General features: G+C 34.3%; 2 protein-coding genes across 5 annotated transcripts in view; both read right to left on the bottom strand.

Moving 5' to 3' along the window:
* Window positions 1-6,312, bottom strand: part of LOC134383322 (pancreatic alpha-amylase-like) — an 8,268-nt gene extending 1,956 nt beyond the window's left edge. Inside the window, exons 1-7 of the mRNA XM_063104231.1 lie at window positions 6,124-6,312; window positions 5,647-5,793; window positions 4,591-4,788; window positions 3,805-4,035; window positions 2,750-2,883; window positions 1,826-1,948; window positions 1,629-1,728 (exon numbers count right to left, since the gene is read on the bottom strand). Of these exons, the coding sequence (XP_062960301.1) occupies window positions 1,629-1,728; window positions 1,826-1,948; window positions 2,750-2,883; window positions 3,805-4,035; window positions 4,591-4,788; window positions 5,647-5,793; window positions 6,124-6,291 (1,101 nt within the window). The 5' untranslated portion in view covers window positions 6,292-6,312. The remainder of the gene's footprint in view (window positions 1-1,628; window positions 1,729-1,825; window positions 1,949-2,749; window positions 2,884-3,804; window positions 4,036-4,590; window positions 4,789-5,646; window positions 5,794-6,123) is intronic.
* A 22,742-nt stretch (window positions 6,313-29,054) lies between these two features.
* RNPC3 (RNA binding region (RNP1, RRM) containing 3) lies at window positions 29,055-52,123 on the bottom strand. Of its 4 annotated transcripts, none has more exons than XM_063106257.1 (15): window positions 51,884-52,123; window positions 50,302-50,349; window positions 45,702-45,820; window positions 44,664-44,747; window positions 44,145-44,256; window positions 43,385-43,453; window positions 42,113-42,255; window positions 40,541-40,666; window positions 39,605-39,756; window positions 35,827-35,988; window positions 34,893-34,987; window positions 34,740-34,798; window positions 32,563-32,695; window positions 31,810-31,881; window positions 29,055-29,192 (listed from the first exon to the last, which is right to left on the bottom strand). In XM_063106257.1, the coding sequence occupies exons 1-14, from the start codon at window positions 52,073-52,075 to the stop codon at window positions 31,822-31,824; spliced, it is 1,554 nt and encodes a 517-aa protein (XP_062962327.1). In that variant the 5' UTR covers window positions 52,076-52,123; the 3' UTR covers window positions 29,055-29,192; window positions 31,810-31,821. The 4 variants fall into 4 exon arrangements, with proteins under 4 accessions (XP_062962327.1, XP_062962329.1, XP_062962330.1 ...); XM_063106259.1 differs by having other exon boundaries at window positions 39,605-39,753; XM_063106258.1 differs by lacking the exon at window positions 29,055-29,192 and adding an exon at window positions 30,643-30,685.
* Between the last annotated feature and the right edge of the window lie 19,966 nt (window positions 52,124-72,089).

Here is a 72,089-nt window from a genome sequence, read left to right as displayed (position 1 = left end):
CAAAAAACCTCAGATTTTAACGTGTGTATTTCCCGCGTCTTTCTCCATTACATGAAATCCAGTCTATCCTACTGCCTGTCTCTGCAGTGTCTTTTTTTAGAATCTAGTGCCTTCATTGTTTTTACAGCCCTTTACTGAATGTTCATCATCTCTCACTTCTGCTTTTCTAGTGCCATATCTCAAAAGAGAGTAACAAATTTTTATCCACTTTCTTTCCTGGGAATTACAATGGCTTCTTAATGTAACTGAAAGCAGTGCAATGTCATAGAGGGCATTAGTGTCAAAACATCAGAATGAAAATATAGGCTCCATTAAAACTAGCTAAGAAAATGTAGTCAATGTATGGAACTTCTCTGTGCCTCAGTTTTCTCTTCTATAAAATGGGGACATTGCTTTGTTGCTATAAAAATTAAATAGTGTATGTGAAAATGCCTTGATTAAGATAATTGCCAGATAAATATATATTTCTTTCATACTCTCTTTTATACAAATGCACTATTCAACACATCCTAACATTCTTTACTAAACTGACCAAATTTTTAATATTACGTTTTTCTGATTGGCATTTTTAGAGATATTTATTTTAAAAAGGCAGTAGGAGAGTTATCAGCATCTATCTCAAAATCATGTCACATAATAAATAGTGGAAAACATGAAGAGTTTTTAATATGCGTTAAGTCTTGGGGAAGTGGAAATGCTACAGGGAAAAGGTAAATGGAAATAGCCCATGACTCCTGGCATCAGAAATAAAACCACTTAGTGGAAATTATAAGAAGTTGGCTCAATATAAAGTGACACCTTCTAAATATTAAAGTTTTTTAACAATAGAATGAGTTATTGCACAAAGTAGTGGGCTTCTCAAATTGAAAGAAATTTAGAAAAACGCTAGATAGATATCTGTCTGACTTGCTGGGAAAAATAATTTCTGCATTGAGTATGAAGTTTCTGCATGCTGTTGCTTCTGAAATCTTCAGTTTACAAAGAAAACCTTTCATTAGCTTTCAAAATAACTTCCTAAACTTACTTCTCAGTTCCATTCTGAAATCACTAGTCAGAAAAATGCTTTTTACTATAATCCTAACTATTTTTTCATTCTTACCTTTCCTCGAATAGTATGAAAATTCCTGTTCTTTAAAACATGGAATTTCCTTCTTATAAGATACTTTCCCCCTATGTAACGTCAGTTCAACTGAATAATTTTTTTGTATTCCATAGGACATTTTTTAAAAGGATTTAACAAATCTTCATCTTGCTCTACGTGCAGGCACTCTTTTAAGTTCTTTACAAGTGTTAGTGTGTATAATACTCATATCAACCCTATATGGTAGATACTTAAGATATGTACTTATTTTAGTTCCTGTATCTTGCTCTTATTTTAAGTGATTTTCTTTGTGGCAGGGTATGCTTGTCAAATTTCTGAAAGAATCTGCATACTCTATGACAAGACTGAACATGAATCTTGCTTCTTTAATATCCTCTGCATTACTAACATCAGAGTCCTCCATCAGGTTTATACCTAATAAGTATTTGATGAATAAATAATAAATGTAATAGGGTCATGTGAAAATAAAACAAAATTGCTTCCTTTTCCTTGAGAAAAAGGTGTTTTGAACAACTCCAAAACTTACACTTCCATCCTGAAAATATCTTGGCCAACGGTAGCTTGACATTACTCGTGTAAATCCATAGGGATGAGCAAGCATAAATCCAACTGCCATTTTATACAGTCTGAAAGTTACAAAATGATATTATCATAGAAAAACACAATATTCGTACCATCCTTAAAAGGTAGGTAAAATAACAATGTTGAGAACTCTGTTCCTACCGAGCATCCCAGAATGTAAGAATCGATGCTCCTCCAGCTCCATGTCCACGTTGATTGTCATGGTTATCTACAAAGACAAGTGCTCTATCAGAAGGCACAAAACTCCAAGGTTCTCCCCAGTTTCTGTTTAAAAAACAATAACATATACATATATGAATTTTACAATAGCTTTAGAGTAATCTTAATCTGCATTTCTTTCTGTATAGCATCCTCATATTGCATTCTCTCTAATTAAGTTCTTATTCTATGGGATTTTTTACATATCTATAAATATTTATGTATATGTGTATACAAATGTTATCTACAAACATATTCCATGTTTGTGTGTGTGTGTGTGTGTGTGTATATATATATATATATGGACTACTTATATTCCATTCATGTTTCAGGACTAAGATTTATGTTATAAAAATAGGCCCTTTTAGATGCTTCACTATCCCATAATTTGGACAGACTTCAGAAAAGTCACAACCATATCAAATCACACAGAATTGCAAACCGAGTTAAAATAAGGGTTCAGCACTGCATTGTTTGATGTAAACATTTTAATACTTCAAATCATGTAGTACATGTAAATTCCCAGTAGGGCAACGTTACAGGTACTTTGTAAATGGGAAAATCATTTTAATAATAACCTGGCTTTAACAGATTACATGCAAATATCAGGCAAAACTGGTATAGTCATATAATATACAGATTAAAATTCCCAGGTGATGTTTTGCATTGCTTGACATATTTCCTTGTCATTGACATTCTAAATAAAAAAGAGCATCAATTGGGGTTTGTAGAACTATACAACATATCATTAACAATGGACTCCTTGACACATCTAAAATAAGAAGGTTCTAAGAAGCTAGCTGTATTGGAGTAATATGACTAATAGTTCTGTGAAATAATTCGAAAGATGAATCATATTTTATTTACATTAAGTAAGCCATCTTCTCTCCACTCCACTTGCGAATAACTGTGCCTAGTTTTGCACCATATTTGAACTCGGTCACGCGGCCATTTTCAAAGTATTCACTGCTTGAAATTGCCTCACCGCCCAGATCAATTACCTAGTGGAAATATAGGAAAAACAAATATCATTTTTCATTAGAACTCTATAGTGTTTTAACCAGGAAACTAATATTATATAGTAAATAGTTTTAAACTATTTATGTTATTTGAAATGCTAAGAACAGTTTTCCTTATACCAAGATTCTTCTTTTTTTAAAAAAAATATATGCTAGGGCCGGCCCGTGGCTCACTTGGGAGAGTGTGGTGCTGAGAACACCAAGGCCCCGGGTTCGGATCCCATATACGGATTCCCGGTTCGCTCACTGGCTGAGCGTGGTGCTCACAACACCAAGTCAAGGGTTAAGATCCCCTTACCGGTCATCTTTAAAAAAAAAAAAAAAAAAAAAAAAAAATTATATGCTACAATTTTGAAAGAAACATAATGCCAAAGTGATCTGCTGTCCTGTGAGAATGCTGACCTAATTTAGTCTTGCACATAAATGAGAGTAACATTACCCAATGCTTGATAAATATTAATTCCTTCTATTCTCCAAAGAAAACAAAGACATGACCATTATCATGAGCCCTTTCTTTCACATGAAAGTACTGTTGCACTGAGAAGCTCATCCATGTCTCTAAAAACTAGCACAGCTAACACTGGCACAGACAAGATTCAAACTCAGACTAGCTCTAGCCAACAACTGTATAATTCTCTGTGTTCCATAATGGCCCCTGACAGTGATGTTTTGCAGCCTAAATAAATGCTCTGTACTTCCCCAGAACATACTGCAATAAAGAATTAGATGTGCCGTCTCCAAATAAAAAGAGATTAAAGAACACTGCTCTATATAAATGATTCATCCATTAAGTTTAGATTTAATTAAATATGCATCACAGAAATTTTATATTTAATTAAATCTATCCTTGATTTTCAAAAACATGAAATAATATTTTATATGCAGATATATGCATCAATGTACCTCCTGGAAGATGAAAGGTTTACTTCCTTCAGGAAACCAATTTGTATTTAGATTATTCAGTTTATCCAAAACTGCCTTTATGTCTCCAGGCCACATGTGCTTGGCAGCATCAAGTCTAAAACCGGCTACACCAATATCAATGAGACGGTTCAGATATGCAGCAATCTCAGAACGCACATAATCTTTCTCCAGTGCAAGATCAAGAAGACCAGTCAGACGACAATCTCTAACCTGTTGAGGTAAAAATTTTGTAATTGATCCCTAAAACATCATCTTTCACCTGACACCTGACAGTCCATTTAATCATTCATTCATTTACATGTTCACCAACAGATATTTCTATAGTGCCTTCTTTGCATTGGGTACCGGGAATACTGACATTCTCCTGTGGACCTATCTTGGAAATATTTTCTAGTATAAAAATCAAAAGTGTAGGAAATAAAGTAGATGAGCTTTTTAATTGGTTGAGGGAAATTTTTAAAATATTGATTGAGTGTCATATTTGTAAGCAGTTAGACCTGGTAATGCATTTTCCTGAGGAATCTAAACTAGTACGTGAAATGAAGTTCAGTAAGCTCATGTCCATAAATAAAGGTATATATTCTGATTATCCTGATTTGAACATCACATTTGCACACTGGTATTGATATCCAATGCTGTACCCCACAGATATGCACAATCAACTATGCTCCAATAAAAAAAAAGAAGAAGGAAATAAAAGCATAAGTAGCTCTTTCTCTTCAGATCAGTATTTGGGGGGAAAAGTAAAGAAAGAAATGAAATTACCTGGTAAGCGTCATTATAGCTCTCAATTTCTCCACTTGCCGTGTTACATTTGCCATCATTAAAATCCCAAGCAGAATATGGGACTTCTGGAAACTCCCTGTTTCCAGCGTTGAAGTAACTTCCGCAAGTACTGCTTGTTCCTGAACCTGCACCACTACCACACATATGATTAATCACAGCATCCACATAAATACGGACCTGAAAAGCAAAGCTTCTACTTCAGTTTGACTTATAGTGAGTTAGAAATCTAAGGCATTATTGACTGAAGTTTACAGCATGTTAATAAAACTCTAAAATATTTCTTTGCTCTTTTACAACTTATTTTTCTGTAAGATTGGAAGTCAAGTGTGAAAGGAAACTAATGTGAACCGAAGACCTACATCCGTTCCAGCCACTCGGTCAAATATTTACATAAGTTGTAAATTGCAAGAACCAGAATACATCACATGAACTATGAAGAAAGGCAGAGATCCATTATGGGGGAAAGTAAGGATCAGTTGAGATAAGAGAGGTTATTGGGTTTTGGAATTTTAATGGGGGACCAGGAGAACTAAGCAGTTAGCCTCTACTCTTTCTACTTTAGCATTTGAAGAGAGGAAGGTGGATATCTGTCTCTCAAGACACTCTTTCTTTAAGAAGGAACATAGCTATTTGTCATCAAAAAACCTATGAGGAAGAAGACCCAGGGATTACTGGTGGAGACATGAGTCACATAAAAATGACAGCAAATATTGTAATTGGAGTTTCCAATTCCTAACCAGAAAAGAGTTTCAAGAAAACGTGCATAGTTATAGTGGTTAAAAGTTGATGTTTTGCTTTATAAGTCAATTCTGCTTCAAACTTTAACTTATCTCTTCTTTAGCAGACACATGGTACATACACAAAGACCTGTCAAAGTTGAACTTTAGGCAACAGTTAATTTTGAGTTATAGCTGAAGCTGGAAATAAAATTTAAAAAATTTAAATATAGAACTTTCTGCTCAAGAGGAGCAAGAGACAGGAGAGAGAAATTATTGTGCTATACAGCATTTTGAAAGGGAACTTCAGTTCACTTACACCAACATTGTTACATCTAGTCACCATGTCTTTGAATTCATCTTCATTTCCAGATCTTGTGCACAATTTATAGCTAATTGGTTGGTATCTTTCCCACCAAGGTCTAAAAGGGCTGGTTACTACAATATTTTCATTGGGTGGTGAGACCTACAAATAAAGGAATCTCAATAAGTATCAAATTATGGCTTACTGTATATCATTGGATACTCTAGAAACTAACCAATAACCTAAAATCATTTTGGAATATTTGTATATGTGCAGCTACATTTCTTTACAACTACCTGGAAATATTGACAGAACACTGGAGATGTTCAGCTGAAGAAAGAGTATGTCAGAAACAAAATGTAAAGTTGCCAGCAATACCAAATTGTTTCTTCCTGGAAAACTGTTTCACTCAGGGTAAAAATGATACTTATCAGAATGCCATTTATTATAAGCACAGTAAACTCTGCAATTTCTATGATGAACAACACCCACCTGAACCCCTCCATATCCATTGGGAGCTAAGTATCGTTCACATTCCAGAGCAATATCAACCCAGCGCCACTCAAACAGATGGACCATAGATGTCCTCCCAGCTTCAGTATGTGGGGAATACTGAGCCCAGCAGAACCCAATGGCTGAAAGCAACAGAAGGATCTTCATTTTGCTTTGAAGTTGCCAGTGTTCTTTCTAGGAAACTATTTATATTCCTGTAAGAAGCACATTTTACAAAGTAAATGTCAACATGAATAAATATTTAGAGTACAAACTGTTTATTGATAATCTGAAAAGGATTATCAATAATGTTAATTCAGCAGCTGAAGAGCACGCATAAAATCTCACACGAAAGTAAACTGAATGACCTTTTAAAACTGAACGTTTTTTTTTCTTACTGAGGGAATACTAATCTCTTCCAATCTGTGGCATTACATGCATCCATCCCTCCATCCATACATATATATGTATACACACACAGTCCTTATTCATGTATTATTTATTTTTAAACATCTATCAATTCACTTTTTAAAATTTTAGTTATATTTATTTTTGTGGGGTATGGTGTAGTGTTTCAATACATGCATATACTGTGGTCACTTAGGGGAGGTAGCATAATTTTGTACCTGGTACACCACCACATCTCTTCCTCCCCTTCCCCCCACCCCCAGCCTCTGGTAACGATTATTCTAACCATTATTTTGGTCAGAACCACTTTTTTGCTTGTTTATTTGCTTTAAGATTTCACTTCTCAATGACATCATGCGGTTTTTGTCTTTCCATGTCTGGCTTACTTCACTTAACATGACGCTATTCTGTTCCATCCATGTTGCTGCAAATGACAGGATATCATTTCTTTTTACAGCTCAGTAGAGTTCCACTGTTTATCTATACCAATTATTTTTATCCATTCATCCCTTGATGGGCATCTTTGTAAATTCCATCTCTTGGCCTTTGTGAATAGTCTTGCAATTAACACAGAAGTGCAGGTGTCTTTTTGCTATATTGATTTCATTTTCCTTGGGTATATACCCAGTAGTGAATTAGCTGTGTCTTAAAGGAGATCTATTTTTATTTCCTTGAGGATCCTCCATATTGCCTTCTACAATGTCTCTACTAATTTATATTCTCACCAACAATGTAGGAGGATTCCCTCTTCTCTTCATCCTTGCCAGCAGGTGTTATTTTCCATCTTGTTGATAATAGCCATTCCAACTTGGGTGAGGTGATAGCTTCTTGAGCAGTTTCCCTGATGATTAGTGACTTCGAGCATTTTTTCAAGTGCTTGTTGGTCATTTGTATGCCTTCTATTGAGAAAAGTCTATGCATGTTCTTTACCCATTTCTTAACTGGATTCTTTGCTTTCTTTGCTGTTGAGTTGTCTGAGTTCCTTATATATTCCGTATATTAGCACCTTGCCTGATGCGTAGTGTGCAGTTTCTACCATTCTGTAGGTTGTCTTTTCATTCTTTTGACAGTGTCCCTTGCTGCACAGAAGCTTTTTAGTTTGATGTAGTCTCATTTACGTATTTTTGCTTTAGCTGCCTGTACTTTTGTAGTCTTGCTCAAAGAAGCACTGCTCACTTCCATTTCATGTACAGTTTCCCGTTTTCTTCTAGTAGTTTCATAGTTTTGGGCTTGAATGTAGGCCTTTAATCCATTTTGAGTTGATTTTTGTGTATGGTGAGAAACAGGGGTCTAGGTTCCATCTTGTGCATGTGGATATCCAACTCTTCCATCACCACTTATTGAAAAGGCTTTCCTTTCCCCACTATGTATTCTTGGCATCTTTGTTAAAAATCAGTTGGCTGTAAATGTGTGGGTTTGTTTCTGGGCTCTCTACTCTGTTCCATTGGTCTATATGTCTATTTTTATGCCACTACCATGCTCTTTTGGTTACTATAGCTTTACAGTATATTTTGAAGTGAATAAGTCTGATGCCTCCAACTTTCTCCTTTTAGTTCAAAATCACTTTTGCTTTGTGAGGTCTTCTGAGGTTCCATACAAATTTTAAGATCTTTTTTTCTATTTCTATGAAAAATGTCCTTGGTATGTTGATTGGAATTAAGTTGAATATGTACATTGCAGAGGGCAATATGGATGTTTTGATGATGTTAATTCTTCTGACCCATGAACATGGGACATCTTTCCATTCATTTGTGCCCTCTTCAATTTTATTTGACTGATGTTTTGTAGTTTTCATTGCAGAGGTCTTTTACCTCCTTCATTAAACCTACCCTTAGGTATTTCATTTTGGGGGTAGTTATTGTGTGTGGGATTTCTTCTTGTCTTTTTCTTCAGCTATTTTGCTGGTGGTGTATAAAAAGGTTGTTTATTTTTATCCTGCCACATTACTGAATTCATTTATTCTAGTAATTTTTTGGTGAAGTCTTTTGGGTTTTCTACATATAGGATCATGATATCTACAAATAGATAGTTTGACTTCTTCCTTTCTGATTTGGAAGCTTCCAAATTTATTGCAATTTATTTATTGCTTTCTCTTGCCTTAATAAACTGGCTAGAACTTCCAGTACTATGTTGTATAGACTGCAGAAAGTGGTCATCCTTGTCTTGTTGCAGATCTCAGAGGAAAAACCTCCAATTTTTGTCCATTCAGAATACTATTCAGTGGTAAGTTTATCAACTTCTTGAGTGTTTTTTTTATCATGAGGGAGTGTTGGATTTTATCACATGCTTTTTCTGCATGTACTGAAATGCTCATACAATTTTTTCCTTCATCCTGTTCATGCAATGCATCCCGCTTATAGATTTCCATGTGTTGAACTATCCTTACATACCTGGAAGAATCCCATTTGATCATGGTGAATGATCATTTCAATGTTCCATTAGATTCTGTTTGCTAGTATTTTATTGAGGATCTTCACATCTGTGTTTATTGGGAATATCTATTTAGAGTGTTTTTTCTTCTGTTATATCATTTTTCGGTTTGGGTGGAACATTAATTTTGGCCTCCTAGAGTGAGTTTGGAGATATTCCCTCCTGTTCAATTTTTTGGGAGAGTTTGAGAAGAAGTGGTATTAGGCCTTCTTTAAATGATTGGTAGGATTTGGCAGTAAAGTCATCTGGTCCTGAGGTTTTCTTTGTTGGGAGACTTTTTAATCACTGCTTCAGACTCATTCATCATTGGTCTGTTTAGGTTTCAAGTTCTTCATGATTTGGCATATTGTATGTATCAAGGAATTTATCCATTTCTTCTAGGTTTTCAAGATTTTTCTGATATAATTGTTCATAGTAATGTTATGATCTTTTGTATTTCTTTAGTATCAGTTGTAATATCTCCTTCTATATTCCTGATTTTATTTGTTTGAGTGTTCTCTCTTTTGGTCTTCATGAATCTGGCTTAATGTTAATTGATTTTTCTTACCTTTTCAAAAATCCAATGCTGCTTCATCGATTTTTTTGTATTGTCTTTTAAATTTCTAATTCATTTATTCCTGTTCTGATTTTTATTATTTCTGTCATACTGATTTTGGGTTTGCTTTGATCTTGTATTTCTAGTTCCTAGAGAAGTAATGTAAGAGTGTTTATTGAGTATCTTTCTTCTTTTTTTAAATAGACATTTATTGCTACAAACTTTCCTCTAAGATCTGCTTTTGCTTTATTCCATCGGCCTGGTATGTCATGTTTTCATTTTCATTTGTCTCCAGGACTATTTTAATTTCCTTTTTTATTTCGTCTTTGACACATTTGTTGTTTAGGAGCATGTTGTTTAATTTCCATGTCTTTGTAGTTTCTTGTGTCCCTTTTGTTGTTGATTTCTTGTGTTCTATTGTGGTTAGACAAGTTACTTGGTATAATTTAAATTCTTTAAAACAGTTGAGACTTGATTTGTGACCCAACACAGTTATAGAGAATGTACCATGAGCTGCTGAGAAGAATGTGTATTCAGCTGCTGTTGGATGAAATGCGGTATACGTGTCCATTAGTTCTAGTTGGCCCAGAGTAGAGATTAATTCTGATGTTTCCTGGTTAATTCTGGGTCTGCGTGATCTGTCCTTTGCTAAAAGTGGGGTGTTACAGTCTCTGATTATAACTTTGTTTGGAGTTTATTTCTTACATTAGGTTAATAGGTCAATTAGTGATTGCTTTATCTGAGTGCTCTGGTGATAGATGAGTATATATGTAGAACTGTTATATCCACTTGTTGAACTTATCCCTTTATCATTATATAGACCTTCCTTATCTTTTTTTGCTTTCCTTGGCTTGAAGTCTATTTTATCTAAATGTAGCTACTCTTTCTCCTTTTTGGTTTATGTTTGCATGAAATATCTTTTTTCCATCCCTTCATTTTCAGTTAGTATGTCTTTTTATAAATGAAGTGAGTTTCTGGTAGGCAGCAGAATGTTGGTTCTTCTTTTATATCCCATTGAGCCACTCTGTGTCTTTTAATTGAGGTATTTAGTACATTTACATTTAGAATGGTTACTGATTTATAGGGATTTGTTACTGCCATTTGGTTCCTGACTTCTGGTTGTTTTGTTCATACTTCCTTCCTTTTTCTGATCTTACTACTTTCCTTTCTCACTTGCTGTTTTTTTCTTGCAGTGTATTTTGTCTTCTTATCGATTTTCAGTATGATCTCTCATAAGTTTTGTGTTAAGGTTACCATGAGCCTTCCAAAAAAAATACATGTCCTAATTGTAACAGATTGTTTTAGACTGATCATAACTTAAGTTTGATATCTAAGAAAAAACAAATAACCAAAGACAACTCTATGCTACAGATACATCTTTTCATATTTCCTGTCTCTTACATGGTTGCTGATAATGATATTGCCTTCTTCGGTTTGAACTTTAGTCTTCACACTATGGATGTAAGGGATTTATTCACTACCTTTATGACTTTGTAGTATTCTGAAGTTGTCTGTGAACTTACCTTTCTAATGAGTTATACACTTTCAAATGTTTTTTTACTGGTTCTTAGCATTGTCTCTTTTCAAATTGAAGAACTCCCTTTAGCATTTCTTGAGCATTTCTGGAGCATTTCTGTTCCTCAGCATTTGTTTGTCTTTGAAAGACTTTATTTCTCCTTCATATTTGAAGGACAGTTTTGGTGGATACAGAATTCCTGGCTGGCAGTCTTTTTCCTTGAGCACTCTGAATAAATTCTGAATAAATTATTCTATTCACCTCTGCCCTGTAGGGTTTCTACTGAGAAATTTGCTGAGAGACGTGTTAGGGTTCTGTTGAATGCTATACTTTTCTTTTCTCTTGCTGTTTTCAATATTCATTCTTTGTCTTGGTTGTTGATAATTGATTATGATGTGCCTTCAGATGTTCCTCCTTGGATTGATTTTGATGGGCAACTTCTGACCTTCCTATACCTAGATGCTATCATCTTTCCCTATATAGAGAAAGTTTTGGCCATTAATTCTTTGAATGTGCTTTCTACATCTCTTCTTTTTTCCTCTCCCTCAGGTATGCTAATAATACGGAGATTATTTTGATTGAAGGAGTCCAATATAACTGGTATTTCTGTTTCATTTTTTTTTTTTTTGCTCCACTGATTTGGTAATTGCATATGTTATATATTCGAGCTCAGTGACTCATCCCTGTGTTTGAATAATTCTGTTGGATCTTTATATCAAATTTTTCAGTTCAGATAATGTATCATTTCTAGAATTTCTATTTTCTTTTTTAATTAATTCATTTGTAAACGTTCTCATTCTGTTCCTGGATTGTTTTCCAGGTATCATTTAATTTGGTGTGTGTATTTTCTTGTGACTCCCTCATGGATTATTTAATTAGGACTAAATCTTATTTCTGATGTCCTTTACTAAAAGAAAAGAACATTCAGAGCCAACTGAATTCACACTCAAATATTGCTCTAAGTATGTATTTGCAAACATGGGTGATCATTCCATTTCAAAAAGAAACAGAATATTCAATTTTCCACCCCCAACCCAAATTTTACTTACTGAAATTTCTGCCTTGAGATTTAACAAATTATTTGGAATTGAAATGTTATAACTTGTAGAAATAGAGTCTGTTCTCCCTCCATCAAATTAGCTGCCTAATACAGTAGATTTGTTAGTGGTGGTGATTGTTTCACCCTACAGCCTAATAACTCGTTTACCAGATAAAATACTAAATAAATAAATTAATATCCCTTTTCCTTCTTAAGGAAAGTGAAACACTATAAAAGTGAACACTCCTTCATTCAGGTGGGAAAAACTTAATCCAGCCATTCTATCAGTATTAAATGAGTGGAGTGTCTTCTTTTTGCCAAGCACTGTGGATGATATTCAGGAAACAATGATGAACACGACAGACAGGCACGTGCTCTCAGAAAGCTTGCATTCTAGCTGCATTCTAGTGGAAGGAAAATAAAATACACAAGTAAATAATAAAAATAACTGTTATATCAATAACAATGATGATAGCATAATTTCAGATAGCAATTAGAACTAGTATAAAATAACAGTGTAAGAGTAGAGAGTAACTTAACCATCAGGGTATTTTAGACCGGATAATCAGGTAAGACATCCCTGAGGAAGTGACTTTCAGCTGAGATGTGAAGGATTAGAAAAGGCAGTCATTGAAAGAAAGATCAGAGCAGGAGAAATCTAGATGGAGGAAAGGTCAAGAGTGAAAGCCCCAAAATGGAAAAAGCTTGAAATACTCAAGGAACATTTAATAAAAAAATAGATAAAATGAGTGATCAAGGGGAGAGTAAAAAGAAACAAGATCAGAGAGGTAGGCCAGATCAGGTCAGACCATGTAGAATATGAAGAAAGAGTAACTGAAGCTAGAAGAAGAGAAGCTGAAAGACTCCACTATACTTTCAGAGAAAATCACTCTCGCCTCAGGGAAGAAATAGAAATCAGATAATACAAGGGTAAGATTGGAGAAAGGGAGATCAATTAGAGGACTTCCATAGTGAACTAGGAAAGAGGTGAGTGCTTCCGACTAGGGCATGGACAGGATATATTTCAGAGGTAAAGAGACAATAGGTTTCTGAATAAATTAAAGCTCAAGAAGGAGAAGACAAATATTAAAAATATAGTTATTAGCTGGTGATACCATTTATTAAGATAAGGAAAAACCAGGAAGTGACAGCTGTGGGGAAGGGTATAAAAAGTTGAGAGTTAGAGAAGAGGGGCTTCAGGTAAACTTCATACTTGATTAAAGTTCCAAATGCTAAAATGTAATGGCTAATAATATGATGTTAGGAGTTAGAAAAATTATAGGTCAATTCCTGGCCTTTCCATTTATCAGCTGTGTGACACTGGAAAGTAACCTCTCAAATTTTATCTACGAACCAGAAAAATATGTACATCATAGAGTTATTATCATGATTAAACAAATTAAAACAAATAAAGCTGTTATCCTAGTATATGGATACAATAAAAGCTCAATATATTTGGTTGCTTTAATGTTCTCATTATTGCTCTATCATTATTTTTACTACTGGTCATATAAAACTGCTATAAACTTATGCTTTCTTCCCACCCTCACTCTATTTTCACTTGGTCATTCTCTTTCCATTCCTCACTTCACAACTTGTAATAAAACTTTCTGCTTCTCAGATGTATTTGCATATCCCCTAGAGGAGCAGATGCAGATGGGAAAGAACCAGCAAATGTTTTCCACTATCAATTTCTCCACATTTTTTCCCTTTTCTACCTTCTTTCTGTCCCTTCTACACTCCCTCCTTCCCTCCATCCTTCCTTCCCCCTCCCTCCCTCCCTCCCTTCCTCTCTGTCTCTATCTCTCTCTTTCTCACTTTCTCTCTTGAGGATTTCTGGCAGAAACATGATGGTTTTGAAAATACACTTCTTTTTTTTTTTTTTTTTTTTGTCTTTTTCGTGACCGGCACGCAGCCAGTGAGTGCACTGGCCATTCCCATATAGGATCCGAACCCGCGGCGGGAGCGTCGCTGCGCTCCCAGCGCCACACTCTCCTGAGTGCGTCACGGGCTCGGCCCTTGAAATACACTTCTAATCGCTCCCTCATCCATCAACTTTGAATTGTTCTTTTACAAATCAGAGTTTTTCACAATGCATTTAGGATGTTATAAAAATAAGGAATAACTTGAAGACATTATTTGGGGAATTTTAATAACATCCAAGTATAGGTGGAGTTATACAAATATACAATAAGCTCCTACTAAGGGTCAGTACTTGTCATGTGTTTTCTCTTTTAATCTTAATTTTTACCTCAAACAAGGGATCAGAAAAGCTGTAACCCAGCAGGAGAGGCATTAAAATAACTAAAATATATTTTTATCTTATGAAGTAAAATCTGGAAAGAAGTCTTTGATGTCTTTGGCGTCATCAAAAAGAAAACAAAATAATAAAAAACTGAAATACTTGTTATGTGTACTTCCTGGAATAGTTATGTTAAAAGAGTTACTTTCAGAGAAGCGAATCAGAGGTATTAATATTAATATCAGTGCTCTGTTGCCTATACCTCATATTTCCTAATTGGTCTACAAAGCAAAAGTTTCCCTTTACTCCAAAGTTCTGATAGTTACTATAATGTCCCAAAGGAGACATCTTGGGAATTCCTTAAAAACATAAAACAAGAAATTTCATAATACCCAAACAATAAAGCAATGGTCCTTAAGGAGTATTTATATTTGGAGTGTCAATAAAATATCCCATGTTAAGAAGAAAAAAATTATCATCTCCAAATTACCCACAGTTTCTGATGTTCTCAAAAGTATTTTTTCCAACCAACATCACATGAAGTATTTTTTAATTTATTTAATGTCCACAATATGAATGACATTATAGAGGGAAGACTAGCATAAATTCAGGATTCCTCTCAACACATCAAGTATCGTACATTTATTTAGCTGAAAGTCTACATAAATCACATCAAAGCCAGTATCTCCTTGTAGAAACCTACAAGAAACTTGTATTTCTCTCTACAGCTTCCTTTCCACCTATATAAATACTACTTTACCCCCTCTGAAGTACCCACACATTTGTGCCTGATAGGCTTGTTACCATGCAAAAGACTTTACACTGACAGAGAAGAAACAAGTGATCTATTTTTTGTCACTGCAGTTCTTATACTAGGTGCCTTATAGTTAAATAACTTTATAACAAGTAATTTAATACGTGCCATTAAAAGTAAAAATGGAAATACTTTAATGTCACAAATATGCATGTGTTTTCATTATTTATATTTATCTCCAAGTGTTTTAACTTTTCACTTTTTTAAAAATTTATTTTCACAGTTTGCAGTATTCTAACACTGTAGGTAGTAGTATTACCATAGGACAATTAAATTAGTGGTTTCTCATAGTGAAAAAATCATAATTTCCATGAATTTTACAATTATGTACAATTTTCTCCACCCACCACACCTCATCAAAAAAAAAAGAAAAACAGAAAAAAAGGAAATGAACTTGACCTTAATATAAGTCACATGTGAGGATTAGAGAAAAGGCAAAGATAATCATTTGTATTCCAGATCTCTGAAATCAGAAGCATTTTGAGCCAAGGTTAAGACACATTTCCAACATAAATAGTACTTTTCCTGCTGCTGGGCACTGAAACACGAGTTGTCAACTAAACTGAAATAGAGTGTAAACTTTTAACCATATCAAATCATATGACAGAAACCATTTCTTTCAAGACAAAAAGTATGCGGGGGTGGGGGTGGGGAGGGATTTATATGACACTCAGAAAACATGAAAATATGTTACCACACCGACTTCCTCAAACTAGCAATCTCCCGAACTTACAGTTCAGTGTTTTCCAGTCATGAAATAACAAAAATGTCTGTTCTGGTTTTTCCTTTGTCTTCAGTTGGAAACCAAAAAAAAAAAAAAAAAAAAAAAAAAAAAAAATGCTGGATTCAAGCTTTTATAGATTTCATATAACCTCTTACTTTCAATATGCACTCCTACAGCCCTGCCCCAGTTTTTCAAATCTAATGGGTACAAGCAGTCTAATCTGATCTCCACAGTGTCACCAGATTGGCCACTATCACTCCTGTTCCTGAGCAAACCACTGACTACCCTCCCCTGTTCAATTTGCTGCCCTGCCTCCTCTCTAATCACTCTGTACCTCTTTGTTTTCCTTTTTCTTTCTACAATATCCTCTCCCAATCTCAACTAATCTTCTGTCCTCCTGAAACATTTATATCAATATACTGGAAAAATCTTTTCTAAAAGAACCTTAGAGTCCAGATTCGCATATGACTGGGTCAAATTAATTAAATAAGTGAGAATAGAATGTAAACAAAGTCACTAAAGTAAAAATCTAATTTTAAATCCAAGTATTGCTATCTACTATGTCAGCCTTAGAGAAAACATTAAAGTGTGCAGATTTCACTTTGGTCCTTATCTAGAAAACAAGGATGATAGAACTACTGATAAATGTGACAGAAATACAAAAACCACTAACAATACTAACAATATGTACTGAATGTTACTATGTGCCATTTCCATACATCATCACCCTACAAGATACAATATTTATTATCCCCATTTTTAAGATGAGGAAACAGAGAAACTGAAAATTAAGTAATGGGATTTGCTCATGGTCAAATCATAGTTATTTACTATGATTTGGGACTAAGATTCAAAGCCAAGCAATCTAACTCCACAGTGAGCTCTTACCTACTACTCAGTCCTACAGTCTCCCTCATTGGGTCATTATGAAAATCAAATAAAATACTGTATATAAAAATATTTTGGAATCTAGAAAGTTGCTTAGCTAATATTAATATGTTTAGAAGATTGCAGCAGTAGTAGGAGAGCAGTAGTAGGTGTTATTCCCATATTTCTTGTTTTTCAAATGTTCACTCCAATTGAAATTACTTTTTTTGTCTTATAATTCTTATTTCTGGTATTATACTCACACACAGAATGTATTATTGTTTACAAATAAGACTATCGGGTGCTCATTCCTGCGGGTGAAATATATACCCATGACCTGTTGAATTTGGGAAGTTCCATGTGATTTGCTTTGGCAATAAAATATGAGCAGAAATCATGTTTTACTGTGGGGACTCCTGGATTGTTAAAATGCCTGTCAAAAAGAAGTTGTTTTGTGACATATGGCAACGGACTAATAACAAGAGTTCCTTTGTTGATCTGCAATGAACATGAGAAATAAACTTGGTTATTGAAAGCCACTGAGAATTTTTAGTTGTTTTGTTACTGCAGTATAAACTCTTCTGTCCTGATTGATACATCCAGTAAATTCCCTTAAACTTGTTGATTCACAAGACATTTTATATGGCACTTCCTTTCCCTTGGGATTTAGAAAGACATGGGAAGAATAAATCATTGAATCAGAGAATGTTAACAATGAAAGAAACGGCTGGAATAAATTAGCTCTGCATTTTCCACACTTTAGTTTCTAAGTAATCAAAAAAATTTCCAAAATTTGTATAACAAGATATTTCAATATATAAAGTAATAAAATTTACCTTTATAAAAAAAAAATCAACCATTAATACATTGTTCTCTCTTTCTTGCTTTCTCTTTCTCTTTTCTTTTTCTTTCTCTTCCTCTATCTCTCTCTCTCTCTCTCATTTGCAACCACTCATTTATGTGGAAAACAAGATCTAAGAATGAGACAAGTAGCATTTACTTGAATAACCAGCTTTAAAAAGTAACAAATACTTTTGCATGGTAAATAGTTAAAAGTAATAAAAATGCAGGCATCCCTTTTGCACTGCCCTAATTCTTACCAACATGTGTGAGTACTTAAATTGGCACTATAAAGACTATTCAAAAAACAAGTGATAGACTAGAAGCATATATTTGCAATAAATAACAAAGAATAAAAAGAACATCAGAAGAACTGCAAGTACTCAGAGAGAAGAAAAAAATCTAAAAACAAAAATAGATGGAAAAAGGAACAGGCAAATCTCAAAAGAGGAAACCCAAATGGCCAAAGAAACGTGACAAGATGCTCAACCTTGGTATTAATTTGGAAAATGCAAACAAAAAGATGAAATCATTTTTCATCAATCAGAAAGGTAATAATTTGAGACGAGAATATAAATTTTTGATGAGAGTGTGATAAAAAGTGTTATGATATACTTTATATTCTCAATAGAGACAGAACAAATTGGTAACTTTGTAAGGGCAACTTTGTATAATAATAAGATATAAAAATGCACTTTAAATTCCACTTATACTCATCTAGCCTATAGCAATACTCACCCATGTGTTCAGGGAGATATATACATGGATATTTATTATAATACTTGTTATAATAGCAAAATGTCTGGAAATAAATGTTCATTATGTTAGAAAATAGCTGAATAAAACTGAGTCAATAAGAGGCTACTATACGGTCTTAGTTTGAGTAGCATATTCTGTATTACTTCGGTCTTTAAAAGAGTTGCCTTCTAACACTGTATAGACAACTGAAAAAGAATGCATTCTCTTTATGCTCATTTGGTCAAGTTTTTGTTGAAATCCGCTTGTTCTACAAATTACTGAGGTTGGTATGTTAAAAATACCCCATTTTAATTGTAGATTTCCTTTTTAATTTTTACTTTTCTGGCAATTTTTGCTTTGTCTATTTTAAACCTATGTTATGAAGAGAGTAAACACTTAAAATTGTTGATTTTCCAGCCAAAGAGTCAAACATTAATTATAACTATTTGATCTTTATCATTAATTTGATCTGAAATTTATTTTGTCCAATATTAACAAAGCCACACTCACTTTACTTTGGTTAGAATTTCCATAGCTTATTTTGTTCTAGTCTTATAACTTTACCTATTTTTAATCCCTATTTTTTAAAATCATGTCTGAAAATGTTTGTCCTTTGAGTGAAACATTCAGTCCATTTACACTAAATGACATTTTTGATACATTTGTGCTTAAGTCCACGTTCTTATTGCCCACTGAAACTTATTTTTCTTTTCACATTCTTGCCTTCTTTTATTTTTTATTAATCGATTTTTTACCCTTTACTACAGTAGGAATTACGCACTCTGTTGCTAATCTGTTAATGGTTAACATGGAAATAATTCCATGAATATTTTCAACATCCAAAGTGAACCCTTATGCCCATTGCCACAGACAATAATAAAGTGATCTTAGAACACTTCAACAGTAGTTATCCTAATCCAGTTTAGTCATTGTCTTTATTTTTGAAATCCCTCTCAGATTTTTAATCTTGTTTATAATAGCATTATTCATAATAGCCTAAAAACAAAAACCACCCAAATATCTATCAACATATGATTGGATACACAAATGATGGTATATTCATACAACAGAATATCACACAGCAATATAAAAGGAAGAAACTACTAAAACATGGTTTCTGTAAATGGTATCTTGATCCCATTTTGAGGTCCTGGCTGAAAGCTGGTTAGTTTCCCTTCTCAAGCAATTGATTCCATCCAAACCTCCAACCACCTCCCTTGCAGGACTCTCATACCCTTGGCCACTATTTATCTGTCCTAATCATCCTAGGTACAAGTGCCAAACAATCAGGGACAATCCTTATAACCCAGAGTCCACAGAAGTTATTCAAACTAGTCAGTCCTAACCTGCCTCACCCATTCCTTCCTGTGGAAACCACTATGAAGACACTTGCCTATTACAGTTTCCCTCTCCCTCTCTGTCTCCTGATCAACTCTGGTACTTCTTCTGAGTGGCGCCACATGGCATCTTGCTCTCCCCAGAAAGTTGTGAGCATAACAAGTTGTAAATACTTTTAATTCATCTCACACTCATTTAGAAACACAGTTATAATATTGAGGCCATCTAATATATACCAGGGATAGTAATAGATGATTTATGTATTGCGGATATATATATTTCTCCTAAACAATACTGCTGGATTGGTATTATTATGTCCAAAAAAGAAATATGGAAACCAAGGTTCAGAGAGGTGAAGTGACTTGCTAAAGTCAAGGATTAAAATCAAGACATTTAACCTAAAGCCAAAGCTCTCTATTATACTACTATTTCTAGACATAGACAAAACTTTCCTTTTTACTCAGACATATAGCAATATCACTATTTAATGTCCTTAAACAATGGTAGCTTGGTTACAGAGATAAAAATCAATGAACAACAAGCCCCTCAACAAAGCTGACTGAAATATCCAGACACTATGCTTATATTTTGGAACATGTCATAGAACAATTGGAAAAACCCTTGAACTCCATGCATATAAAAAATTACTTTATAAAAGGGAGAAAATAACATCTAATACAAAATAATAATATGATATCTCATACCAAAGATACCTAAGGTAGATCAGAGCTTAGATTTATCACCAGAAGTTCTATTCTAGTTACATCAAACAAATACACAAATTATGAATGACATAGGAAAAAAAAATGACTTCATTATACAACTTATTTACATACAGTGAAATTCCTTTTTGTGATGTATAGATCTATGAGTTTTGACAAATGCATAGTGTATATCCACAACCACAATGTAGAATGTATCTATTATGCCCCCAAATTCCCATATCCCTTTGAAGTTAACTTGTCCACACACACCTAGCCCCTGGCAACAAGTTATTTGTTCTGTCCTATAGTTTGCCTTCACATAATTTCATGAAAATGGTGTCACAGTATGCAACTTTCTGAGTCTGGTTTCTTTTACTTTACATGATATGTCTGAGATAAGTGCATTTGACATAAAACCATATTGTTGCATATAGCAGTCATCGGTATTTTGTATAGATGTACTACAGTAGTTGAAGAACATGTTTCCATTTCGAAGGATCATGAGTAAAGCACAGGTTTTTGTGTGAATATAATCTTTTGTTCCTCTTGGGTAAATACTTAAAAGTGTGATGGCTGAGTCACATGTGTCTGCTAAACTTTATAAGAAACTGCCCAAATTGTTTTGCAAAGTGGCTGTACCATTTTGCATTACTACCAGCAATGTATGAACTCTAATTGCTCTACATTCTTGATAACTCTTACTACTGTCAAAATATATATTGTTATTCTAATAAGTATGTGGTGCCATCTTATCGTGGCTATATTTTGCATATGTCTAATGGCTAATGATGTTGAGCATCTTTTCATGTGCTTATTTGTCATCTGTAAATCTTTGGTCATGTTTATTGCCCATTTTGTGTGTGTGTGTGTGTGTGTGTGGAGGGATTTTTGTTGTTGTTTTCTTATTATTGACTTTTGGGTGTTCTCTACATATTCTGGATACAATCCTTGTCAAATACATGCATGGAAAGATCTGGTCTGTGACTTGTCTTTTCATTTTCTTAATAGTGTCTTTTGAAAGGAGAAAACAAATTTATTTTATGAAGCCCACTTTATCTTTTAATGGATCAAATTTTTGATGTTGTATATAAGAATAAGAACTCCTTGCCTAATTATGGTCACACAGATTTTATCCTGTGTTTTGTTCTAGAAGTCTTATAGCTTTACATTTTACATTTAGGTCTATCATCCACTTTGAATACTTTTCTAAGATTAATGTACTGAGATTCTTTTTTTGCATACAAATGTCCAGTTGTTCCCTCATAGTGCATTAAAAAAGACTATTCTTTCTCCACTCAATTTCCTTCCCTCCTCTGTCAAAAATTAATTGACCATACATGTGTGGGTATATCTCTGGACTTTTCTGTTCCAATTGTTAAACAAAATTATGACAGATCATTGTTTTGGACTGGGCTCCTGCACTAGGCTCCAACACATCAGACCAAACCAAAATGGGTTAAGTCATGCAAAGTGACACATAATCACAGTGAACTTTAAGAAAGCAGATAGATCCCAAAACGGAGTAGTTCCTTTTTTTTTTTTTTTTGGTTTTGCGTTTTTTCCTGAAAACAGGAGACTCCGGCATAACAAGGGAGTCCCTTCAGCTATAATCTTTAGAAAAAAATTAACTGAAGTAACCTGATATAAATCAATCATTTTACATTGGAAACAGTTTATATATTGTTTTCTTGTTTCCACTTTACAAAATCCTTCTGCTATTTTCCAGTGGGATCTGAAACCAAATAATTCCATTTACAGTGGTGACAGAGAGTGATGCCAATGCTTAAAGTTTTGGTCAATCTTTCAAAATCATGTTGACCAAAAGGGGAGAATTGTTAAATAACTTTGGCCTAAATGTTTCTCTGGACATTGTGAACTGTAACCGAACTTGATGTGTAAAGATACTGTAACCTATTCTTATAAGGAGTAGCTGAGTCTCAGTCAATCATAACAGCCAAACTTCAGTCAACCACAGGCAGCTAATTGTTCAAACAAGGTTCAAATAAAGCAAAGGCCCAGTTGTAAACAATCCAGCTGTTTTTGTGCCTCACTTGTTTTCTGTATCTCACTTTGCTTTTTCTGTTTATAAATGTTACCTGACCACGTGGCAGTGCCAGAGTCACTCTAAAACTATTCTGGGGGCTACACAATTCATGAATTGTTTTTTTGCTCAAAGTCTGTTAAATTTAATTTGTCTAAAGTTTGTATCATTTTATCAATATCACACTATCTTGATTAGCTTTAAGGTAAATCTTGGAATTAGGTAGTATAATTCATCCAATTGTATGTGTATTTGTGTGTGCGCGCACACAAAATTGTGCTGACTACTCTAATTCTGCTGCTTTTCTAAAGAAATCTGAATCATCTTGGCAACATCAGTGCAATGTCCTGCTGGGTTATCTGAATGGGAATGCATCAATTTGGCAAGTCTTAAAAATAATGTCTGACTCACATATACAGTATATATTTCCATGTATTTAGGTCTTCTTTGATTTATCTTATCAAACACTGGTGAGCGATGTTCAGATACAGGTCCAGTATATAGTTTGGTAGATTTATAGCTAATTACTTCTTAGTTTTCATACTATTAGAAATGGTACTTCAAAAAAAATTTTTTTCAATTTCTAGTTGCTTATTGCTAGTATATAGTACAATTGATTTTTCCATATTTACTTTTCATCTTGAAACTTTGCTTAACTCACTTAGTTGAAGGAGACATTTTGTTAATTCTTTGGGAATTTCTACATTAACAACCATACCATCTCTGAATGGGGGTAATTTTACTTTTGCATTTCCAATTTGTATGGCTTTTTTCTTGCTTTATGGCCCTGGCTGTAAATAGATGAGATGTTCAACAGGAGCTGTGAGCATACACCTCCTCGCCGTCTCAATCTTAAGGAAAAGCATTTAGACGTTCACTATTAAGTATTTCACCATTAAGATAGCTGCATGTTTTTTGCTCTCTATCCCGTTAAAGAAGTTCTCTCCCATTCCTAGTGGATGAATTTTTCTTATGAATAGATGTTTTTGTCAAATGCTTTCTTTTTTTTAATTTAAGATGATCATATGCTTTTTCTTCTCTATTTCTTTGATGTGATTACACTTATTGATTTTCAAAGGTTGAACTTGCATTTTCCAAGATAAGCCCCACTTGACTGTGATTATAATCCTTCTTTTATGTTGTTGATTCACCTTGCTATTATCTTAAGAATTTTTTTCTATATTCATGAGTAATAATAATCTGTAGTTTTCTGGTATATGGTCTTGTTTCAGTGTGTGGGTCTCATAAAATGAGTTTGGAAATGTTCTTTTGTGTAGAATTGGTGACAATTTCTTTAATGTTTGGCAGAACTCACCAGTGAAGCTATGTGGGCCTTGAGTTTTCCCACAAGAAAAACTACAATGCAAATTTCTTAAACAGATATAGTATTATTCAGATTACTTACTTCTTAAATATGCTTCAATAGTTTGTGACTTCCAAAAAATTGGTTCACTTCATCAAATTTAAGAAAATAAATTTGTTAAAAATATTCCGTATCTTTTTACAATTTGAGGAGTCTTTACCGGTGCCTTTTATTTAATGATGCCCATTCACTCTTGATATTGGTTATTTGCATCTTTTTTTCTTGGCAGTCTGGCTAGAACTTTTTCAATTATATTGGTCTTTTCAAGGAACTAGCTTTTGTTTGCATTGTTCCCTACTGTTTTTTGTTATAAGTTTATTGATTTTATGCTTATTTTTATTTTCTTCTTCTGCTTACTCTGGGTTTAGTTTACTCTTATTTTTCCTATTTCCTTAAAGTAGAAAGTTAAGTAATGAATTTGTGATTTTTCTTTTCTTAAAAGAGCAAATTCCCTTTAAATACTCCTTTAGCTGTATCTCGCAAATTTCGATATTTTATTTTCATTCAGTTCAAAAATTTTGTTATTTTACTTCAGAATTCTGCTTTAAGACATATGTTATTCAGAAACATGTTACTTAAAATTCAGGAATTTAATGATTTTTCAAATTTTTCTATTACTGATATCTAATTTAATTGTTTTTGTCAGAGAATATATTTTGCATGTGTTAAGGTTTTAAATTTGTGAATGTTTTATGGTACAGAATCTTGTGTCTGCTAAATGATGTGCTGCTGTTTGGTTTTTGGGGTGGGGAAGAAAAATCTTACTCTTTTTAAACACATAAACAGATGTAGAGTATTTGTGGTATTAAAATTTCATGGGGGTGATTAGAAAAAAAAGTTTAAAAATGCTCCTTGGGGGGTGGACAAAAATAAAAAAATGGCTGAGAAACACAGGCACTCAAATATCTTAAGTTGTGACATATTTGTAATACAGAAAGGTTTAAAAAAACCCAAAAAACAGACCCCATGTCCCAAGACACAGATTTAAAAGATGTTAATATTTCATCAAAAATCTTCAAAAGAAAAAATCTTTAAAAGCAAAGTATGAGTATATACAGAGCTGCCCACTCAACCTAGTCTTTCCCTCTCCATCCTTTCCTTCCACGGCTAGATAGTCAATGTATCCCATAGTCGTTATGACCTATTCATGCATGTGTTTGCGATTTTATTTCATCTTGTTTCCATAAACAATATATAGTGGTATTTTGTATATCTATCTTTTTCTAAGCTCTGAAAAGCTTCATACAATTGCTGATTTTCTCCTTGAACTTTTAGATTTTCAAAGATCCTGGTACATAAGTACTATATTAAGTGCTATCTCATAACATTTCTTGTGTAGTGATATATCCCTTTCTTATTTTTAATTAATCCTTTCTTTAAATGAATGTAACAGCCTCTCCTGTTTTTGAAGAGTAATCATACATGTTCTAAAGTCTTTGATCTCCTAGCTTTTTCCCCACTGCATTAAAGCTTACATTTGTTGGATACAGGGTCTCTTTTGTGGTGTTTTTTAAAATGTTTCGTGAGATTTTTTTTTTTTTAAAGATTCCCTACTAGCTTTCATGTGAGTGCTATACCTCACCTACGGTTTGTTTCAGGAAATGTCGGGGTAGAATATATAGTAGCTTAAGCACTTGAGGTAGGAATTCTCTGTTCCTCTTGAGAACCATCAGTTTCTACCTCTCGTGTGCTAGGCACATGCGGTTAGCTTTCATCTCTACTGAACAATCCTTACTGAGGTCACTATTTTTTTTTTAACATATATACATTAATAAAGGGAATTAAATGTAATGAAGTATCCTACACTTAAAGGTGACTTGTTAATGAATTTTCCACTACTCACAAAGGGATGTGTTCTCTTCTCATAGGGTGGTAAAGATAAAATAATTACTATAAGCACTCAGCACAGTTCCTTTCCAGTTTTTAGGTGCTTAATAGTTATCAATTCCTTTCCCTTTCTTCTTTTGAAAGCCTTTATACTTCTTGATCTTGATTTTGAAGGAGTCTCATTTGCACAGCAAATACTTTCCAAATCATCTAAAACAGCAATTTGTATATTACTGCATTTTGTTTAACGATTTACCTAATCAGGATTATCTGGGATCCTGTTCATGTTACTAAAAGTAGGAGGCAAAGCCATGACTAGGGTGAGGTAAGGAGTACTTAAATTTTACATCCTAGGTGCCTCACTCATTTCACACCAGTCCAGCCCTGGAAGGAGGCATAAATGGAAAACAACTTTATGGTAATAAGATTTTTATATATTGTACTACAATAAAGCATTTGTTTTTGGCTGCCTAACACCTTGGATTCTCTCTTGGATTTCACATTATTATGCTTATCCTTCAGAGAACAAGCTCCTACTCTGATTTCACGTCGTTTAGACAAAACTTCACTCTTCACCTCAGGGATGACCTATCACTGGGCCAATTACAGAGCCAAATCTTTCCAGTAAAAGGCAAAAGAAATCTATTGTTAACATAACTGAAAAACTCAGTGGTAAAATAGCTATTAGGAAGGGCTTTTGCTATGGGTTCAAATTATCAGTACTTTTCCAACTCCATAATAGCTTTTTTAGACTCATGGATAGTGACATGAGCTATTGTCAGAATAACTGTCAGGATAATGGTTAGCTGCTCCAGGCCTAATTTCACCCAGTTAAAAAGTTTCTGGACAGGCCCTAGCAATCCTTCTAATTGGACCTACTTGGTCCTTAATGCTCAACTTATGAAATAGGCATAATGTCGGGGGTGGTGTATGTTATCCAAAAGGAGTTAAATCACTGATACCTAAGTTCCTAAACTTATAAACAGTACTATGCTCCAAATGAGGCAAGGAAACAATAGAAGTGCTGGGCATCTCAGTGATAATCAAGGGGAAGGATTATCAAAGCTTTGTCTAAGACCTCAGAAATTTAACATAACTTGGTATTAGGGTAGGTTGAGAACTACTGCCAAAAGAGCTAATGTTTATTGAGAACTTACTATATATCAGACTTGTGTTCAGTATTTTATATTCATCAAATCATCTCCACAATAACTCTAAGGTATTATTACTCACATGAAAACTGAGACAGAGAACGTAAAGAATCTGCCCAAAGCAATAAATCAGTTAAGACGTAGACACAAGAACTGAATTTAAAACCACTATAATAAAATTTTTTAGTAAACTATTTATACTGAATGTCCTGTTACCATGGCAGGATGGTGACTCAAGAGTTTTATTTAAGTAAATTTTAGAAAAATATTCTTAAAATGTTATTTCCATACCTGACAGATTTATATGCTCAAGAAATATTTTTACTTGGGTCTTGTCTCATTATTCTTGTCATAATTCTTAATAATTTCAAAATCCACTTAGATAATCCTTTCAATACCCTAGCTTCTCAATTTCCTGAATTCATCTTTTTACATCACCCTGCCTCCACCCTCTCATCTTCACATTCTAGAACTTACAGTCATTAATTACTGTACTCTAATATTCTCAATTTCAGTCAGCCTATTCTTATTTGAACCTCTCAAATTTCTAGTTCCTACCTCTAGTAAAGAACTCCAACACATCAACCATATTGTAATCTACGACTGATCATACCAGCTTCCACTGTCAGCTTTATTTTCTCACTTCAATCCTTACCCAGATAACTTTCCACGTCACTCCTTTATAATCATTCTCTTTGACATATCAACACCTTCATCATTCTCTGACTTTGTTGTATTCACCTAGGAAAACCTTAACTTTGGTTAAATTCAACTCTGCCTACTCAGTGGTAGTATCCATGATGAATCTAACTGGAGAAAAACACAAAACCATTTTAACTGACCTCACATTAAATTAACAACCACACACTCCAAGTGCAAGTAGGTACTGACTAGCAGTCCTTCTATGTTTACTCTTCCACTTTCCTTGATGTCTATTTTACACCTTTTCTTTCCTCAATCCTTCATGACTTCTTCCCTCTTCATGACTTTTTCCTTTTCTTCATGAGTTTGCTTCCATTCTTTCATTGAGAAAATAGAACAAAACTTTTACATGCTACCAAACTACAAATATTTAGACCTACATAAGTTGTCCTTTATCTCATTGCAATTAATGAGCTGTCTGTGTGCCTATCCTTAAAACTAACACTTCTATTTGTACACCAGTTCAATGGCACCAGCAATATCCTTCTTCCTGCATCATATCATGTTTTTTCCCCTCTCAGTCCCCTTAGCATACAAACCTGTATCAAAAAAAAAAAAAAAAAAAAAAAATCGATATACTGCATTATCCTCCACTAACAAGCCATTTCTCTATTCCCCTAGAAAGCAAGACTCTTTAAAAGAGTTGTCTTCAATTCTTACTACATTACATTCCTCTTTATCATTTTCTTGAATATCTCCTCTCATTCCATCTATCAAATTGGTTTGTCAAGGTCAAGGTCACAAACGTTGCTAAACCCTATGCTAAATCCTAAGAACTCATCTTTCATCATGCCTCATCAACAGAGCTAACATATTTATCAACCCTTTTCTTACTTGAGATCTTCCTTCATTTGGCTTCTAGCTGTTCCTCCTCAGTCTCCTCAGAAGGTTCCTTACCTACTTGATATCTAAACATTATTCCAAGGTTCACTTCTCCAAAATTCTAATTCCTATATTTAACGCCCTTACTCTCCTCACTTACTCTCCTCACTTCACAATGCTGTAAATAAAATGGAAGCAGCTGTGATTCACAATGGCATTTTTATACAAGACCTGAGCATTTGGGCAGTGACTCTAGGTTAATGTTGTTATCACATACTCACAGGAGAGTATCAACAAGAACAAACCGAATAAAAAATATTAAAGTTTTCCTACTTATATAGAGCTGAGATTAATTTAACTAAGGGAACAGAATAATTTCATATGAGAAACATTTTTACCTTAGAATAATATTCTGATAGATGATAGATTTGGGGCTTCAAAAATGAAAGACTAAATTAGGACAATGATACAAATTCTCTAAACTGGGACAAATCTACTACTACCAAGAAAAGCAATAAAACTTAAAATCAGACCAAAAAAAAAAAAAAATTCCTAAAATTATTACAAGAAATAAAATCACTGTAAAAAAAAAATATGTGTAAGTACACTGGTATCCAGGTAAGAATGAAAAAAATGGCAATACTTATAATCATAACAGAAAATTTATAGTTAGTATTATAAATTACCTTAATAAGAAATGTATGTAATCATCAAGTTATACTTTTCTAGATGTATTAAACAATAAAGAAAAATCACAAACATATTTTATTGGAAAGAAAATAATTTATTATATATAAGGAAAGTCCTTAAAACATGTTATACATCTCCAATAAACTGATTTAAATACATACAGATTTAATATTTAAATACACTTTCAAAGTTGTTACGCACAGTTCCACAGTCCAGGTGGTCACTTTCTTCTCCTCCAAGTTGGAAAGCACTTGAAAGACAGGGAATTCAAAAGGAACCTAAAACACCATAAAAGATCATTAAAAATGATAATGAGCATAAAACAATTCATTAGTTTAAAAATAAGTAAAAGCTAAAACATTTATATTTAGAAAATTAGTGAATCATGTCAGTACAATAAAACTTATCTAAAACAGCTTATTCAGAAACTGTAATTTATAACATTAAAAAATAAAACATTTTAATTGTGCCTATAGGAAAAAAAAACAATGTCATCTTGAGTATCTATAGCTTTTTGTACTCTTAGGGTAATGATTATTAACAGAACTTTGAGTTGTTTTCATAGTACTAATAATAGCAGAATTTTCAACAAAGAAATGTAGAGGCTCCAACCCTTTATGTTCCTACCTATAAAAGCTTGGATGACTAGGTTGGTATTAGATGCCTCTTACCATCCAAACTGGTCAGTCCTTAGAATTACTAAGTGAACCATTTCAAATTAAGATTCTTGGACCCCATTCCTAGAGATTCTGATTTATTACTTCTAGGCTACAGTCAAGGAATCTTTATGCATAAAAACCTTTCCTTGGTGGTTCTCCACCCTGGCTCTACATTAGAATCTCTTTGAGAGGTCTGAAAACTCCCAACATCCATGCTATACTCCAAACCAATTAAATCAAAACTGTGAGGGAGGATACCTGTCATCAATTTTTTTTTTTTTTTTTTTTTTTTTAAATCACTATTTTTTAAAAATTCCCAGGTCATACCAATGTGTAGTCAAGATTGAGAACCACTGTTCTGGGTGATTCTGGTCATCAACCAGTCTGGAAAGCACTGTTCTTACCTATCTACCAGGACTGTTTCTTTTTACTTAATGTGCTACCCTGAGTCAACTTCATGTCTTCTCCCCAAAGCTACTCTTTCTTATCCTTTTTTTCTTTTTTCATTTAGAAAAAGAAAAAGGAAAGAAAGAAGATATTTCTACTTGTTATTTATGTCAAAGGAGATTTCAATAATTAGACCTCAGATATGAGGTCTGCTACTCTTATTTGGAATTTACATAGAAATCCAGTTATTTAAATTTTCAATATGTGTACCTTTTAAAAGAAAAAAAATTCCTTTCCCCAAATTTTACAACACATTATATAAAGCACCTAAACCAGATATATAATAAAAAAGAAAGCATAGGTATTAAATTAGGTTTAGGAAACACACAAATAAAAGAAACAAGACCACATTATGTGTTAAAGCAAATGCATACACTCTCCAAGTAAGTTGACCTGATTCACTAACTTTCTCTGGAAAAATGATATAATCTAAAGGAGAGCAGAGAAAATGCAACGAATCTTAAAAACGTATGAAAGATATGATCAATCTACACAAGTAATAAAGCACAAAAAAATATTGTTTAATCTGGATAAATGGGTTGGGGAGGGACAAAACATTTCTAGGAAAAACAAAAACAAAAACAAAAAACACTGCCCCAAAAAGGATACAACAAGAAAGGATACACTTTGCATGACAGTATTACAGCAGTATTTACGCAGGAATGCTTCTAAAGAAGAACAGCAGAATGCAGTTTAAATTTTTGCTTATTTTTCAGCATCAGATTTACAAATAAATAATTTTTTAAAACACACACTGAAATTATTTAATTTTTCCTCTATGCTATAATTGTAGGACTTCTGACTACACCAGTATAGAAACTTTATCACAAAATTCAAATATTCAAGGCACCTACAGAGGGGCTAACATTAAGCAAAATGCTTTTTAATTAAATGATTTTTTTCAGCTAAACATGAATAATTTTGACCAATTTATTTCATGTTCTTCCAAGTGAGAAAAATTTAAAATTTCAAAAAAAGGAATATGTTTTCACTTATTTCTTCTATCAAACAATGTAACACAAACTTCAGAATTTGAAATGCTTTATTCCAACATTTTAATCATTAAATTACTTAAGTATAATTTGAAATTACTTGCTTAAAGACAAAAGATTTAACTCCACAAAAATATGTTTGTGAAGTGTGGTAATTGATTTTTACACACTCAGCACTGTAGAATTTTACGAGTTGAAAAATTTAGCTTTAAGTACCTCAGGAGTTTTCAAAGTGTGGCCCCTGGACCAATTGCTTCACCATTATGTGGGAACTCAGTTATGCAAATTCTCAGGTGCCAAATGTGACCAACTTGTCCTGCCTTGCCAGACACCTTCCCCGTTTTAGCACTGAAAAGGCTGGCATCCTGGGAAACCCCCCAATCACAGAAAAACTGAAACAGGTGGTCACCCTCCCCCTACTCCCCACTGCCAACCTTGGTGGGGGAAGAGGGAAGCCTTGCAATCTATGTTTTATCATGCTTTCCAAGTGATTATAATGCATGTTAAATTTAAAAATCATCACTTCACTAATTTACTCCAGGCATAAGAAAGTAAATAAAGAGTAATAATCACATTTCCCTTATAAAATTCATTTTCAAAACTTAATTTATACATTGAAATGGGCTTTATTCTGTAGTCATAATTTTGAAGATTAATTAGAATTAACTGCATGGGTAGGTATTTCCTTAGAAAATCTTAAGAGACACCTCAATTACTATTCTATTAGTCTTTTATCCTTCTTTAATTTTATTTCAAGAAATAGTCTTATCTTTTTATTATGCTTTACCCACACTTACCTTTACTAATTTTTAACACTTTCTTTTTGCTTCCTTAGAATCTTGTTTTGGTCTAGCAGATCGAGCAAACTGCTAATATTTTAACATTAAGGTTTTCTTCACAAACATGAAAGTAATATCTTTTAAATAATTATTTAAAACTTTCTATTTCAGGGTAGTAGTTTTTAAACTTACACTGAGAATCTCCTGTCTGCTGTCCATGATTTGGAGGGGAAATAAGAAATTAACCTTTTCTTTACAGCCATTTCTTTTTAGATCTGGACTTTTACTCCTTTACCTATCAGGCTGATTTCTAAGTTGCAAATTGGATTAACTACTAAAAGCAAAATGGTTAATCAATGATATATTCTGGTTATTACAATTTTTGAGTAGAAATGTAAATTATAATATAAGGAAATAATAAAGTCAAAATGAATTATTTCTTTAATAAGTCTCCATCCAAATGTATTTCTGCATACTTTAGTCTCTTTGGCTTATTAGCATGAGTATGTATGTACTTTTGATCTGCCTAAGTGAAACTTTTAGACTTGGCCGAAACTTAATAAACTCATGCTGCTGAAGTTCCTTTATTTTCCAATAAAAATCTAAATAACATTGTCGTCTGACTGGGTGAAGGCATGTTTAACTGTAACTGAATTTCTCTAGCTAGAATGCCAGTTGTTGAACTTTCTAAAAAATAACATAAAAAAGTTTCAGTTATACTCTTCTAAAAATTATATACATAGTTTTGGAAGACATTGATTTAAAGGATACAACCACCATGGGTTTTCCAAAAAGAACATATCCATTAGCTTCCTTTAAGGCTTTTGCTGCTGCTTTTTCATTTGGAAGTCCAATGAAAGCTTGTCCTTTCATACGACCTTCTTTCATCAAGCGTATATCAAACCTAGAAGTTAAGGACGAAAAAGTACTTTTGATTCAAAGAATGTCAAATCATTTTGATGAAGCCAATGAAAATGTGAAAATGTGTTAGGCAATCTAAAATTTTTCTATCTCAAAGTAGAAATGACTATACAAGTATTCTAATTAGCACACAATTAGGCTTTTTAAAATTATACTTTGTATTGTTCTAAAATTGACTCTATAAGTAGGTACGTAATACATGTTTGATGCTGTGCCTATATCTATTTTTAACTATTATAGATGTATTTGTGTGATTTAAAAATTACACTACTAGCCACTATAGCAACAGTTTTTATTTCATATCTGTTTAAAAACTTTAAAGTATCTTGCAGTCAAATCAATACTATCTGTGACCTAAAAACAACCACACAACCAAGAATAGAAGGGCTAACACAAACCATTAAGAGAAATTACAGAATTTTTTACATTATTGTAAGTAATTGTGAAATTTCAGAGTAGGAATGGATCTTATTGGTTATCTAGTCAAAACCATCATTTTACAGGTGATGCCTACAGAGACTGAGTAACTATTTAAAGCAGATAGCTAAAGTTAGACAGAAACACAAAACAGATTTTTTAAATTCCTAGTGCAGTGTTCTATTATACCACTGCGTACTCATTTATGTTTTTAAGAGAAAACTATATTCAAAAGCTACTTAGAAATATCAGATTGTAATTTACAATTAATGTACTGCCTACCATTGAGATAGTTTATGCGACTAGCAAAAGAATATAAAACATAAAAATAACAAAATGCAGTGAAATGTTTCCCCACAAAATCACATGACTAGTCTCATGGGAAACAACTTATCATTTTAATGTCTACGGCTTTCTTCATATAGAATTATTTTTCTCCTCAAATTCTAATTACAGGAAATACTAGAAATAAAAAGAATGTATACATACACATACACACAAACACACACACATGTATTTATACATATGTACATACAAATATTTTTTTCCTTTTTCTTATAATCATGACTCAAGGTAGCTACGAACCAACATTTTGCATGGCCAATAAAAGAAACTTTTGGTATCCTGATAAGAAGAGATATCTGCCACTAATGGGTATAAATGGAGAATTGTGAGACATGGTACTACTTGTGCATACCTATCTAAAAAGATATATATGTCAGATAAGATTATAAATTGCTTTCACTTGAAGATTTAAAAAAAAAATTAGTTTAGAGTCACTTCTCCATTTCACTTCTACTCAAAGCTTTATTTTTTCTACTTCTTCCTACTTTTAACTTACACGATCAGGGCCTTGCTTACTTTGAAATGAACAAATATGTAATTTTAAGGATTGAAATTCTAACTCCAAACATTAGCTGATCATTTACCAATCTCACCTCTCTCTTTTGCTTTCGCAAAATCGTGAATTAAAAGTTGAGAATTTACTGCCAGAGTAAGAATCTGAAAAATTCTGCCTGACTGCTATATATTCCTGGATGAATCACTAAAACAATGGTTTTCAAAGAGCAGGCTTTGGACCAGCAGCTTTAGCATCATTAAGGGGCTTTTTTAGAAATGCACTTTCATTGGTACTACCCCAACCTTGAAAACCAGATTCTCTGGGGATGGGCCTACGAAACTGTTTTACCAACCTCTCAAGGTGAGTTTTATGGAGTGTTGAAGTTTGAGAACCACTGCTTCAGGGAGGAAACTGGGGATAAAATTTATTATAAGGTCTATTTCTGTAAATAAAATTTTACTGGAATGCAGTCACAAATACTCATTTACATATTGTTTATAGATGCTTTCTCACTACTACAAAATTCAGTAGTTACTGCAGATACAGTATGGCCTGCCATAAAGTGAAAATATTAAATTTTTACTATCTACCCACTTAGAAAGTTTGCCAACTCCTATTTTAGACGTCTAAAAGATTAATCATGCAACAGAACAAACCAACTCCTTCATATCATTTTTCTCTCTAAAGTGAAAATGTTGGGACTTAAAAAAGGGATAAATTCATAAAGGATAAAAAGAAAACATAATTTGAGATTAAGACTGCCACTTACATGATCCGTTGCATTTCTGATGAAAAGTCAACATATCTTCCAAAAATAAATTTAAGGTCCTAGAATTTCAACAAGAAAAAGACAAATAAGGAAGCCAGAAAAAGAAAACAAAAAATGTAAAATAATAAAATCAATTCATAAATTTCAACTTGCCTTTTCCTGAACATGTTTAGCTAAATTCTTTACATAAATCCTACAGTTTGGTTCACCAGGTTCATAACTTCTGAAAACTGAAAGTGTTCCCATTTCTTATTTAAAAACAAAACAAAACAAGGATATAAAATTAAGATATTTTCATCAATTTTTCAAAGTAAACTGTAACAACATTCAAATATAAATTAAACAGACAAAATAAGCATTAGCATGTCTATTATTAATCATTTGTAGAATTACTTTGCTTAAAGTGAATTTCCCAAAGACCAGCCACCTCCATATTCAAATATAAGAATGAAGTACTCAAACACGATCCTCATATAACTCAGTCAAACTGTGGTCACTGAAACCCTTTACAGCTCTTCCTATTTAACATCGGTAATCTGTTCTTGACAAAAATGCTGTTTGGAAGTCTATTTCCTATCATTACGGGGAAAATTACGTTACACATTAATCTAAAACCCCTAAACAGTTTCAGAAAATGTACTAGAACTGTAAAAATCCTTTGGAAACTTTGTTATAAAATAAAATCTTGCTTAAATTTCTAATTGACAAATCATTTTTTAAAAACTGCTTTGCATGAATCTCAGACACAGTACTGTGATAGAATCAGCTGTATATAATCAGTACTAAACAACTACATACTTGTGGAACACATTGATTTGTCTTAAATGCCATATAAAAGTTTTAGGAATGAAAAAAAATAAATTTTCCCAAACAAATATAGACTGAAAACACTGTATGGAAAGGAACTTCCTCTCCTATACAGTATGAGTATTAAAAACCAAAAAGAGGCAATTATAATAAAGATTAACTGTAGAGAGGTTTTGATGTGCCTTAAATTATGGCAAATGACTTGAAGTGATTTATTATGTTTATGTAGAGTCAAAAAATTGCACAATGGAATACATGTTTGTTTATTTTATGATGTTACCTTCTCTAGAAATTCTGCCCTTTTCCAACTCTCTTCTAGAAATACATTCTGATGGCATATCATCAGAGTCTTCTTTGATCTCCTCTGTGATGTTCAAATTAGGTTTTGGGAAGATTTTTCCAAATCCTATATTGGATGCATCAACTTCAGGAGCAGGTAAATCTAAGAGTTCAATGTTAACATTACTCATTAAAAATCCTTCCCTTCAAAACAGTTTCTGGGTACCTCCCCCACTCTTAATTTAATAAGATATCTTTTGGCACTAAAATTCTTTAGCATTTCTCAATGTTTTAGAACAGGTGTAGGCAAACTTTTTCTGTAAAGGTCCAAATAGTAAATATTTCTGTCACGACCATTCACCTCTATCTTTGTGGCATGAAAACAGCCATAGATAACAGCTAAAGAGCCAAATGGTTGCCTGGTGGTACTACTTAGAGGGCCTGCAAAGTGGAAAGAAAAGGAATTCAGTTTCAACGTATTTAGTTTGAGGTGCCACAGGGGCACCTCATAAAAATGTTCAGTGGGTAGACAGAATATGTGATGGAGTTTGGATGTGTTGTCCCCTCCAAAACTCATGTGGAAAATGTGGCAGTGTTGGAAACTGATTGAGTTATGGGGGTGATCCCTCGTGAATGGATTAATGCTCTCCCTAGGGGAGCAGGGATTAATGAGTGAGCTCTCAGCTCTATTAGTTCCCGCGACAGCTCATTGCGTAAAAGGACCCTGGCACCTTTTCTCTCTCTCTTGCTTCCTCTCACCATGTGATCTGCTTGTACCCGCTGGCTGCCTGCCATTTTCCGCCATGAGTAGAAGCAGCCTGAGGCCCGTGCCAGATGCAGCTGTCCCACAATCGTAAGCCAAATAAACCTCTTTCCTTTATAAATTACCCAGTCTCAGGTATTTGTTATAGCAACACAAAACGGACTAAAATAATATGCTTTGGGGGTCAGTAATTTGTATTTTGTTTAGCCTACCCATTCTAAACTATTGATAATTGTATAAACAAAAAGATATTTTCAACTGATTAAATAAACTACATAATTAACACAGGCATTCTGCTAATGTGATGTGGTCACTCAAGATTATTTATACAATGGTTATGAAGACTTCATAGTGCTACATCAGAAAACTGTGAAACAACCTTCAACCTTCTCAACAATAATTAAAAGATTAAGATGATTACAAGATTAAGATATGCTGTAATAAACACTCTAAAATAAAACACTTTTTTTCAGGGATACTAAAAAAATCTATTAGCAACCCCCCACACACACCCTGAAAAGCCAATCCTAATCTTGATCCTAACAAGAAGTAAAGAAAAACAAGAATTTGCATATTTAAGAAATTACTAATTCAATTACAAAAAATCAAAAACACTAATTTTTAATTTTAGATAGCAATATACTAGATTTCTTTCATAAAATACAAATTTTAGCCTCAGCAAGAATTAAACTGACTTGGGGGAAAGGGAAAGAGTAGAAGAACAGGGTTCAACATTCACTAGAAACATTCTAATTACATTACCTAAAAAACAAAAACAAAATGACCTCTAAAAAACTGTAAAAACAACAGAAAGAATATGCTACATTTAGGATTATAAAAGTTTCTTCATAATGTAGAAAAACCATTATACAAACAAAATTCCTGTGGCTTAAAGACATCAGTAACAGAAAAACTTTTAAATTGTTTCCACTGTTAATTTAAAATTACTACTTTGACACTGATGTAGAATGGGATGACTGTCCCCTTTCACACAGGTATAAAACTTTAAGTAAATTTAGCTTCAAAAAAAAAGAAGCTTAAAAAAAAAATTGTGCAGAAGAATGACTACTCATAAGAAAGAAAAACTTATGAAAAGAAAAATATAAATACTGAAACAAACAAAAAAGGAGATATCCGAAAAGGCAATGCATTCTCACTATCAGTGACAGGAATTAAAATGAGCTGCAGTTTTTCACTCACTGCATTTGTAATACTTACTAGAACTCTACCCAATATTCACACAAATTCTCAAAGATATATGTACAAAGATATAGTCCAGCATTTTTCTGTAATAGTAAAAAATGGAAAAAACCTCAACTTCTATCAACAGGGCAGAATTAAATCAAGACTGATATAACTATACCATGGACTATTACGCAGCCATTAAAAAGCAAAGTATATATTTTTATGTTCTGACATAATAAGCCACCTTCACGAGAATGTAAACCTTAAAAAATAAGAGACCAGGTTTAACTTTTACACAGAGCCTGCTATATAGCAAAGTTTCAATAAGTCATTATTGAGTGAATGATGAACACCATAAAACATAATGTATATTTAAAAAAAAAAAAAAGGGAAAAATGTGTTTACACATGTACAGATTAAGGTCTGAAAGGACATATGCACATACGTACACATACACACACATAACTATACACACCAAATTACTAACAGTGGTTACCTCTAGGTAGTGGGAAAGAGGAGAGTGGGGTATGGGGTATCAACTTTGAAAAATTTTTACTTTGTTATATTCCTTTTTTTTTTTTTTTCTATTAAAACATATTGAAAACATTAAAAACAGCCCCACCACCAGCCAGCAGGGTCCTGAGAGACTGGGTCCATGGGCCTCAGCCCTGCCCCTGCTGCTGCACATCCAGGCCAGCAAAGGACCCAGCCTGACGCCTTCCTGAGGCCCATGGAAGGTCCTGACGCCCACCCTTGCCCACAACCAAATCCTAGAATTTACTTATTAACCACGTGTGTTTTTTGGGGTATGTGACTAATCTGCTCATGTTCTTACCCAAATTTCTGCTTCAATTTTTCCGTTCATTTTTAAGAGTTATTTTTGCAATAAGGATGTTAATCTTTGTGTGATAAAAAAAAAAAAAAAAAAAAAACGTACAGAGTAGAATAATGGTTACCAGAGGCTGGGGGAGGGAGGGGGGTTGGTTGGGAGTTGAGGGAAAGATTGGGGTGAACAAATAGGGACAAAACTATGCTACCTACACTAAATGAATCACCATGTAGGATATGCATGTATTGAAACAACACACTGTACCCCCACAAAAACAAATATAAATAAAATCAAATTTAAGAAAAAAAACATATTGACTATACATATTTATGGGGTACAGAGTTGAATATCAATACATGTATACAATATGTGATGATCATATATGTTCTACTTTCATTACATTTCTATAAGCTTGTACTATTTCTGAAATTTAAAAATACAGCTTTAGAGAACAAAGAAATGACACTGTAACATCAAAATAATGGCTAAAACAAGCAGAAAAAATATATGTAACCTCAACACATTATCTATAAACTTAAGAATAACATCTCGGTAAGCAATCTTCCATGTCTTTGGGATAAAAAAAAAATTTACATAAAATCTAACATAAAAATTACAACTCACAGGAATAGCACATTGTTTCCTAACTAATCATATGATTATACTAATAAAACCACAAAACATCACATTAAACAAGCAATGAAAAATTAAGTGAATACAAGAAACCCTTATATTTTTAGTGTAAACATCAGCAAAAAACCACCAAATTTCACTCTAGAGGGCATTACTAGTGAAAATTAATAGTGACAATATCACCATTAACATCAATTTTAATTATATAAAAAAGGTGAAAATGGTTATTATTCCATGATATTGAGGAAAACCTAACTGCATATTTTAGATAAAGCTGATAAATACTAAAATACAAAAACATTATACATGAAACTTAATTGTAAGACAAAAAGATGATTTCATAATAGGAAAGAACTAAAATATCCTTACCACAATTTTTTTCCTCACAATTTTGTTCCTTCTCTAAATCTTTCTTAAAAGCAGCTGACATTTCTGTAGATATATGGAATTCAATTCTTTTATTACCTACAGGTTGTGGTTGGTCAAATACATCTGAAGGTAACAGCACTGGATGTAAACTGCTATTTAAAAACAATCACAGCATTAGTTTGTAATTGCAAATAAAATCCTGAATAAAATATTATTTTAAACATTATTTAAAGTAAATTTTACTTTAAAAAGCTAATACAGATCAAGCATTCACTACACTAGGCACTGCACAAAGTGACTCAGATTTAATGCTTCAGCATTAAATTAATACATTTAATATGGGTACTATTAAATTCCTAGTAATGAGGTAAGGAGACTGAGGTTAAGCTGTTAATAATTTGTACTCAGTAATTATAAAGTCGGTATTAATAAAGTCATTTGGCAAATAACAGATAGGACTTGATGACTATTGATTCAAAACCCCAAAATATTCACCAATGCAAAAATGTTCATCTTATGTTTAATGTAAGGGTTTTTAATGAACTATATTTTATACACTATTTAATAGTGCTGTGTCAAGAGTAGCCACTAGCCCCATCTGGCTAATGAGCACTTATAATGTCGCTGCTCAAATTAGAGAGAGAGAGAAAGGAATGAAGAAAGTAAAAAAAAAAACGGAGAAAGGCAGTTAGATGGGAGATAAGAAAGTAATGTAAAATTAAGGGTGGAAAATTTTGAAACCCAGGATAGTCAGTAGTATCAAATGCTGGTCAACTGTCAGAGATCAAATACTTGTGAATTTGGCAAATACGAAGCCAACGGTGAACTAAGCAGACTGACATGGAAAAAAAAGCCAGATTAAGGAAGGTTGCGAGTTAAGCAACAAGACAAAGTACATACAGACAACGCTCATTTCATAATTCAGAACAAAATTACCTGTGAGAAGCAGATGAAGGTGTATTCAACATATCCTTTATTTTTTGCTTTTTTCTCACATGGCGTTTCTTTATTGTTTTTGTTCTCTTGGGCTGAAGATTTGCTAGTTCCATTAATTTGGTCATTCTATGTTAGAGAGAGGGAAGGTAAACAACATTTCCTTATCTATAAGCACAACTATTTACAATTGTTTCTGTTAAGCTTAGACATGTATTTGGGCATATAAGACAAGTTATAAAACGATTTCCTTATACGGAACATACTCATACAGAATAAGTATAACTTCTAAGCCATCAATTAAGAGATAATAAATTTGACAAAAGCTCAAATTCTAAATTGCCTTGCTCAACTTTCATCTTACCTTGAAGGAAATAAGAATTTACTTAATTACAATTTGCCAATTTTTAAAAACATATTTCATTATGAACAGTATTCATTGCCAAAATAAAATGGCTGGACTTTATGCCAAACAGTTGAACAAGATATCCTAATACAATCTATGTAACTTTATTGACTGATATTCAAAAGACTCTACCAATGTGGTAAAATTATTCATTCATATTCTTATTATTAAATAAAGCCTGATATAAACAAGGTAATAAACTACTTGAAAACAAAGTTTTCAAACATTACACTAAAGGAGTTTACAAATAGCAATCAGGAAGTGACAAATGATACCTTACACACAGCTTTTCCCCATTACCAGTATGAGTATAGTGACGTGCCCCATAACAGTTTTTCAGTCAATAACGGACTATATATATATATATATATATGACATCACTATAAGATTATAATGAAGCTGAAAAATTCCTATCACCTAGTGACATTGTAGCTGGCATAACATGGTAGCTCAATGCATTATTCATGATTTGAGGTGATACTGGTGTAAACAAACTTATCACACTGGCAGTTGTATAAAAGTACAGCACATACAATCACTGTAGGTACAGTACATAATATTTGATAATGATAATAAACAACTATGTTACTGGCTTATGTATTTATTATACTATACTTGTACGGTTATTTTAAGGTGAACTCCTACTTATTCTAAAAAAAAATAGTTTACTATAAAACAGTAGGCAGAGTTATGCAGACAGCTGTTTCCTACATCTTGTGCTTACCACGACTCTTGACTGTATTATTTTCTCTTGTGCTTAATTTAATCTTGCGTTGTTTTGTTCATGACCCCTAAGTTTATAATCCACACACAGCTAATTTTCCCAGTTAAGAGGCCACCTCCAGTGATTGTATACTAGGCTATACCACCTATATTTTTGTAAGTACACTCCATGATGTTCACACAAAGACAAAATCACCTAAGGGCGCATCTCTCAAAACATATTCCCTTCGTTAAGCAACCCATGACTATATATAGAATGGATCTTGTCTAGGCATTTTTGTATCTTCCATACAGCAGGAGCTCAAAAACCACTAGTCACAGCTCTACTTCCCTTGCCCATGAAAAACTGGTGAAAAGCACCGTAAGTTTTGATTTGCAAGTAGGCAAACTGATAACTATGGAATTCACAAATAATGCTTGACTGTACTTTATGTCATATTACAAACCTCTGTCGGTCCTCATCATCACTGCTTTCATATTCTGATTCTTTACTAGATAATTCCTCATCCTCATCTGGCAAAGGAGGTTCTTCAGGTGGCTGAGGAGATGTGGGTGGAAGAGGTGCATGCAATGGTATATAGTCTTCATACTAATTAAAAGAACAAAACAAAAATACTAAGGCAATGTATGATGTTTACTGAATTGACACACCATTTCCATTCAAATACTTAATTCTCATTACTCTCTACCTCATGATATTCTTTTACATGTTCAATACATATTCAGTGAACACCTGCTGTGGCAGACTACTAGCTGATCACGAAAATTGTTTCTTCCTGTTATTCCAGCACCCAGCTGGATGAAATTTTCAAACCTCCCTTGCAGTTATACTTCACCATGTAACTGAGTTTTAGCCAATGAAATGGGAAGATAAAAAAACTCATATAATTCTCTCTTCCTTCCTGATCTGCAGATTGTAATGTCCTCATCAACCTGGGAAGGCACACAGTGAAGACAATTCAGGTGTTTTGAATGACTCAGTAAAGCAGAATATCCTGCTGCCCTACATTTGGAATGGACTTGATGTGACCCAGAAATAAGTTTTACTGTATTAAATGAGTAAGAACTTAAGTTTTGTTTGTTAGAGGCAGCTAGCATAACCTTAATTAATACTTCTGTAATATAGCAAACACTGAGTAGGTGTTGGGATTACCAAGATAAATTACATGGTGAATAGTACATACATTAGAATTGCAGCTAATCCCAAAGCAAATTCTCTTCTATTTATATATTAACATTCAAAATAATTTTACATTGCTATTATCTATAAATATATTAAGAATTCTATAGCAAAATTTGAGAGCAGAGATAGCTCACTATCTAAATTATTGATAGATTTGAACAGTAAATTTTAATAAAAATATCAGCAACCTTTTTTGTCTTTTGCAAATTAAGGTCATTTGCAATAAAACCAGAACAATGGAATTTTTAGATAATTTAGTCATATGTAATCTTATAGGACAGCACAATGTTCTGGGTCAAAGAACTGAATGCCACTGGAAGAGATAACGGTCTCTATTATCAAAAGTATCTCTTTCATATTCTGGCTTTCCCCCACTTTCAATTGTCAGCTTTACTATTATCAGCACATTATGTCACATTTGTTCCTTATTTTTAATGCACATCAGAGGTTGCAACAACAGTTGTGTAATTTAGCCTCAATAAGCCTACTCAGGAAGAGAAACTTTGATTCTTGAAAATTCCAAGAGCTTTCTTACCATGGGAGGTCGTGCAGTAATTGGTCCAAAAGGTGTGGGCAAATTCATTTTATTCATAAGATGAAGTACCTTAAAAGTGATAAAAATATTTAAAAATCACGTAAGTATGAAATAATGATTCAACTCGTATTTTAAATTTTATGTACAAAAAACTTTGCCAAACACTATTAATTTAGTAAAGGAATGACTGAACATCTCTTGCCTTTATAATCTCAGAACAAGGTAAAACAAGGCACTGGTATATTTCAGAAAATTGGCCTTTCTAAAATGTTTGTCAATTCTAGAAATACAATGATTTCTATTACTAAGAATGTAATGTTTTGGCAATGTAAAACCCACTGAAATGTTTTTACATCCTTTCCCATGATTATTATGATATTATAAAACACAAAGAAGTACAATAAAGAAAATCAGCATCATCTATATTTTGTACTTCAAAAATCTTATTATTGCCAATATTTTCAAGCATTTGCTGAGCATCTTTTCCTTTAAGAATATCTATGTTAAAGGTGTACTGTAAAGTAACTAGAAATTAAATTACCAGAAATTACATTTCCCAAATTAGCTTCTGTTTACTAGTAGCCATATACTACGGTTTACAATACCATTTACTTGAAAGTAGTAATATTTCATTACCATTAAAATATATTGCCTCTCTGGAATCAGTCTGACTAATATTATTACGTGAATCAGCATGAAAAATAAAGTATCAATCTATACAAACGTGTACTTTGAGGAAAATAAGTTTTATTCTACTTACCTGTACATAGAACTTAGGCACACTTGCCAAAGCATTTACTATGTTTGCTAGGATTGTGCTTGAAGGTGGTGGGTACATATACTTGAGGCAAGAATTCAGAGGAAAAGTCAGCCTAAAAAAAAAAAAAAAAAAAAGACATTTAAAATGCTTAACATGGTTCAATAATTTCATACCAATAATTCATTTTAGGAAACCTGATAATTTAGAAAATTGCTCAAATGATATAGTACTTTTAGACTTTTACCTTGATCCTAAAAGATTAAAATAAGTACACTTAAAAAGAAACTTGACTTCTGATTGTATTTTAATAAGGCATTTCTTATCAGATCAGAGTTTATCTTATAGCTCTGAACATTTTAAAAGATGCATTCTTTGAACTATAACAAACTCATAGTTCAAAATGCTTATTCAAGCTATTAAAAATACACATGACACATATTAAAATATCATTACTTTAAATATTATCTTATTTGCAGTGTATATTCACAAAACAACAGAAAACAAACAAAAAATGCTAACCCATGGTTTGGTGCAATTCCATTTTCTATTGTTAAACAACCAAGTTCTTTCTTTTCTTTATCATCTTCCACCGGGTCATCAGACCTAGAAAATACAGAATTAAAGTTGATCTTATCTTTAGAAAGAGTAAAAAATTGCACACAGAAAGGACAAATTATCTTTTTGAACTTGGCAATCTGAAAACAGTTCCATTAAAAAAGAAAAAATCCTTTCAAGCATTTCTCAGGCAAATATCAATGAAAAGGAAGAGAATTATAATTAATCTTTATTGAATACCTTCTGTATTATTGATATTATTGTTGTTATATTGGGCACTATACACTGTTATTTACATTTCATAGCAAGCCTATGAAGACAGTGTGATAACTCTCACTGACCAAAAAGAAAACTGAAGTTTACATGATATAAAACAGAGGTACTCAAATTTCTTTAATGTGCAACAAAATCACTTAGAGAATTTGTTAAAAATTCAGACTTCTAGGGCCTTACCCTTCTCCTCCCCACTCTCTGCTTCCTGCTTCCCCCTTAAGTTTCTGATTCAGTGAGACTGAGTTGAAGCCCAAGATTTTGTATTTCAATCAAGTTCCCAGATGATGCAGCTGGTCTATGGACCACTTTGAGAACCACTAGTATAAAGCAAATTTGTGAAAATTATATAACACGGTAAGCCACAGCTGGGAACCAAACACTAGTCTGATTTCAAAGGCCATGCCTAACATGACACCTTGCTATCTTCAATACAAGGACTTCATACTAGTTACTTTCCTTCCACATAAAATTGAATGCTTTTCAGCCCACTCCCTTCCCACTTTACATTTATTAATCTCCAATATTAAGTCAACACTCAGGTTCCTAACACAATTAGGAGCAAAAGTAAAGGTAATGTTTTACTGTACTACATATAACAGAGAAAGGAATCATTACTGTTTCAAATTATTTGCTTGCTAGTTTGAAAACAACCCAATAATTATATAACTGACTTAAAAAAAAAAACAAAAACAACTTTAAAATGTTAAGAAAACCTAAATATCTACAAACCTTTTCTTTTTTTCATTGCTTGAAGTGGGACATGGGGAGTATACTCGATCTTGCTCTTTTGCAAATTCAACCACTAAAGTATGACCTAAAAGTTTTAGCTGATGGAGTCTTGTCAATGCCTTTAATTAGAAAAACAAGAGTAAAATAATTGATAACTGTACCAAAAATTATTTGTTAGAGACCATATACTAAAATAATTTATACAGTTTTCTGTTAATGCCATAAACATTTCCTTGGCTATTTCTTACCCATTTCTAATCTCACTGGTGCTAAGCCTTTATTACCTATTAGAGGACTGCTTCCTGTAGCTGAGAAAAATGAAAATCTGGCTCAATCCAACTCTCTGCCAACTCGACTTACACCCAGGTAGCTGAAAATGGCTAGAAAACAAATGTAACAAATTTTCCTGGTCTCATTTTAAATTCATAACCACAACCACATATCTCAAGGTGGTCCTTAATGATGCCAATTACATATTTCAATCTTAGTCCATTTTGTCTACCAATCTCTAAGAAAAATTTTTGTACTTTCCTCCTTTTTCCTTAACCTCACAATATTCCTCTCATTCTTTTGGCCTAGCACCTTGCTTCCTACTATGAGACAATTGAAGTGACCAAATGAGAATTTTGGACTTCCGCCGAAACTCACTTCCCAACTCCAATATTCTGCATTCACATATTCTATATCCCATCTGCTATCACACATTAACTATCCATGTTTTTATCTAAATCAAGCTGCTTGACTTGCGTGATACTACATACCAGCCTCCCATCTACTCCAGGGCCTTTTTTAGCTTCTCTCTGGATATGTATAAAGGAGGTATTCTTATCTACACTGTTAATTTTCTGTCCTCTATTGGATCATCCACATTAGTATATAAACATGCTCCTATTTCTCCCAACCTATTTTTTTTTTTTTCTATGATCCCACTGCCCATTTTTTTCATTACTACTCTTGGAATAAAACTATTTTAAGAGTTATCTAAACCCTCTATCTATAATTCTTCTCCTTCCATTCTGTCTCAAACCATTCCAATCCCCTCATCAGTCCACTGACACTCCCTGTCACAGATAACAAATTTTGTATTGTCAAGCCACTGGCTAACTCTCAGTCTTCACACTATTGCATTTAACATAGTTGATCTCTCCCTCTTCATACGTGCAATTCACCTGGCTAGAAGATACCATATTTTCTTACAGTTTTCTTCCTACGTTTCTACTTCTCAATCTTTTTGGCATTGCTTTCTCACACTTAATGTGAGAATGATCCAAAGCTCTATTCTTGGTCTTCCTCTCTAACCCCATTCTCTTGGTGATCTAATACAGCATCCTAAGTTTAAATAACAACTCTACACTGACGATTCTCCAATTTATAACTTCAGCCTAGACCTCTGTCCTGAAGTCTAGAAACATATATCCAAATAATGAACAGCTCCTCTCAGGTGTCTAACAAACATCTCAAATTCAACACTTCAGAAATTGAACCACTAATTGCTCCCCCATCCCCAAATGTACTCTATTTGGAGCCTTCCCCATATCAGTTGATGGTATCACCATTCTTCTAGTTACCCAGGTGTCTAACAAACACCTCAAATTAACGCTTCAGAAACTGAACCACTAATCTCTCCCCATCCCCAAATGTACTCTATCTGGAGCCTTCCCATTTCAGTTGATGGTTCAGTTGATGGTATCACCATTCTTCCAGTTACGCAAGTCAAAATATTGAAATCATCCTTAATGTTTCCTTCCCACATTCCTTATCCAAGCCATCAAGAAATCTTGTTTGCTTCTACCTGCAAAATATATTCAGAATCTAACCACTGCTTACCGCCTCCACTGCTGCCACTGTGATCCTAGCAACCAACATCTCTGGACTTAATTACCACAATAATCTTCTAAGAGATTTCCCATTTCTACCCTTCCCCTTCTTTAGTCTATTCTCAACACAACAGCCAAAGTGATCCTTTCAAATGTAAGCCACATCATGTCACTCCTTTGCTCAAAATACTCCAGTGGCTCCCCATTTTACTCAGAGTAAAATCTAATTTTTTTACTATAACCTACATGATATGGACTCCATTACTTCTCTGACTTTAAATCCAATGATCTTCCCTTCATTTTGTCTGCTCTAGTCACAGTAGATTCCTTGAATATCACAGGAATGCCCACAATCTAAGGCCTCTGTTCCAGCTCTTCCTCTGACTGAAACCCACTTCCCCCAGATATTCCCTCAGCTAATTCCCTTCACTTCCTTCAAATCTTGTTCAAACAAGACGCTAACCACCTCAATTGCAAAGTGACCCCTCCCCTCCCAGCACTTCTGATCCTATTGTTCGACTTTTTCTTTTGTTTCATAGCATTTATCATATTCTAAAATATTAAACAATTAAGCTTATTATTTATGCTTTGTCTTCCCTTTTGAGAATGTGAGTTCCAATGAGGGCATCTTTGTTTTGTTCAATGACATATCCCAAGACCATAGTAAGAATTTAATATTTTTTGAACACATGGAAATGTAGGCCTTAACTAGGACTACAATTTTATTCTACCATCTTTTTGCATCCTTACCTGCTTACTTCATCATATAAAGAAAGTTTTTAAATGTTTCAATAATTTTCAAGACCCTTTATCAACTCTAGACCTCTTCATTATCAGTGAACCCTTGATCATCTGACATAGAGGTCATCTAATCTGAATCGCTTCAACTGTCTACCTCTCAAAATGAATATCACACATTCTCTTATTTTTAAGGATTTATGGCTTTCAATCTTAATGTTAACCAATCCCCCTACCTCTCTCAGCTATCCACTCTATTCTTAAACATTTCTCCCTTTGGTTTCTTAACCTATCAGTCACCAATAAGGCTAGCACTCTAGCCTAAAAAGCCTTATCACTGCAATTAACCATTTACCCTTCCCTTTCCTTCACTACAAACATTTCTAAAAACAATGACTGGTTTCATGCCCTTTCCTGCAAGTTAATCTCCATCCTAAAACAATGTGTTTTTCATTACCATATATTATTTATAACTCACTGTTCAGTATTAAAAAGTATTTTTTCTGGAAAAAAAAAATTCCCTTTACACTACGAAAATATATATAATATTTAAGCCTTCTGTAATCCCACTCTCAGACAAAGACTTTTTTTTTTAACAATCTGGTATATAGTTCTGCCACATTTTTTTCTGTGCATACACTAACGTTTAGTTTTCAAAAAATCTGAGGTTACACCATATATGTCATGGAACTTTATTCATGTACTCTGTCTGAGCTATCATTTTCTATTGATACATACCATTTGACATCATTCTCAGGCAGTTGTAGTCCACTGTACGGATACAGACAATTAAGGGATTCCTTCCCCTTACTGATGAGAGTTTGGGTCATTTATAATGTTTCACAGTAGAAAGTCCTTAACTAACAGACTGTGTTCATTCCTTTTTGTGTCATCACAGGATCTCATTTTAAAACTCTTTTCTCTTTGTGTCCATGATCATTTCTTTTCCAGTTCTCCTACTTCTATGTTAACTGTTCCATCCCAGTCTTTTCTCCTGCCTCATCTTCCTTTAGTCAATCAAATTCATTTAAATGGTTGAAGAAACTTTCTATCCGTGACCCTGCCTCTGCTACAGACCAATATTTTCAAATGTCTACTAAATATTTCCAAAGAAGTAAGCCCGGTGACTCCTCAAAGTTAACAGAGAACATATGAATTCATTATATATCTATGTAAACATGCTCATACTCCGGCTCCTCATGTCAGCTAGTGTAACAACCCAATAACTGTCCAAAAACTTTATTCCTTTCTCAATCTCCACATCACAAGACCTACAAACTCAATCTCTATCAAGTGTATCTATATCTACTTCTCCCTTTGTTTTCTTAATGCCTTTTTCAGAAAGCCTTGACCATTATAACAGCTTTCCATCCGGTCTTCCTACCTCTAATATTTCCCCACATCTACTCCATGATATAAACTCTGCCAGGTATCTTTCACAGGCCTGATTATATTATTAGCCAACTCAAAAGTATCAAGTGCCTTAAGAACACCTACTAAACAAAATTCAATACCTGTTTTCGACCCAAATTTAGACCCAAAATATTTTTCAAGTCCTATTTCCATCCCAACCCTTAGCTCCTGCCCCACTTAGAACTTTCCATGCCCTACTGCTTTACTGTTTCCCAAACCTCTTCCCTTATTTTCTTCTCAAAATCCAACTAATCATTAGAGGTCCAGCTCAAAGATTACCTCCTTTGCACATGATTGCCTGAGATTTTTAAACACATATATACTCCTTTTAATACCTAAAACATTTTGCCTTGTAACAGCACAAAAATAGTTAGCAATCTTTATATCCTTAGAACCTGTTTAATGACATATGCAGTTAATTTTTATCTGCTTTACACTTAATTTGCTATTTTTAAGTCCCAATACCTAAGCATTGGGCAAGATCTGCTACAAACCAGATGTAGCCTGCTGGGCAAACTCTTGGAATACAAACACTTTTTCTTTTAAAAACTATTTAACATTACCTCCCATTTCTGAACCAAGATTGGATAATAGGAAACTTGATAAATTTAATAGCAAAGAAAAAGTCATACCTTTATAGCTGCTTTTTCATTAGGGAAAGTAGCAAAAGCTGTATGTTTCTGAAACAAAGTTAAGGTACAAATTACCTCCAATATAATTTCAGTTTCTCACAATAAAGCTTGACATTTTATTAGTAAGGTGATTTGACACATTTATAAAATCATGGGAAAGGATGGAAGATTGAGACCATTTAACTGATTTAACTGGTTATTAATTTCAGTCCAGTGGTTTTGAATCTTTTTGGGTCAGACTTCTTTGAGATGAAACCTATGCAGCCTTTTTTCATATAAAGATGTGCACACAGCATGTTTTACACATACAAACAGTTCAACAGACCAGAAGTTTAAAACCCCTATTAAACAAAGAATCACTCTTAAACCATCTAAAAATATAAAATTTCTCCCATCTATAACACATCTAAAGCTCTTAAACTTTCCTCGATACGGCCTAATGCAGTTTAAAAATATTCACCAAAAAAGAAATCTTTCCCCAAGGTGCTTCTTTTTGTGTTTCAGTTTTGTAATAAGGTCCAAAGGGAGAAGTCTGTTTTTAAATATAAGTAGTTTTAAAACTAACAGAAGAGAAACGTAAGTCAAAAGTAAATGAATCATTATGCTAAGAGTTCTTATCTATGTTTATTAAACGCTGGTTGAGTAATTATATCACACATGCAAATTTTATCTGTTCCAAGACGACCTAATTAAGTACACTTAAAGTGAACCATACAGAATATTTTTATTTCTATTTGTATTTGCTGGTATACACGACATTTAAACTAATTAAAATTTGTCTTTCTTCTAACTCAGTGATTCTCAACCCTGGCAGCACATTAGAATTACCTGGGAAACTTTAAAACCATTGATGTCACATCACAGACTATTTTGCAGAAACGTAACATCATCATTACTATTTTAATGAAGAGAAATTTATCCAAAACATGCTCAGGTATAAAAGAAAATAAAGTAATGGTGTACATTCCTGCGTAGGAACTTTTAACAGTCATGCAATATTGTTTTCTAGAGGACGCCGTCGGACATTTTTACGAAGAGCCTCTTCGTCAAAATCTGGTAGAAATCCTGTATCTAATCTGCTCAAATTACTATTATCCTGGTTGTTTCTACTCTATTCTGACGAATGTTTTAACTCTGGCTAACAAATGAACCAGGATTTTAAAACGTCCTTTGTTACATACGAGGGTTCTTCAAAAAGATCTTGGAAATATTCGTATTATGTCTTAATTCCATTTTTTTTAATGAAATTTTTGAAGTACCCTCGTATTTGTAAGAGTACTCGGAGTCTAGAGCTTAGAGATTCTTTGCACGTCCGAAAACGGACAACTAAGCTCTTTTCCATTCTGCTTTACGCTTTTCACGTGCTCTTTTCCTCAGGGCTGGGACTAATCTAGACTAGGGCCAACTAAAACTCCACTTCGCACGCAAGGTATTTTGATATAAAAGAAGGAAGATGGGGACGCTGACACCACAAGCCCATCCTTCCCACTTGTTTCTGTCGTCTTCGTTCTGTCAGCGCTTCCCCTCCCCGGGCCACTACCCAAGGGCCTTTCCCGGAGACCTGGGAAGGGCGCGCTCTTACCAGTCTCCCCTTATCTGACAGGACGCGCACCGACTGCGCCCCAAAGTACTTCAGCAAGTCCTCTTTCTCTTCAGCGGTCAGCTCGGCTGGCAAGTGTCTCACCAGAAGGGTTCGGTCGCCTCGCGGCGAGGAGAGCGAACTGGAGCTCGGGCATCCTCTCGGTATCGGCAGCGACTGCTCCGGGGCCGCCATTTTCGAAACAGCAACAGAAAAACCGAGGAAAGAAGCCTCAGTCAAAACCGTAGCGTCAACGGAAGGTAAGATAAATGCGTATTTTTCCGCCTCGCGCTAAGGATTCTGGAAACAAGGAAATGCCGCGAGATAATTGCCTTCTCGCGAGATCTGCGCCACTGAACAGCGGCACCACCTGAGAAACCTTTTATTCAGACTGAAGGGTGAAGTGCTATAGTGATGGGAAAGCGAAAATATTAAAATCAAAAATTGGCCCAGAGAGTTGCGAAGATTAAAAAATAAAAGTTGTCAATCAAAAAAGGAAGGAGGAACCTCAGCCACGGGAATGAAAAAAGCTGTATGCCCAAGGACAGAAGGACTCACTACTGCGCATGTGTGAGCGGGCAGCGAATCTGGGTGTGGCGCCAAGAGCGATCTGCAGCCGCAGTGGCTGGGCTCTTAATCCTCTGCCTTACCAAAGTGCATCTGACTGGCTGGCAGGGAGGGGATCTTGGTGTGGAAATATAGGGTGTTTTCCTACAGCCTTGAGATGGTTAAAACCTAAAGATAGCCAGTACTTTAGTCAGTTCAGTAGGACCCATGTTGGCTGGAGAACTCAGTGTAGAAACAAAAAGTTGAGACAATGTTTTGTTTCCTTGAATCACGGGGCATTTCGGCCTCTGTCTGGGTTCATTTCACAGAATCGGCGGCCACTAGGAAGAGAAACCCTAATAAACGATATATGTAGGTACTCTTCTCCCTATTTTACAGTAGAGGACACTGGTTTACAAAGAAGTTAAATCACTAATAAGTGGAAGAATTGGGATTTGACCTCTGGTATTCTGACTCAGGGGAGTTTCCACGCTCATTTATTCTGCCTAGACTCTAAATGGAGGCAAAGATCATGAGAAATGAAGCAAAGACGATCAGAAATGTATCCCTCACTTACAAAGGTGACCCTGAAGATTCTAAAGAAAGGTAGTATTCTGGGTGCAGCCGCTACAGTCTGGAGAACTAGGGTACCTCTGACTGCTCTTTCTGTTTACTGTTTGGATAGATGTTAGACATACTGGTACGGTAGTAAATAATACACCAACTTTCTGATTTCATGGAGCATTGTTTGGGGGAGCATGAGAAGGACAAACGTTTTAAAAACTAGAAAAAAAAATGGGGAGAACCCTTCCCCTCCTCCCCTCAAATATCAGATAGGCAGAGCTAGACTGTGTGAATGGACCCTATAGATTTGTTAGGGTTCTTGATTATCTAAAAAGCAACTGGAAACTGAAAAATTATTTCAGTGGGGATGGGGGGGTAATAAAATTTTAGGTATGAAAAATTCTCTTTGGTTTCAGTATGAAAAATAGAGTAGAAGTAGGAAAACCTGTTGGACTACTGAGGAAGACCAGTTGGACTGCTGTAGAATCCTGGCAAAAAGCACTGCCTGAAAGGATTTGGTGAAAGTAGACATACAGAAAAGGATCTGGAATTGAGATATGTTTTGGAAGTACGAGTAGAATGGATAAGAACTTGCAGATGAAGAACAGTCAATAAGGATAAATTCTGGATTTTTCGCTTGAGTGCCAAACTATTCACCATCTTGGTAGATGATGATGCCATTTACTGACCACGAGAAGACTGACTACAATATCTAGGTTTGGGACTGTGGAGAATGGAGCAACATGTTAAGTTTAAGGTACCTATTCAGTATTCCTGTTTCAAGTTGGCAGTTGGATGTGTAAATATAGCATTCTGGGGAAAGGTCAACACTGGATACATATATGACATCAGCCTATATAGTATTTATATCCAAAGGCTGAGAGAGAATGTAGATAGAGGGAAGGGAGCTCAGCATAGATCCATGGGAGCATGCCACTTTTGAGAAGTTGAGGAAAGGAGGAACAAGACAATCAATCCCTGCCCTCTCAATGCTTTCATTTTAGTAGTAAGACAAACTAAAACATGTAAATAAATAAATGAGTTCCTTTCAGAGAGTAATAAGTGCTTTGGAAAAATAAAATAGAGACAGTGTTGGGCTGGCCCCGTGGCTCACTTGGGAGAGTGCGGTGCTGGTAGTGCTGAGGCTGTGGGTTCGGATCCTATATAGGGATGGCCAGTGCGCTCACTGGCTGAGCGTGGTGCAGACCACACCGAGCCAAGGGTTGCGATCCCCTTACCGGTCAACCAAAAAAAAAAAAAAGAGAAAAAGAGAGAGAGAGACAGGGTAGTGAGAAAAGTGATTAGAGTGGGCATGCTATTTTAAACACTATCTTTTGCAGGGTTGACCCTGTGTTTCTTGATGGCTTGTTAACAGATTCTAGCAGGGGAGCACAGCTATTCATATACCCTTACTGAAGAACAGTCCTCTCCTATAAGGTAAGGTCATCCTCTCTGACCAACTACTCAGCTTGGGGAGGGATGCACATGAAGTAGTGAGGGAGGGAGGGGACACCTGCCTAGGCAGCCAGATTAGCCAAATCAACCATAGCAATCAGTGGAGTGACAGATGTCCCAGCCATGTTGCCTTCACATCTTCCCTGTGTCTCTTATGTTTAGTAAAATGTTCAGCACACAGTTGACATTCTATATCTGTTCAATGAATGAATGCATGAAGGAATTCACTTTTATATTTACCACTCCCGCCCACAGTTAGGAGTTGCTACATGGGCCCATCACATAGAGTTTAGTGGTCCTTATCTACTGTAATTGAGGTATCACAACTGAGTGTGATAGTAACATGACAGAATTTTATTTTCTCCCCACTTAATTGCTTTTAGTTGTACTCAATTAAATCTGTCTTATCCTTACCTTGACAATATCTAAGGCAGATTTTATAATTTTTCTGGTCACTTTCAGTTATTAATGGTACAAGTTCGTCTGATAGATAAAGTTCAAACTCCATTAAGTTTTTTTTCTTTTACAAACCTCTTTCCATATCAGGCTTGACCTAAGGGATTGCAGGAAGATATAATGTCCTTTCATCATTCCCATGTTTGAGTGGAGGTGGGTGTGATCTGCTCTGAGAAGTGCCTTTCTCATTTCTTTCTCTTGATCTAGCCCAGAAGTTCCCAAACTTTCTCAGTTCATGATGCCCTTATTGTCTCAGTAATTTTTTCACAGCACGCCTAGGTGCCACCTCATTTCCTATTCCACTCTGATTTTCAAGAAGCACTTGTTCTTTATGACAACAACTGCCAAAAACCCAGCTTTGCAAAGATAAGGCATTCTGAAAAGGAATTTAACAGGATATAATGTTGAAATTGAGAAAAATCTCAAGCTGGTAGTTTATATAGTATCTGACAAATAGTGAGTATTGCTATGTTTCCATCAAATATTTAAAATATTCCATAGCACCCCTATGAAGTGGCCGAAGCACCTCACACACCTCAGCACACAGTTTGAGAACTATGGGTCTAGCTCCTTATTTTTTTCCTGACCGGTAAGGAGATCGCAACCCTTTGCACGGTGTGGTCCACACCACGCTCAGCCAGTAGGTGCACCGGCCATCCCTATATAGGATCCAAACCCATGGCCTCGGTGCTCCCAGCGCCGCACTGTCCCGAGTGAGCCACGGGGCCGGCCCTCTAGCTCCTTCTTGGTCTTGATTTTCTTTGTTATGGAGGAGAGAAAGCTAGTAGAGGCTGGGGGTGTCTTACATCATTGACCAATTGTTGGTTCTTCATCCATTAAGATTCTTTTTGGTTCTATCTGTTGATGGAAGTCTCTGCTAATGTGGTGGTTTTCTCGAGTTCATTTTCATCTTTATCAGGTCCCCTTCTATCAGTAGCTTCTCAGACAGTAACAGCTTATTTGGCTTTGGCTTTTTTTTTTTTTTTTTGGTTTATGTCCCTGGTCTTCCTCATTTGGCCTCGTAGCTATTTAGACATTTCTTTCACAACTTTCTTTTTACCCCCAAAACTACATGTGTTTTTACATGAAGCCAGGAAAACTGCTGGGGCCTATTTCTGGAAGGCCTTGGAGAACTACAATGGGGAAAGGGGTCGATCCCTTCCCCCTCCCCGGCTTCTTTCCAAAAGCATTTCCTTCTCCCTTCATAGCCAAACTTCTAGAGAGAAGCATAAGTATCCTTATTTCTTCACCTCCCACTCTGTATTAGTCTGTCTTCTGTTGCTTATAAGAAAATACCTGAAACTGGGTAATTTATAAAGAAGAAGGTGCATTTCTTACAGTTTTGAAGGCTGAGAAGTGCAAGGTCCAGGGGGCACATCTGGTGAGAGCCTTCTTGTTGGGGACTCAACAGAGTACTGTGGTGATGTAGGATATCGCATAGTTAGGGTTGAACAAGAACTCATTTCCACATGCTCTCTTACTCTCATTATAAAGTCCCCAGTCTGCTGCCTGATAACCCATCAAAACGTTAACCCATTAATACTTGAATGTATCAATCTATTCATTCGGTCAGAGTCGTCACAATCCAAACCCTTTTAAGGTCCCCACCTTTCAAATATCAGATTGGGGATAAGTTCCAACATGAGTTTTGGAGGCGACAAACATTAAAACCATAGCACATTCCAAAGTATGATTCTATCTGGCCTCTGATCCCACCAGTCCAGACAGTAGTTCTTGCTAGGGTCAGTAGTTACCTCCAAGTTGCTAAATCCAGTGAACTTCTTCAGTTCTCATTTGAACTTCTCAGCAGCACTTGGCACACTTGACCACTACCTCTTTGAAACACTGTCTTCACTTGGTTTCCAAAACATACCACCTTTTCTACTATTCTAGCTCACTTTCTCTCCTACCTGTCTCCAAAAATCTTTGACTCCATACTTTTTCCTCTCTGCTCTAACCTTGAACCCTCCTTCCCACCTTTACTCTTATATGATAACCTTGCTGCTTAATTTTATTGAAGAAGAAAAAAAAAAAAAAGCTAGACCAATGGATACCTGTATTTGTGCTCTTTGGTTCTTTGGTTAAGCCAACCTGTCCCTTGGGAACTAGGTCCTATGCCTTCTTATGAACTCTGTTGAATCATTCTCATCACTATATACATATGTTGTTATTTATTCTTTTGTTAAAAAAAGGAAAAGTAAATAAATAATATATTTTTTAAAAACTCTCTTGTTCCCACTTTCCTCTTCAGCTACCACTCCATTTCTTTCCATTACCAGCAAAACTCCCAGTAATAGTGCTTTATATTTGTTATCTCCAATTTTCTTCTTCCATATTCTCTTTAGTCTATTCTCATTAGGTTTGCACCCCCACTGCTTTTCCGAAATTGCCCTTCTTGTGATCACCAATGACTTCCACACATAGATGAAACCAATGGTCATTTTTCAGATATTATCCTATTTTATTTCTTAGCATGACCGACTAAACACAGCTCTTTACTCTCTGCTGTAAAAGCCATTAAAAGAAACACACACAAACAACAAACAAACAAACAAACCCACATACACAAAAACAACCAAAAAACCAAGCTCTCTTCATTTGGCTTGCTGGAAGCCACACTTGCCACATTTTCTTCCTATCATTCTGGTCACTGTGTTTCTTTCACTGATTCCTCCTCATCTCCTTGACTTCCAAAGTTTGGAATTTCCCAGGGCTCAATTGTTTTCTCTTTTTATGTTACACTCGCGCAACAAGTAATCTCACCCAATTTTGTGGCTTTAAAAGCCATCCATATATTGATGAATGCCAAATTATAGCTCCAACCTTTACCTCTTCCCTGAACTCTTCAAATCTTTATATTGAACTACTTATTTGACATTTTCCCGGCATTGTATATTGAACATCTCAAACATAACACATCTAAAATTGAGCTCTTAATATTCTTCAAAATTTCTCCTTCAGTTTTTCCCTTTTTAGTTACCTTTGACTCCTCTATATCTTTTATACTTCATGCCTTGTCATTCAGCAAATTTCCTTTGTCTTACTTTCAAAATATTTTCATAATTTGGCCATTTTTCTCTATTCCCAACCCCCTGTGTCCAGCTGGCTGTGATCTTTCTGGAATAATGCGATAGCCTCATGGCTGGTCTCCTATTTTTGCTCTTGCTCTCTGGGCAGACGTAGTAAGGCTCAACAATTATTTCATGTGTTCCTCTACATTTCCCGTTTCCTTTGTTGTTGGTTGGGACTGTTTGATTCAGTCTGGTTAATGGCCTCTTAGTAAAAGTGACATGTGTCAGACTATAGCATGCAAGAATGAACATGAAAGAAGTGATTGTGGAGGCCACGTATTGAGATGGTAAAGCTGCAACACAGACTAAGCCTAGGACACCAAGTCATGACATAAGTGACAACTGCCATACAGAAATGCTTGACTCCTCCCAAACTTTGAATAAATAAGAAAGAACTTCTTTATGTTAAAGGCACAGATAACTTAGAATTATTATTATTCTTTTTTTTTTACTATAGCAAAGCCCATTTTATGATCATTAAAAATATGGTCCTTTTCAATATATTTTTATCACAGCAGTCAGACTGATTCTGTTAAACCCTCGGTCTGCAGTGGCTTTTTCTCTCACTTAGAGTAAAAGCTGAAGTTTTTCCTTTGATCTGTAAGAAGTTATATGATCTGGCTCCCCAGTATATGACCTTTCTGACTTCATGTATTCTTCCCTTCTTTCACTCTGCTATAGACACACTGACCTTCTAGCTGTTCATGAACTCTTCAGACCCATGACTCAGATCTTTGCCCTTGCTATTCTCTCTTTTAGGAATGCTTTTCCCACAGATATCTGCATGGTTAGCTCCCTTTTTTCAAGTGCTCAGATATGACTTCTCACTAAATTGTCCACTGTCAGTCAAAACCGTCTCTGCCTCTTCTAATCTCTTCTCTGTACTTGAGGGGCTGAAAGACTAGAGACTAGATTTTTCAGTGTTTTCCTTGTATATTGCTGTGTAATAAACCACCCCAAAATTTAGTGACTTAAAACAATCACCATCAAAGATTTTTTTCCTTTTTCTCAAGGCAGAATTTATGTCTTCATCCCATTTGTTATCGTATTATTTTCATCTCTGTTATAGATGTCATCATTTATAGATTTGTATATGTAGTCTTAGTACTGATAAGCTCCTTGAAGGCAGGAATTGCTCTATTCATCTATATCCTCCAAACATTAACATGGCGGCCTACAAATAGATTAATAATCACTGAATATTAAAACATGTAAATTAATGTTATTCACAAGAAACTAAATACATCCTGCTGACAACCAGAGATTACATAGTCATTGGTTTACATGATGACTTTAACGAACCAAAGTATAGATTTTTGTACAAAATTATCACAAAGATAAAATGTTAATATTATTCTGTATTACTTATTGATAGATATTTATGTGTGGATCCAACATATAGTCATTCGTAGGTTTGTTCCCTGCCTTTAAATAACAAGTGAACAGGGGTAGGATTTACATGCCCTTTTGGCTGTTGCAGAGGAAATTAACATATTATAATGGCATGTAACTTGCTTATGTCTGCTGTTCTGGCATGGATCCAGAGAAGATAGGAAAGTTACAGCAGAAAAAAATACCTTCTAAAATATTTCCTTGACTCCATTTATAATTAGGAATCCATTTGGTTAGTATATCCATTTTTAAAACAGATGCAGCCTGGAAGACTGTTTTCTTGTGCATTAACTTAAACATTTAAGTATTTATTAGTATTTAAGTATTTATTAATCAAAAAATTGAAATGTATGAAATGTTACAGAAGATGCCTATAGAAAACTGCTTTAGCTAATAAATGGTACTGCCTTAAGTAGTTGTCTCTCTATAAGATGACAAAGCTAGAGTACCCTCTCTTATATAAAAAATAAATTACAGACAAATGCTAAGGTGTCAGAAAATATAGGTGCTACCAGAAAACAAATCAATGGAAAAAGTGTGTAAAGGATATAAGCAGGTAATTTTCCAAAAAGGAAATCTAGAGAGCCCATTAATGCATGAGAAGATGTTTAACCTCACTAGTAATAGAGAGAATGCCAATTAGACCCCAGAAGAAAATGCTAATTCTCACCTATCGGATTGGAAAACATTTTACATAGCCATGACATCTAATGTTGATTTGCACATGAGGGCAAATTTGCATCACAAGCTTTTGGAAAAATAAATTTTGATATTTATTCAAATAAAATGTAAACATGAAGAAAAAGAAAGACAAAAAAATGTAAAAATGCTTTTTGAAGCAGCAATTATGCTTTTCAAATCTATCTTATGAAAGTAAAAGCATCTGTATGTAATTAATTTGCTGAATGGTTGATTTAGCTGAACCTCATGGAGCTACCACAAAACAAAACAAACAAAAAATCCTCTTTATTTTATAGTTTCAAATATGATTTATTGATTCTCCCTTCCCTGCCATTTTCCTTAGCCTAACTTTTCATTTGATTTAAAAACAATGCACTATTTATAATTAGATTCACTTTCAGTCCAGTTTTAAATACTAATTTCACTTCTAAGCTTGTACCTTTCCCTAAGTTCAGGGAACATCCAGCGGGGAAGGTGGGATAGTCTTTTCTGTTCCTGTTCCTTCACCTCCTTCACATTCTGTTTCAGGATCCTCTGCGAAAAAAGACAAGTTCTCTCTTGGTTGTTGATGTCTTCTCATGGCAGCTAAACAAATATATAGGTTACATTGGTGGACCTTTAGAGGGCCCTACAGGATCTATGTCACGTAGTTTCATGACGTCAGTGATGTACTTTCTGGCTGACCACTTATGATTCCACTTCATTACCTGCTTCTAACCACTGAGAGTCATTCATCCCAGCAGATAAACCTTCTTGGGCCCTATCCACATAGAATGAGTCCAGCTACCTCCTGCACTGATTTGCTAGTCTGGATGCCAGTTATTTTCCAGGGAGCCTCAAAATTCTTAGAACTAGCTTACAAGTGGCCTGAGGAAATGACAGTTTTTCGCACATTTACTTCTCTAAGTTCCTCTACTCCCCTCCTCAGTCGTTTTCAAGATAAATATGCTCCTTCTTCACAGCAAAACCAAGATTTTAAAATTGTACTTTAATCAAATACATTAAAAGCTATAGTGGTGTAAAACTGTAAAAAACCCAAAAAACAAAAAAACTCTTATTTTGTTAATTAACTTCAATTTCAGCACTGAGAAACTTTGTTCTCTGAAATCATAGACTATCAGACACTTTGCTTTTTGATATATTAGTGAGCTGGAAACATTCCACTTCTGCCTGCGAAGCTGAACCATGTGGGTACTTTGACACAGAGAAGCAACTTCAATTTCCTACCCAGGTGCAAAGCTTCAGATAATGTGTTTTCAGACATGAAATTTCATATTCATTCTAACTTTGTATTTTTCAGGGAAACAGGACCCTAACCCTACTCCTCAGTTCAGGCCTGATGCCATTACAACCTCGTTTTGCTTTCAGCCTATAAAAGAATTGTTCATTTAATTTTATTTAAACCCCACCTTAGTCCCAAACAAATAAGAACACTGGCTCTTCCTTCCTGTATTTTGGTGAAATGTCCCAAGCAATCCTCTGATGTGCAGCCTCTCTTACTGCAGCAAATTAATAAACCTAACTTCGTCAGAAAATACATGTGTCTTAGTCTGGTGGTCTTTGAGTAGATTTATTAGCAATGTCTGAACAACATTTTCTGTGCCCAACACTATCAAGGTCCTTAAAAAGACTTATGCCACATTAGGTGGAAACCAGCATGCAACTGAATTGTGTATAGGACTCTTCTGGAAGCTATGTAAGAAAGGAGAGGAAAGAAAAATAGAAAAGGGATTAATTTTTATCTCCCTAGTCCTTTTAGTCCCTTCATTATTTGACTCTAATTTATGTTTCACCCTTGCATTCACCTTACTCTACATCAAAGCTGAAGTATCTACTCCTTGAAGATACCCAAGTATTCTTGTCTTTATATAGTAAGATATGCTGCAGATGCTACCCCCGAATGATTTTCTTGATCCTCATCTAAATATGCTTTCTTTTGATTTTCTGTATACATCTTGCTTTCTGTTATTACATTAATAGTTTTCCTTGTTTTATAATTATTTGTAAATTAGATTTTATTGACTATTAGATTTCATCATTATCTCTTCATCATTCTTTCTTACCTAAAATGTGGCAATAACCTCTTGATCAGTTTCCTTGTTTCTACTCTAAGCACTTTGCAGTATACTCTCTTCACAAAAACCAGAGTGATCTTTGAAAACATAAATTACATCATCTGACTTCCCTGTTTGAAACCTTTACTTGGTTTCTCACCACAGTTGGGATAAAATCTAAATTTCTTATCTTGTCCTATAAAGTGTGTCTCAGTACATCTGTAATCTCATATCCCACTATGCTTTATGAGTACTCCCCTTAGTCATTCTTGCAGCAGTGGGGGTAGAGGTGCAAAACAAAAAAATAAAATTCCTCCTAATGACCTTTGCATTTGCTCTCTCTCTAACATTCTTCTTCCAGATGCTCATATTCATCACATTTATTCAGTCTTTATTCAGATGTCCTTTCCTCAAGAGGAATAAATGACCATTCTGGAAATAGTGCTCCTCCTCACCTACCCGTCACTAATCACTTACTCTGCCTTAGAAATATCTTGTAAAAGCCTAAAAATTTTATATTGATGTTGCACATGCGTGCGTGTGTGTGTGTGGGGGGGGGGGGGGTGTTTGTGTATTTATGATACAAGCTCCGTAAGATTAGAGTCTTTGTCATGATTGCTACTTTATCTCAGGCCAGAAATAGTACCTTGTAGATACTTGTAGATATCTTGTAGTACCTCGTAGGCATGTTGTAGATCCTCAATAAATATTTACTGAATGAATAGACAGATATATAAATGAATGAATGAAGGTTGTCCAATCATATATTTATCTTCCATTTATCAAACTTTCAGTTTTACATTCAGAAGTGGCTAAAAGGACAGATTTTGAAATAAAAATGTCTGGGGTTTATATTCCTGCTCTGTTTTGTGACCTAGGCAGAGTTACTTAATCTGTATGCCTCAATTTTCATATGTGTAAAATGGAAATATATTATTATGTGTCTACCTCATAGGCCAGATTAATTAATATGGCACAGAGTTGGTATTATAGAAGTTGTTATATTTGTTGTTATTTTTATATTTCATTGGTGATTGTTTGAATAATGTCTCTCTTTCCCACTGGATTTTTAGGAGCAATACTAATTATTGCCCATAATTGTATCTCCAAACAACAGTTCATAATAGGGGCTCTATAAATATTTCTTGGGAAAAAAAAAAAGATGGTTTAGTTTTAAGGTAATGAACGCATGTTTGAGTGCACTGGGCACATTCCCAAATTCTGTAGTTACCAGGCATGGTCACTAGATGGCAAGTTTGTCCTAGGCAAGGCAAAATATTGCCTGCTTTAAGCCTTCGTAAACTGAACAATGAGGAACCAAAGTAAGGGAAAATGTTATATGTGTGTTTCAGACTGGTAGGGTGATAGGGCCATGAAAGTTAAATCATAAAATAAGATGAATTGCCTGTATTTTATTCCTCTTCATTTCAACATGTGCTCTACCCTCCTGACTAGCTCATCTTTTGTGTGGTGATACATTTTAGCTTTTCTGTCTTTCCACTGACACCTTGTTACTATATTCATACTTTTCTTTTCTTTTTTAATTTAATTTAATTTTTTTTAGTTTTCTTGTTTATTTTTTATATTCGTACTTATCTATTAAAAAATGCTTAGAAAAGTCTTTTAATGTATTCATTATTGACAAGTATTTCCTAATTCTTTCAATATAAAACTTTTTAAACTGTTGGTTCCAAAATATACTTTGATATTGGCTGGGACTAAAATTATGCTTTATCTTATATCATCTATTCTCCATTTTTGAGCAAGAACTTTGTCTTTTTTTCTGATTTTTGGTCACTGTACGTTGATGTAAAGCATATGTCCCTTTTGGTTTCCTTCCAGTTCTCGATGTACCATCTTGGGAAAATAAGCTGTTAGGCTCACTGCTATTGTGCCTGTGCAACTTCACCTTTGTTTAGCAAAATTATCAAAAGCCTCTTGCTATAAAAAATGAAAAGAAAGTGTTGAGGAGGCTACAAATTAGATAATCAACCTCTAAATGGTCATCTTTTTGAATTTTTGAAATTCATAAATATCAGTTACTTAAAGTTGGTCAAATGTATGTTTATGCTTAGGTGAGTTCAATTTATCAAAATAAATTAAAATTGTAGGCATATAAAAATGAATGATAGTACTTTAAGATAGTGGTAATAATCTTCATTATACTAATTTTTAGAGAGAATTTTTGTTTTCTTATTTACATTTTGAAAAAATCAGCTACTAAATAAAGTAGACTTAGAAAAATATTTTAAATGTTTCCTTTGTGCCTTGATGTGACGTATTATTTGATAAAAGAAAGACAGTTGGTTAACTTTTTTTCAACTGCTAAATAAAAAATCTTTTTTCCCTCTTTTCTTCTTGTTTTTGTCCAGTCAGGCTGATATAACAAAATATCATAAACTGGGTAGCTTATAAACAACAGAAATTTATTTATCACAGTTCTGGAAGCTAGGTATTCCAAGATCAAGGCACCAGCAGAGTCAGTGTCTGGTGAGGTCCCATTTCCTGGCTCATAGATGATGCCTTCTCACATGATAACATGGTAGAAGGGGCAAGCAAGCTCTCTGGGGCCTCTTTTATAAAGGCACTAATTTACTCATAATTTAATGCCCACACAAAAGGCCTGCTAATATCATCACCTTGGGGGTTAGGATTTTAACATATGTATTTTAACATATTTTAACATATATATTCAGACTGTAGCACGACTGTGTAGTGAGAAAAGTGATTATCTCTTGCTTAATTCTCTACTTGATTAGAATGTCTTAAAATAAAAGGAATACAAATTATTTAATTGCTGACTGATAAATTAACCCAGGCATAGCTGAGATGCTACCATTAGCATTGTTGGCAGGGATTCAAACATACTGATAGTCTTTCTCAGGTTAAATAATTCAAAGTAGAAGAAAACATTCATTGACAGTGATTTCTTATGTCATGGGAAGACCTATATTGTATGAGACTGCATTGACTTCTACTTCCTCTCTATTCTTCCTACCCCATTCCCAACTTCTCTTTCAGACCTAACTCTTACAATTATTTTATATCCATCTTGAGAGAGGTTCCATGAGACGAGCTATTTTAATAAGAAAGCATCACCTAAGTACGTTTTTAACTATATTACTGTCCCACAAATATTTCAGACCTACTCACCCTAAGGGTTCATAGCTTTTAAAAACAATTATAATTTAATTGTTATAAGTTACTAATTTTAACTAAGTTACAACAATGAAATATAACTTAGTTGAAATTATACATTACTATTTTCCAGAGGTAACACATATTTATAATTGAAACTCTCTACTGATTAGCAAAATGATAGAAAAAAAGAATAACCTATCAACTACTGATAAAGTCTTCTAAAAACTTAGTATAATTCCTTATATTTCTTCATATATTATTCACGTGTATTTGTAAAAACTGAATATTACCATTCATATTGCTTTGTAATTTTTGGCAATGTTTAGTGAACATTCTTTTCATGTTTTACAGGATTCCAACATTGTCTAATAATGGAAATCTAACTATATTTCCTGTGATATTTTATTATTGTACCTACCTATGTGTTCATACTTCAAAAAATAATCTGAGTTCCTGCTCAGTATAATTTCAGAAAGCTTAGTCTGCAAAATGATCTTTTTTAATTTATTTATTTTATTTATTTTTTTGTTTTGTTTTGACCAGTAAGGGGATCGCAACCCTCGGCATGGTGAGGTCTGTACTATGCTCAGCCAGTGAGTGCACCGACCATCTCTATATAGGATCCGAACCCGCGGCCTTGGCGCTACCAGTGCTGCACTTTCTCGAGTGAGCCACGGGGCCAGCCCTGCAAAATGATCTTTCTTCCAAGTGGCACTGAATTACCACATATACAACATATAAATACTTATATATACTACAAATTTGTATGGGTTGCTAATGGCCATCTTACCTCCCTACTCTTCTTGTTTCATATTCCCCACCTCTGCTACTTTTAATTAGGTGTAGCAACAATGCTTAATATTTTCCCCTCTTCTACCTCAGCATTTAACAAGACCTTATTCAAGACTTGAAGAATAACAGAAGAAAATTCCAATACATTTTAAAAAAATAATTAAAGCTCAAAACTAGATATGAGTACTCCCAGAGTCTACAGTTAAGCCCTTAATAGGGTTGGGTAAGGTACTACCCACTTCTCTTTTTAGTTTCTGGTTACAGAGTTCAGCTCTCATTTAAAAAGAAATGCCCTTGAGGAAGTTTCTTTTCCTAGATGCTCAGGTCTCAATTCCAGATCCTTACTTTCCATCCTGAGTCCTCCTCCTTCCAAGAATCTGACTGACAGTTGGGATGCCCATTCCTTTTGGAAACCCCCTGACTTCTATTAATATGAGGGGGTCTTGTTCTAGGAAACATCCACCAGGGAATATCCAGCAAGATATATCCAGCAGTACACAGTGGTCATTCTACACTGGTAAATTTCCAAGTGTGGAATAATACCATGTGAAGGAATTATAACTGAACGCTTTAGGTTGGGATCCAGCAATCTCAGTCCTGCTCCTATAGAGTCTCTCCATCTGCTTGAAGTGAACTTTTGCCTTCTCACTTTTACCAAGTATCTTGCTCTGATTTATTCCTTGTAAGTAACTGTTTGAATAAGGATTGGCAGACAAGTAGATATTATATCTCCTCCAAATAAATATTTTTCAGACACATTGTCTTAATCTAAATTTAGTTAAGATCCATTTTCATTAGGGAAACAATCAACATTGATTCAGCTTCTGTCATGGTAATGAAAACATTTAAAATATTCTTCAAAACAGATAGCTCCTCATCTTTTTAAATTTTTCTTTCCAAAATTGGATTGTTGCTGTGCTTTTTTATACCAAAAGTCCCATAAAAATTTTTCTTTACTTCCAGAAAAATGGAACCACTAGCTTAAATGTTTCTTCTGCTTCTATCAAGGTTTAAAAAACTAACTACTTTCAGGTATCAAGTTTTAGATAATTTTAGCTAGAATGTTTATTACAGTTTATTAAGTCAGAAAATAGCTATTTCTTAAGATCAGAAACAATATCTTATACTCTTCTGGGTAATTTTTATGATATACCTAGCTAATTGAAGACTGGCATTTAGTCAATAGTTGCTAAATGATTTTGATCATAACAGTTATTCAGTAAGACCACAATTATCTAGAACTAGGCAAACTGGTAGCCTAATCTATATAAAATAAAACCTAGCAAAAAAAGAAATAATTGGCAAAGGTCTCTTTGCATTCAAAATATATATAAGAAAATTAATGCAATAAAGCTTATCCTACCTATGGAGAACTTCCTCCCTATCCCACCATTTGTCACTGATAAAGTTTGGATCGAGTTGCCCCTTTCTTTTTCAGGGACAGATTCATATTGACTGAAGCAATCATGATCTGGCCACTGAGCTTGTTTCAGGGGTGAGCAGGAGAGCTGGTCCAATCAAAGTACATTTCAGAACTTTTTTTTTTTTTTTGGTGAAAATGCCAAGGCAGATATTATCTTCAACACTGGACTCAAAATGACAATGAGTGCCTAGGAAGTAGCAAAACGTTTTGTTAAAGGATGGGAGAGAGCCTAAAATCAGGGTCTCTAAAGGGAGTAGAGCCTGGACATATATCCTGGTGAATGTTTGTTACTGTCCTGGAGATAGATGGATCTACCCCTACATTAGCCAGTACATTTTTTTTTTTTTAAATAGCATCCATCTTCACTAAGTTTCCTCTCACTTGGAACCAAAAGAATTCTGACTGTTTTAATTTATAGGTGATTTATTTACTCCTTTATTTCAGTTCATATTTTTAGTTTATGAACAATTCTAAACATCTCTGTTTTGTGGTTTTGGGGCAAACAGTAGAGAAACAGAAATTTGAAGTGGGAGGACGTGTGGGTCCACTGCCATTAGTCAGCCATTCAGTCAGTCAACCCATGTTTATTAAGCCTATCAGACTGAAAGATTCATGAAGGCAGTGAATCTTATCTTCCTTTTTCATGTCTTTGTCTCCAATTCCCAAAATAATGTCTTACATATTATGACTGCTCAGGTAATATCTATTAAGTAAACAAATGAATCAATTAATGACATTATAATTTAGTTAGAAAAAATCAGGACTATTTTCATCTAAGGTATTTAATAATTGAAGAAAAACAGATTTATGGTTGAGATGTTAAGCTACATATGGGCATAAATGAGTAAGAAAAAACTCTTGTTATTAATTCGTGATCATGAGAAATTACTTCACTTTTCTGAACCTCATCTGAAATATGTAAATAATTATAATATCAAGCTAAACAATTTAATGAAATAATTTATGTAAACTGCCCATAAGAGTTCAATGAATGTTAGCTGCTATTGTTCTAATAAGTGAATTATCAATCTTGCCTTAATTTAATGCTTGTTTTTTACTGTGTTTTTATAACTTTTAAATTTTTTTGAAAGCTGAATCTTATAGTTAAATTTGACGCTAAGTACATCCAGTTGTTTCGATTATATATTATATTAAATAGTCACATCAGATTTTCACGTCAAATATCTCTATTTAAGAATATTGCTGGCAGCCACTTTTATAGAATGCCTGACAACAAGGATGCTGAATATCTTCACTGGCTTGTCCAGCTATCCTAATTTCTTTATAACAGGTAATATATATTAGAAAAGAATTAGAATTACAGCTTCCAGTCATGAGAATCAAGAACATTTTAGTAATAGAAGAGTAAGCAAGCAAATTTTGGAAGTCTTTAATTCTGCTACATAAAAACTAAGGAGAGTCTGAAAACCATCTCATTGTGCATCTCATTGCTTTTCCAATTACAAAATTCTACTAAATATCCATAGAATTAGTACAATGCTAATGAAATAAAAACCCGCATCTTAATTTACCCTGTCCAAGTGTGCTTTAAGTATATTCACATGTGGTGGTTTTGGTTTTATATACAAAGTGCATATCAGAAAAATAAATATTAAAAATTTAAGCAGTATTTTTGTCCACTCTTACCTGCTATTTTGATTTATTTTCTCTTGAGCTCCTGTACCTGAAACCAGTGATACCCCTCCACCCACACACACATTTAGTGGAAATACAGATAGATAAGTAGAGGATAAGTCAGTAGGTTTTTCATGATTTTTTTCACTTGTATAGTAGGTTGAATTATTTGTTTCAGTTATTCTCCCCCTCCATGTAATCAATTACATGTAACCTTTCAATTCTACCCACACACACACACACACACAAAATAGGAACATACTTTCTTCACTACCTCTTGATGTTAAGTTCAATCATGTGATTTGCTCTGGCCAGTGAGATTTTAGAAAATAGGATACAATGTGTTTGTGAATTCAGCCTTGCCTTCTAGCTCTTTCCTGTCACCATGAGAAGAATATGCCCTGACTAGCTACTGACTCTAGAAGGAGAAAGAGAAACATGTGAAGTACAGCCACCCTATATATTAGTCCGTTTCTGTTGCTTATAACAGAATACCTGAAACTGGGTAATTTATAATGAAATAAAATTCATTTCTTAAAGTTTTTGAGGCTGCGATGTCCAAAGTCCAGGGAGCACATCTGCAGAGGGCCTTTTTTGGTGGTTACTGTCTAAAGCAATGTAGGGTATCACATGACGAGAATGGCTTGAGTAAGAGAGGGCTATCCTGCTTACACAATTTCTTCATAAAGCCATCAGACCATGGCCATTACTTTATGAAAGGATCAATCCATTCACAAGGGCATAATCTTTACAATCTAATCACCTCTTAAAGTCTCCACCTTTCAATTACCATAATAGGATTTCCCACCCTCTTAACACTGTCACAGTGAGGATTAAGTAAGTTTCTAATATGTGAACCTTTGGGGGACACATTCAATTCACACCATGCCAGCAAACCCAAAGATGTGCATGAAATTCTGTGAAATATTTTGGCAGTTTTAATGCATCAAAAGATAAATTATAGAATTTAATTCCCTTTCTAATACAGGGATTTTAAAGACATCTCTTCCAGGAGCTCTTTCAAGTGTCCTTTCTTTTTCTCTAGGCAGCAATAGATGCGTCTTTTCATATCTCTGTAATTTCCCTCTCCATACCTTTATCACTGAGTTTACCACATTATGCTATAATTGCTTTTTACTTTGCTGTAATCTTTCACCAGACTAATTTTATATAGAGGAGAAGGTGTATCTTAAAAATGTTTGGAAAAAATTCTGTGCCTCACATATAATAGTAGCTAAATAAGTATCAAATAAATGATTTAATTTATAGGAATAAGTCTAATATGCAAAGTAGAGTTGCATTCACTTTGAAAGGTTACAATAACATTGTATAGTAAATTGAATTAGTGGTCTCAATTTTCATTTTCCTATTTTAGTAACATATTCAAACCCTTGTCATATGTCAAGATGGGCAGGAAGGAGGTACTTCTGCTCTTAATTTTGGACTTGAATATATGATTAGCAGTGGCTTATGAACTACTAGCAGACACTACACAAATAAAATATTGAAAAATAATGAAGCTGTTAATCTTACTCTAGAACTTCTGTTATTATCATGTGGAGAACATGTTGTGGGTAGCCTACTAGTCCCACTGGGCCAAGAAAGACACCCGGAAAGATTTCGTAGTTTGGAGCCAAAGTCAACCAACCTCCAACTGACACACAGATTTGTGAGCAAGAATAAGTGATACCTCTGAGTTGTGGAGAGTTTTGTTTCCAGCACAACTGTGGCAATAGCTGACACTTATCTATGAAGAGATTATTTTTTTTCCATATAACTAACAAATAAATCACAGAGTCTGTTTTGTATCCACAGAGAAATTCCTCAGTGCTTGCAGATTGTCATAATCAAAATGAAAATGGTATGCCTTATGACATAAAGTAAATCCTTATTGGCAGAATTAAATTATATCACCATAATAGCAGAAGGATAGTTACAATTTTAATTAATTTCAACATGTGAATAAAATTATCTGTTTTTTCTTCTAAATACAGTCATGCACCACATAGTGACATTTTGATCAACAATGGACAGCAAGTATGACAGTGGTTCCATAGGATTATAGAGGAGCTGAAAGATTTCTATCTTCTAGTGAAGTCATAGCCATTGTAACATCGTAGTGCAATTACTTTATTTTTATTTTTTAATAAATTTAGTGTAGCCTAAGTGTTTATAAAGTCTACAGCAATATATAGTAATGTGCTAGGCCCTCACATTCAGTCATCACTCACTCACTGACTTAACCAGGTCAACTTCCAGTCTTGCAATGCAAGAACTTATGTATGCATACATACCCACATGCACATTTCTATGTAATTATTAAACCGAAGTTTATATATGTACTCAACACTGCTGGTTATTTATGCCCCATCATCTGTTTCTCCCTCTTTTTGTAGGGTGCCAGGTAAAAGGTCATCTGGACTAAAGAAGAGGGTCCCCAGTCTCCCTTCAAGCTATGTGTGCTTGTGTACTGAAGGAGAGGATGTGTGCAGACATAATCTCTGTATGTAATACTCTTAAAAGAAAAGTATGTTAGTCTGTTTCTGTTGCTTATAACAGAATGCCTGAAACTGGGTAATTTATGAAGAAAATTTATAAACTGTAAGAAACTTATTGCTTATAGTTTTGGAGTCTGCGATGACCAAAATCCAGGGAACACATCTGATGAGGGCCTTCTGGGTGGGAACTCTCTACAGGGTCCTGTAGTGATCAGAATGTCACATAGCAAGAGAATGAGCTGATCAAGAGGGCTAACCTTCTCACTGGCTCTCTTTATAAAGCCATCGGAACCACTCCCATGATAATTCATTACTTCATGGATGGATTAATCCATTCATGAAGGGATAGTTCTCACAATCCAATCATGTCTCAAAGGCCCCATCTTTCACAAACCATAATTGGATTTCCCACACTCTTAACACTGTTACAATGAAGGTCAAATTTCCAATACATGAACTTTTGGGGGACACATTCAACCCACAGCAAAAGGGAAATAATTT

This window comes from Cynocephalus volans, chromosome 8 (assembly GCF_027409185.1).
Source record: "Cynocephalus volans isolate mCynVol1 chromosome 8, mCynVol1.pri, whole genome shotgun sequence".
Classification (NCBI taxonomy): Eukaryota; Metazoa; Chordata; class Mammalia; order Dermoptera; family Cynocephalidae; genus Cynocephalus; species Cynocephalus volans.
This window is presented reverse-complemented; position numbering and strand designations above follow the sequence as displayed.

Excerpts from the sequence above, each read along its gene's own strand:
- RNPC3 (XM_063106257.1), bottom strand. The coding sequence starts at position 52,075 with ATGGCGGCCCCGGAGCAGTCGCTGCCGATACCGAGAGGATGCCCGAGC. Across the intron at positions 50,350-51,883 it reads TGTCAGATAAGGGGAGACTG|AAACATACAGCTTTTGCTAC; the intron begins GTAAGAGCGCGC and ends ACTTTGTTTCAG. Across the intron at positions 39,757-40,540 it reads CCTTCATCTGCTTCTCACAG|CAGTTTACATCCAGTGCTGT; the intron begins GTAATTTTGTTC and ends GTTTTTAAATAG.